At 42.9% G+C, this 72089-nt stretch overlaps 2 protein-coding genes across 2 annotated transcripts in view; both read right to left on the reverse strand.

Annotated features, from left to right (window-relative positions):
• Nucleotides 1–17449: 17449 nt before the first annotated feature.
• fhl5 (four and a half LIM domains 5) lies at nt 17450–37315 on the reverse strand. Its single transcript, XM_071381089.1, has 6 exons — nt 37241–37315; nt 36904–37075; nt 35269–35443; nt 29764–29933; nt 23600–23786; nt 17450–18151 (listed from the first exon to the last, which is right to left on the reverse strand). The coding sequence occupies exons 2-6, from the start codon at nt 37060–37062 to the stop codon at nt 18000–18002; spliced, it is 843 nt and encodes a 280-aa protein (XP_071237190.1). The 5' UTR covers nt 37063–37075; nt 37241–37315; the 3' UTR covers nt 17450–17999.
• A 33485-nt stretch (nt 37316–70800) lies between these two features.
• The window catches only part of fut9a (fucosyltransferase 9a), an 11677-nt gene continuing 10388 nt past the window's right edge, over nt 70801–72089 (reverse strand). The window contains exon 3 of the mRNA XM_071381131.1: nt 70801–72089. This exon is cut by the window's right edge and continues 4820 nt beyond it. The gene's annotated coding sequence lies outside the window, so the exon portion shown is untranslated.

Raw genomic sequence — 72089 nt, forward strand, 5'->3', positions numbered from 1 at the left:
AAGACAGGGTCCTGAAAAGGGACGTTTCTTATTTTGCTGAGTTTACAATTTCTGCATTACGTAAGGTTGTAGGTGATATTCTAGATGCTCAGGACAAGAAAAATCACTGGGTTTCACTTTTTATTGACATATCCAAGGCCTTCGACACTGTTGACCATGTCCTGGTGTTGTATAGACTAAAATAGGTTGGTTTAAGTGATTGCTTCCAAAACTACATTTCTAACAGAACACAGTGTGTAGCACAGGAGGGTTTGCGTTTCGAAGGATTACAAAATAAATTCCCCAGGGCTCAATTTTAGGTCCGATCTGTTTCACACTGTATATAAATGATATAGGGAAGACTGTTGACTCTGAAAAATTCCATCTGTATGACAATTACACAATTCTAGCGCATCTAATATTGAGAATGGATTTTCAGGCCTTACATTTGGCTTTTGATGTTAATCAAATGCAGCTTTTCAAATTGAAACTTGTGCAAGGAAAACTGAATTTATGGTTTCTCTTCCCTGAAAGTAAACGGAAGGAGTCACTTGCAGCTGTTAACTATAAAAGGCCAGGTTAAAAAAAGGTTAAATAAAATGCAAAATATACTGTAGATTCATTGGTTGTGGTACAGTGGCTTGAGAAAGTTTTCACCCCCTTGGCATTTTTCCTATTTTTGATGCCTACAACCTGGAATTAAAATAGATTTTTGGGGGGTTTGTATCATTTGATTTACACAACATGCATACCACTTTGAAGATGCAACATAATTTTGTACTGTGAAACAAACAAAAACTATGTCACGCCCTGACCTTAGAGATCCTTTTCATGTCTCTATTTTGGTTGGTCAGGGCGTGAGTTTGGGTGGGCATTCTATGTCTGGTGTTCTATGTTGTCCTTGTTTTGTATTTCTATGTGTTTGGCCTGGTATGGTTCCCAATCAGAGGCAGCTGTCTATCGTTGTCTCTGATTGAGAACCACACTTAGGTAGCCTGTTCCCACCTGTGTTTGTGGGTAGTTGTTTTCTGTCGCTGTGTCTGCACCAGACAGAACTGTTTCGTGTTGGTCTATTTTTGTTATTTTGTTTTAGTGTTCTGAGTTCAAATAATTATTAACATGTACACTTACCACGCTGCACCTTGGTCCTCTTCTCCTTCTCCCGACGACGTTCGTTACGAAATATGACCAAAAAAAGGAAAACTTGAGCATGCATAATTATTCACCCCCAAGTCAATACTTTGTAGAGCCACCTTTTGCAGAAATTGCGGCTGCAATTCTCTTGGGGTAGGTCTCCATACGCTTGGCACATCTAGCCACTGGGATTTTTGCCATCTCTTCAAGGCAAAACTGCTCCAGCTCCTTCAAGTTGGATGGGTTCCGCTGGTGTACAGCAATCTTTAAGTCATACCACATATTCTCAATTGGATTGAGGTCTGGGCTTTGACTAGGCCCTTCCAAGACATTTAAACGTTTCCCCTTAAACCACTCGAGTTTTGCTTTAGCAGTTTGCTTAGGGTCATTGTCCTGCTGGAAGGTGAACCTTCATCCCAGTCTCAAATCTCTGTAAGACTGAAACAGGTTACCGTCAAGAATTTCCCTGTATTTAGCACCATCCATCATTCCTTCAATTCTGACCAGTTTCCCAGTCCCTGACAATGAAAAACATCCCCGCAGCATGATGCTGCCACCACCATGCTTCACTGTGGGGATGGTGTTCTCGAGGTGATGAGAGGTGTTGGGTTTGCACCAGACATAGCATTTTCCTTGATAGCCAAAAATCTAAATTTTAGTCTCATCGGACCAAAGTACCTTCTTCCATATGTTTGGGGAGTCTCCCACATGCCTTTTAGCGAACACCAAACATTTTTGCTGATTCTTTCTTTAAGCAATGGCTTTTTTTCTGGCCACTCTTCCGTAAAGCCCAACTCTGTGGAGTGTGCGGCTTAAGGTGGTCCTATGGACAGATACTCCAATCTCCGCTGTGGAGCATTGCAGGTCCTTCAGGGTTATCTTTGGTCTCTTTGTTGCCTCTCCTTGCCTGGTCCGTGAGTTTTGGTGGGCGGCGCTCTCTTGGCAGGTTTGTTGTAGTGCCATATTCTTTCCATTTTTGAATAATGGATTTAATAGTGCTCTGTGGGATGTTCAAAGTTTTGGATATTTTTTTATAACCCAACCCTGATCTGTACTTCTCCATAACTTTGTCCCTGACCTGTTTGGAGAGCTCCTTGGTCTTCATGGTGCCACTTGCTTGGTGGTACCCCTTGCTTAGTTGTGTTGCGGTCTCTGGGGCCTTTCAGAACATTTTTTTGAAACAAATAATTTTGTTAATTTCACTTCACCAATTTGGACTATTTTGTGTATTTCCATTACATGAAATCCCAATAAAAATCTATTTAAATTACAGGTTGTAATGCATCAAAATAGAAAAAACGCAAAGGGGATGAATGCTTTTGCAGGGCACTGTATTACATAAAAAAGAGATGCTCTGCTTTTTTGACACCAGACTCCAAAAAGGCAAATCCTGCAGGCTCTAGTTTTGTCTTATCTTGATTATTGTCCAGCCATGTGGTCAAGTGCTGCAAAGAAACACATAGTTAAGCTGCAGTTGGCCCAGAACAGAGGCGCACGTCTTGCTCTTCATTGTAATCAGAGGGCTCAGTTAAATACTATGTATGCCAGTCTCTGTTGGCTAAAAGTTGAGGAGAGAATGACTGCCTCACTTCTTTTTATAAGAAACATTAATGTGTTGAAATTTCTAAATTGTTTGCATAGTCAATTTACACACAGCTCTGACACACACACCAGTCATGCCACCAGAGGTCTTTCACAGTCCCCAAATCAAAAACCAATTCAAGCAAGCATACAATTATATAGAGCCAATATTGCGTGGAACTGCCTTCCATCTCATATTGCTCAAATGAACAGAAGACCTGGTTAACAAAACAGATCAAGCAACATCTCTGGGCAAAAAGCCTCTCCCCTATTTGACCTAGATATTTTAAATTGTACATTTTAGTTGTTTAGCAGACGCTCTTATCCCGAGTGACTTACAGTTAGTGCATTCATCTTAAGATAGCTAGGTGGAACAACCACATATCAAATCAAATGTTATCAGTCACATGCGCCGAATACAACATGTGTAGACCTTACAGTGAAATGCTTACTTACGAGCCCCTAACCAACAATGCAGTTTAAAAAAATATGAATAAGAAATAAAAGTAAGTAATTAAAGAGCAGCAGTAAAATAGAAATAACGAGACTATATACAGGGGGGTAACGGTACAGAGTCAATGGTTGGGGGCACCGGTTAGTTGAGGTAATATGTACATGTAGGTAGAGTTATTAAAGTGACTATGCATAGATGATAACAACAGAGAGTAGCAGCGGTGTAAAAGAGGGGAGGGGGGGGACAATGCAAATAGTCTGAGTAGCCATTTGATTAGGTGTTCAGGAGTCTTATGGCTTGGGGTAGAAGATGTTTAGAAGCCTCTTGGACCTAGACTTGGCACTCCGGTACCACTTGCCGTGCGGTAGCAGAGAGAACAGTCTATGACTAGGGTGGCTGGAGTTTTAGGGCCTTCCTCTGACACCCCCTGGTATAGAGGTCCTGGATGGCAGGAAGCTTGGCCTCAGTGATGTGCTGGGCCGTTCGCACTACCCTCTGTAGTGCCTTGCGGTCGTAGGCCGAGCCGTTGCCATACCAGGCAGTGATGCAATCAGTCAGGATGCTCTCGATGGTTCAGCTGTAGAACCTTTTGAGGATCTGAGGACCCATACCAAAACTCAAGTCTCCTGAGGGGGAATAGGTTTTGTCATTCCCTCTTCACAACTGTCTTGGTGTGCTTGGACCATGTTAGTTTGTTGGTGATGTGGACAAGCTCTTGAAGCTCTAAACATGCTCCACTACAGCCCTGCTAGTTCCACCACTGGGGTACCAGGACAGACAAGAGCTTGTACTGGACTGAGCGGGAGCTGCCCTCCCTTAGTGGTGGGAGGGCCATAAGACCTGAGGTGGCATAACGGATTGGGGTGTAGGTTTTTTGAGCATAGCCTGAAGATAGGGAGGGGCAGTTCCTCTTGCTTTTCCGTATGTAAGCACCATGGTCTTGCAGTTGCAGTAGTCCAGATGGGAGAGGACAAGTGCCTGGTTAAGGACTTCCTGTTTGAGGTAGTGTCGTACTCTACAGATGTTGTAGCGCATGAACCTGCAGGAGCGGGTCATTGCTTTGAGGTTTGCAGAGAATGACAGGGTGTTGTCCAGGGTCATGCCTTGGTCATGCCAAGGTTCTTTGCACTCTGGGAGGGCGACACTGTGGAGTAGTCAACCGTGATGGAGACGTATTTGAGCAGTCAGGCCTTCCCCAAAAGGAAGGGCAGTTCCGTCTTGTTGAGGTTGAGCTTGAGGTGGTTGGCCGACATCCAAGTTGAGATATCTGCCAAGCACGCAGAGATGCGTGTCACCACCTGGATGTCAGAAGGGGGAAGGAGAAAATTATTTGAGTGTCATCCGCATAGCAATGATAGGAGACACCACTTGAGGATATGACGGAGCCGAGTGACTTGGTGTACAGAGTGAAGAGAAGAGGGCCTAGAACTGAGCCCTGGGGGACACCAGTAATGAGAGTACGTGGTGCAGACACAGATCCTCTCCACGTCACCTGCTAGGAGCGGACTGCCAGGTAGGATGCAATCCAAGAGTGTGCATAGCCTGAGACGCCCAGCCCTGAGAGTCAGATGAGTCGAGTATTGGTTTCTTGAGGAGGGGAGCAACTCGGGCCATTTTGAAGCCAGATGGGACGCAGCCAGTGGTCAGGGATGAGTTGATCAGGAAAGTGAGGAATGGTACAAGATCTCCAGAGATGGTATGGAGAAGGGAGAAGGTGATGGGGTTAAGTGGGCAGGTTGTCTTGCAGCCAGACCTCACTAGTAGCAGGATGTCATTTGGAGAGATAGGGGAGAAAGAGGTCAAGGCATAGGGTAGTTATGTGTGAGTGAGACCAGTGGACTCAATAGGCTAAGTGAATAAGTAGGGGGATGTCGTCAACCCTTTTTTCAAAGTGGTTGACAAAGTCATCCGCAGAGAGGGAGGAGGGAGGGAGAGGGTGGAAAATGGTTTCCTAGGGTTAGAGGCAGAAGCTTCAAATTTAAGGTGGTCGAAAGTGGCTTCAGAAGCGGATACAGAGGAAGATAAGGTAGAGAGGAGGGAGTGAAATGATGATAGGTCCTCCGTAAGTTTAGTTTTACTCCATTTTCGCTCAGCTGCCCGCAGCCCTGTTCTGTAAGTTTGCAATGAGTCACTCAGCGACGGAGCAGGAGGGAAGTGCTGAGCCAGCTGGAAGGAAAGGGTACAGTGCAAGTCATAGAATGTGGAAAGGGAGTAGAGTAGGGTTGAGGAGAGAGAATTAGGAGACAGAAGGGAGAAGGATTTAGCAGAAGGGAGAGATGATAGGATAGAAGAGGAGAGAGTATTTGGAGAAATGTAATATTGCAATGGTGCATGACCATCTGGGTAGGGGCTGAGTGGTTAGGGTTGGAGGCAAGGGATGCAGAAAAGGAAACAAAGTAGTGATCAGAGACCTGGAGGGGGGTTTCAGTGAGATCAGTAGGCGAGCAGCCTCTAGTAAAGATGAGGTCAAGCATATTGCCTGCCTTGAGAGTTGGAGGGGATTGGGAAAGGGTGAGGTCAAAAGAGTCAAGGAGGGGAAAGAGAGAGTTGAAAATAAATTAATTGAAGGGAGACGTCGGTAGGTTGAAGTCGCCAAGTACAAAGAACGATGGGTTGTCGTCAGGAAATAAGCTTATAAAGGTGTCAAGCTCATTGTGGAACTCTCCAAGTGCACCTGGTGGGCAAAAGATTACAATAATGTTAAGCATAAGTGGACAAGTGACAGTGACAGCATGGAATTCAAATGAGGAGATGGACAGGTGAGATAGGGAGAAAGGAGAAAATCTCCACTTAGGACAATTTAAAGACTTTGATCTCTGGTGGACAAACCAGAGACTTTGTGTCGAATTACTCCCCAGACGGATCGAGTGTTTTCAACGGAGAGATAGCAAAGACATACACACTGTAATTATTTCGAATGAGCGGCTGTTCATGTGCAAAGTATTCGCATTTCCATGAGCAGAGTTCTCAGCTGTATGTATGTAGTGGGTCCATTCTGTCTTTCCCGCTCTTTATCTGTCCCCACCCCTTTCCATTGTCTACCAAGCCGTCATATCGGGTTTAGTCCACTAGGGACTTTGCATTGCATTATGTAGTAATCAATGTGTAAGCTATTCTGTTTGTGTGTTTATGTAATTCTGTGTGATTATTTAGTTAGTTAGTAAAAAAATTATTAAGCCAATTTGTATATCGCTGATTCATCATTTATGCTAGGGTTTGTGTAGATATGCAAGGTTTTTGAGACATTCAGAATGAGACTGATAGACGGTAAATAAGAATGAATGAATTGACTGTGACTGATGTAAGAGATATTTATACAGTGGTTCCTCCTTTAAAAGTTGCGAGCTTGCACCGTGGGACTTAGAGGTACTCAGCATCACGGCTTCATTGCTCCAGATCACCACAAGGGGGAGTTAGAGCACACATTATGCATTTGGGTCCCAAGGTTTTTATATGACTAATCATATCGAGTGGTTCCAATGACGAATTTTGACGGGAGCCACCTGTGCCTGGTGGCGTTCTTCAACAAAGATGGCTGGCAAAACATTACGGTGGAACCAAATGTAAGTAGTTATAACGTCATAATGAGTCAGGCAAAAAAAATACAATTCAGAGGAATATGTTTGTTAACGTAGAGACAAACATTTGTGCATATTTTTTTGTCATAAAGTTAATTTCCGAAAATCGCTATTTAGCAAGTTATCTGACTAGCTAACGTTAGCCAGCTAGCTAGTGTTATGAGAATGAGTTTGTAATTCGTGTTGTATAATGTTTTAGGGACTCCTGAGAAAAACATTGGTGCAAAACTGAAAGTGTGAACCACCGCTTTTAAACATGTCAAGGCAACTGGAAACATGACCGAATACAAACAGTGTAGCTACTCCCTCCGCAAGGCAATTAAACAAGCTAAGCGTCAGTATAGAGACAATGTAAAGTCGCAATTCAACGGCTCAGACACAAGACTTAGGTGACAGGGTCTACAGTCAATCATGGATTACAAAAAGAAAACCAGCCCCGCCAAAATAGTTCCACAGACAACGCAATCGCAATAACCCATCTGGAAGAGGGAATACCTATGTAGGAATGCTGTTCATCGATTTAAGCTCAGCATTTAAAACCATAGTACCCTCCAAACTCGTCATTAAGCTCTAGACCCTGGGTCTCGACCCCGCCCTGTGCTACTGGGTCCTGGACTTTCTGACGCCCCCAGGTGGTGAGGGTAGGAAACAACATCTCCCCCCGCTGATCCTCAACACTGGGGCCCCACAAGGGTGCGTTTACAGCCCTCTCCTGTACTCCCTATTCATCCATGACTGCGTGGCCATGCACGCCTCCTCCACTCATTCATCAAGTTTGCAGACCACATTACAGTGGTAGGCTTGATTACCAACAATGACGAGACAGCCTACAGGGAGGAGGTGAGGGCCCTCGGAGTGTGGTGTCAGGAAAATAACCTCACACTCAACACAACAAAACAAATGAGATGATCGTGGACTTCAGGCCCCTATCTACATCGACGGGACCATAGTCTAGAAGGTGGAAGGCTTCAAGTTCCTTGGCGTACACAGTTAGCCTAGTGGTTAGAGTGTGGAGCCAGTTGTTCCCTTGGTGCTGTGGATGTAGATTAAGGCAGGAAACAGCAGAGGGAGCACCCCCCTATCCACATCGACGGGACAGTAGTGGAGAAGGTGGAAAGTTTTAAGTTCCTCGGCGTACGTTTTAAGTTCAGTTGAGCAGTGAATTTCAAACACAGATTCCACCACAAAGACCAGGGAGGTTTTCCAATGCCTTGCAAAGAATGCAACCTATTGCTAGATGGGTAAAAATGTAAAAAAGCAGACATTGAATATCCTTTTGAGCATGGTAAAATTATAGATTACACTTTGGATGGTGTATCAATACACCCAACCACTACAAAGATAAAGGCGTCCTTCCTAACTCAGTTGCCAGAGAGGGAGGAAACCGCTAAGGGATTTCACAATGAGGCCAATGTTGACTTTAAAACAGTTACAGAGTTTAATGGCTGTGATAGGAGAATGGATCAACAACATTGTAGTTACTCCACAATACTAACTTAATTGACAGACTGAAATCTTCTGAAATCAGACTGCAATCGCAACAAATAATCTGCTCAGACCCCAACCAAGGAGCATCAAAAGTCGTGCTATAAATTCTCAGACAACACAAAAATTCCTTGATGCCCTTCCAGACTCCTTCTGCCTACCCAAGGACGTCAGAGGACAAAAATCAGTTAACCACCTAACTGAGGAACTCAATTTAACCTTGCGCAATACCCTAGATGCAGTTGCACCCCTAAAAACGAAAAAAAAATTGGTCATAAGAAACTAGCTCCCTGGTATACAGAAAATACCCGAGCTTTGAAGCAAGCTTCCAGGATATTGGAACGGAAATGGCGCCACACCAAACTGGAAGTCTTCCGACTAGCTTGGAAAGACAGTACCGTGCAGTACCGAAAAGCCCTCACTGCTGCTCGATCATCCTACTTTTCCAACTTAATCGAGGAAAATAAGAACAATCCAAAATTTCTTTTTGATACTGTTGCGAAACTAACTAAAAAGCAGCATTCCCCAAGAGAGGATGGCTTTCACTTCAGCAGTAATAAATTCATGAACTTCTTTGAGGAAAAGATCATGACCATTAGAAAGCAAATTACGGACTCCTCTTTGAATCTGCGTATTCCTCCAGGGCTTAGCTGTCCTGGATCTGCACAGCTCTGCGAGGGCCTGGGATCGGGAGAGACACTTAAGTGTTTTAGTACTATATCTCTTGACACAATGATGAAAATAATCATGGCCTCTAAACCTTCAAGCTGCATACTGGATCCTATTCCTACTAAACTGCTGAAGGAGCTGCTTCCTGTGCTTGGCCCTCCTATGTTGAACATAATAAACAGCTCTCTATCCACCGGATGTGTACCAAACTCACTAAAAGTGGCAGTGATAAAGCCTCTCTTGAAAAAGCCAAACCTTGACCCGGAAAATATAAAAAACTATCGGCCTATATCGAATCTTCCATTCCTCTCAAAAAAATTTAGAAAAAGCTGTTGCGCAGCAACTCACTGCCTTTCTGAAGACAAACAATGTATACGAAATGCTTCAGTCTGGTTTTAGACCCCATCATAGCACTGAGACTGCACTTGTGAAGGTGGTAAATGACCTTTTAATGGCGTCAGACCGAGGCTCTGCATCTGTCCTCGTGCTACTAGACCTTAGTGCTGCCTTTGACACCATCGATCACCATATTCTTTTGGAGAGACTGGAAACCCAAATTGGTCTACACGGACAAGTTCTGGCCTGGTTTAGATCTTACCTGTCGGAAAGATATCAGTTTGTCTCTGTGAATGGTCTGTCCTCTGACAAATCAACTGTACATTTCGGTGTTCCTCAAGGTTCCGTTTTAGGACCACTATTGTTTTCACTATATATTTTACCTCTTGGGGATGTTATTCGAAAACATAATGTTAACTTTCACTGCTATGCGGATGACACACAGCTGTACATTTCAATGAAACATGGTGAAGCCCCAAAATTGCCCTCGCTAGAAGCCTGTGTTTCAGACATAAGGAAGTGGATGGCTGAAAACTTTCTACTTTTAAACTCGGACAAAACAGAGATGCTTGTTCTAGGTCCCAAGAAACAAAGAGATCTTCTGTTAAATCTGACAATTCATCTTGATGGTTGTAAAGTCGTCTCAAATAAAACTGTGAAGGACCTCGGCGTTACTCTTGACCCTGATCTCTCTTTTGACGAACATATCAAGACTGTTTCAAGGACAGCTTTTTTCCATCTACGTAACATTGCAAAAATCAGAAATTTTCTGTCCAAAAATGATGCAGAAAAATTAATCCATGCATTTGTTACTTCTAGGTTAGACTACTGCAATGCTCTACTTTCCGGCTACCCGGCTAAAGCACTAAATAAACTTCAGTTAGTGCTAAATACGGCTGCTAGAATCCTGACTAGAACCAAGAAATTTGATCATATTACTCCAGTGCTAGCTTCCCTACACTGGCTTCCTGTTAAGGCAAGGGCTGATTTCAAGGTTTTACTGTTAACCTATAAAGCATTACATGGGCTTGCTCCTACCTATCTTTCCGAGTTGGTCCTGCCGTACATACCAATACGTACGCTACGGTCACAAGACGCAGGCCTCCTAATTGTCCCTAGAATTTCTAAGCAAACAGCGGGAGGCAGGGCTTTCTCCTATAGATCTCCATTTTTATGGAACAGTCTGCCTACCCATGTGAGAGACGCAGACTCGGTCTCAACCTTTAAGTCTTTACTGAAGACTTATCTCTTCAGTAGGTCATATGATTGAGTGTAGTCTGGCCCAGGAGTGTGAAGGTGAACGGAAAGGCTCTGGAGCAACGAACCGCCCTTGCTGTCTCTGCCAGGCCGGTTCCCCTCTCTCCACTGGGATTCTCTGCCTCTAACCCTGTTACAGGGGCTGAGTCACTGGCTTGCTGGTGCTCTTTCATGCCGTCCCTAGGAGGGGTGCGTCACTTGAGTGGGTTGAGTTACTGACGTGATCTTCCTGTCTGGGTTGGCGCCCCCCCTTGGTTTGTACTGTGGTGGAGACCTTTGTGGGCTATACTCGGCCTTGTCTCAGGATTGTAAGTTGGTGGTTGAGGATTTCCCTCTAGTGGTGCGGGGGCTGTGCTTTGGCAAAGTGGGTGGGGTTATATCCTTCCTGTTTGGCCCTGTCTGGGGGTTTCTTCGGATGGGGCCACAGTGTCTCCTGACCGCTCCTGTCTCAGCCTCCAGTATTTATGCTGCAGTAGTTTGTGTCGGGGGGCTAGGGTCAGTTGGTTACCTGGAGTACTTCTCCTGTCTTATCCAGTGTCCTGTGTGAATTTAAGTATGCTCTCTCTAATTCTCTCGTTCTCTCTTTCTCTCTGAGAACCTGAGCCCTAGGACCATACGTCAGGACTACCGGGCATGATGACACCTTGCTGTCCCCAGTCCGCCTGGCCTTGCTGCTATTCCAGTTTCAACTGTTCTGCCTGCGGTTACGGAACCCCTACCTGTCCCAGACCTGCTGTTTTCAACTCTTAATGATCGGCTATGAAAAGCCAACTGAGATTTATTCCTGATTATTATTTGACCATGCTTGTCATTTATGAACATTTTGAAAATCTTGGCGCTCTCTAATTTTCTCCTTCTCTCTTTCTTTCTCTCGGAGGACCTGAGCCCTAGGACCATACGTCGGGACTACCGGCCGTGGTGACTCCTTGCTGTCCCCAGTCCGCCTGGCCTTGCTGCTATTCCAGTTTCAGCTGTTCTGCCTGCGGTTATGGAACCGCCACCTGTCCCAGACCTGTTGTTTTTCAACTCTTGATGATCGGCTATGAAAAGCCAACTGAAAATTATTCATGATTATTATTTGGCCATGCTTGTCACTTATGAACATTTTTGAACATCTTGGCATAGTTCTGTTATAATCTCCACCCGGCACAGCCAGAAGAGGACTGGCCACCCCTCATAGCCTGGTTCCTCTCTAGGTTTCTTCCTAGGTTTTGGCCTTTCTAGGGAGTTTTTCCTAGCCACCGTGCTTCTACACCTGCATTACTAGCTGTTTGGGGTTTTAGGCTGGGTGTCTGTACAGCACTTCGAGATATTAGCTGATGTACGAAGGGCTATATAAAATAAAATTGATTTGATTTGAAATTGACTGAAAAGTATGAAGCCTGTACAGAATAAAATAAATACCAAAACATGCATTCTGTTTTCAACAACGGACTTGAGTAATACTGCAAAAAAAACAGTGAATGTTCCTGAGTGGCAGTTTTGACTTAAATCTACAGCAATACCTGTAAATTGGTTGACAGAGCTTGAAGAATTTTGAAAAGAATAATAGGCAAATGTTGCACCAACCAGGTGTGAAAATCTCTTAGAATTACCCAGAAAGACTCACAGCTGTAATCACTGCCGAAGGTGTGACTACAAAGTATTGAAAATTAGATATTCTTTATTTCATTTAATAAATAAGCAAACGTTTCTAAAAACATGTTTTCAATTAGTCATTACGGAGTATTGTGTGTACAAGGGTGACATTTTTTATATGTAATCCATTTTGAATTCAGGCTGTTACCCAACAAAATGTGAAATAAGTCAAAGTCGAAGGGTATGAATACTTTCTGAAGACACTGTACGTGTCAGCAGTGGTGTAAAGTGCTTTAAAGTACTACTTAAGTTGTTTTGGGGGGGTATCTGTACTTCACTATTTACATTTTTGACAACTTTTACTTTCCTGAATAAAATAATGTACTTTTTACTCCATACATTTTAGAGAAACGCCAATGCCATCCTCCTCACTTTCATATTGACGAAACAGTCTATGACTCTGTCATACAGAGTAAACTCCCAATGCCTTTCACTCTCCTTGTTAACGTGCAATCGTTAGAAAATAAAATTGATGACCTACGATTAAGATTATCCTACCAACGGGACATTAAAAAGATGTTACAGTTATGTTTCACCGAGACGTGGCTGAACGAAGAAATGGACAATATAGAGCTGGTGAGATTTTCCATGCACTGGCAGAACAGAGACGCTACCTCTGGAAAGACGAGGGGTGGGGCTGTGTCTTTTTGTCAATACGAGCTGGTGCGTATATTAAAGAAGTCTCGAGGTATTGCTCGCCTAAGGTAGAGTACCTTATGATAAGCTGTCAACCACACTATCTACCTAGAGAGTTCTCATCTGTATTATTCGTAACCGACTATTTATCACCACAAACCGAAGCGGGCACTAAGACCACTCTCAACCAACTCTATAAGGCCATAAGCAAAGAAGAAAATGCTCACCCAGAAGTGGCGCTCCTAGTAGCCGGGGACTTTAAATCAGGTAAACTTATATCAGTTTTACCAAATTTTTACCAGCATGTCACATGTGCAACCAGGGGGAAAAAAATCGTAGACCAACTATTCCACACACAGAGATGCATACAAAGCTCTCCCCCGCCCTCCATTTGGCAAATATGACCACAATTCTATCCTCCTGATTCCTGCTTACAAGCAAAAACTAGAGCAGGAAGTACCAGTGACTCACTCAATACGGAAGTGGTCAGATGACGCGGATGCTACACTACAGGACTGTTTTGCCAGCACAGACTGGAATATGTTCCGAGATTCATCCAATGGCACTGAGGAATACACCACCTCAGTCATCGACTTCATCAATAACTGCATCGATGACGTTGACTTTACGTACATATCCCAAGCAGAAGCCATGGATTACAGGCAACATCCGAATCGAGCTAAAGACTAGAGCTGCTGCTTTCAAGGAGCGGGAGACTAATCCGGACGCTAATAAGAAATCCCGCTATGCCCTCAGACGAACCATCAAACAAGCAAAGCGTCAATACCGGATTATGATTGAATCCTACTACACCGGCTCTAATGCTCGTCGTATGTGACAGGGCTTGAAAACTGTACGGACTACAAAGGGAAACCCAGACGCGAGCTGCCCAGTGTTGAGAGCCTACCAGACGAGCAAAATGCCTTTTATGCTCGCTTCGAGGCAAGCAACGCTGAAGCATGCACAAAAACACCAGCTGTTCTGGAAGACTGTGTGATAACGCTCCCGGTAGCCGATGTGAACAAAACCTTTAAACAGGCCAACGTTCACAAAGCCGCTGGGCCAGACGGATTACCTGGACATGTACTCAAAGCATGTGCGGACCAACTGCCAAATGTCTTCACTGACATTTTCAACTTCTCCCTGACCGAGTCTGTAATACCTACATGTTTCAAGCAGACCACCATAGTCCCTGTGCCCAAGGAAGTGAAGGAAACCTGCCTAAATTATTACTGCCCCGTGGCACTCACGTCAGTAGCCATGAAGTGCTTTGAAAGGCTAGTCATGGCTCACATCAACAGCATCCTTCCGGACACCCTAGACCCACCCCAGTTCGCATACCGCCCAAACAGTTCCACAGATGACGCAATCTCAATTGCACTCCACACACCCTTTCTCAGCTGGAAAAAAAGGAACACCTATGTGAGAATGCTGTTCATCGACTACAGCTCAGTGTTCTACACCATAGTACCCACGAAGCTCATCACTAAGCTAAGGACTCTGGGACAACACACCTCCCTCTGCAACTGGATCCTGGACTTCCTGACGGGCCGGCCCCTGGTGGTAAGAGTAGGCAACAACACGTCTGCCACGGTGATCCTTAACACTGGGGCCTCTCGGGGGTTTGTACTTAGTCCCCTCCTGGTTCACCCACGACTGCGTGGCCTAACATGACTCCAACACCATCATTAAGTTTGCTGATGACACAACAGTGGTAGGCCTGATCACCGACAACGATGAGACGGCCTATAGGGAGGAGGTCAGAGAACTGGCAGTGTGGTGGCAGGAAAACAACCTCTCCCTCAATGTGAGCAAGACAAAGGAGCTGATCGTGGATTACAGGAAAAGGCGGGCCAAACAGGCCCCCATTAACATTGACGGGGCTGTAGTGGAGCCGACCGAGAATTAAGTTCCTTGGTGTCCACATCACCGAAGAACTATCATGGTCCAAACATACCAAGACAGTTGTGAAGAGGGCACGACAAAACATTTCCCCCCTCAGGAGACTGAGAATATTTGGCATGGGCCCCTAGATCCTCAAAAGGTTCTACAGCTGCACCATCGAGAGCATCCTGACCGGTTGAATCACCGCCTGGTATGGCAACTGCTCGGCATCTGTCCTTAAGGTGCTAAAGAGGGTAGTGTGAATGGCCCAGTACATCACTGGGGCCAAGCTTCCTGCCATCCAGGACCTATATAACGGGCGGTGTCAGAGGAAAGCCCATAAAATTGTCAGAGACTCCAGTCACCCAAGTTATAGACTGTTTTCTCTGCTACCGCACGGCAAGCGGTACCGGAGCACCAAGTCTAGGACCAAAAGGATCCTAAACCTTTTCTACACCCAAGCCATTAGACTGCTGAACAGTTCATAAAAATCGGCTCCTCTCTGTTTGTTTGTTACCTATGCACAGTCACTTCGCTCCCACCTACATCTACAGATTACCTCAATTAGACGGTACCCCTGCACACTGACTCGGTACCGGTGCCCCCTGTATATAGCCTCTTTATTGTTATTCTTATTGTGTTTCTTTTTATTTATTACTTTTTATTTTAGCCTACTTAGTAAATATTTTCTTCTTCTTGAACTGCACTGTTGTTTAAGGGCTTGCTTGTAAGTAAGCATTTCACGGTAAAGTCTACACTTATATTCGGCGCATGTGGCAAATAGTTTGATTTGATTTGTTACCACCAAAACAACAGCTATGTGGGTGTTGGCTACCGCTGCTTAATTTTGATCTGATTGAATCTAGGCCTAAATGTCTGTGTTTAGGCAGGCAGCCCAATTCTGATATTTTGTCTTTTGACCAATCACTTCTGATATTTTCACATCAGATCTTTTTCTGATCAGATTGATCAACAGACCAATTTGTGAAAAAAATATCAGAATTGGGCTTCTGTGTGAACAATTTGTCTTTTGGGGTGGTAGGTTTTACATAGATTTGCACTTAGGTGAAGGCTTTCAAACTAATTGCTACTGTATATGTTTGTGTGTGCTGATGCTTTTCTCCATACCTGGAAAGTTAGAATACCTGAAATAAAAAATAAAGCACTAAATAAACTTCAGTTAGTGCTAAATACGGCTGCTAGAATCCTGACTAGAACCAAGAAATTTGATCATATTACTCCAGTGCTAGCTTCCCTACACTGGCTTCCTGTTAAGGCAAGGGCTGATTTCAAGGTTTTACTGTTAACCTATAAAGCGTTACATGGGCTTGCTCCTACCTATCTTTCCGAGTTGGTCCTGCCGTACATACCTACACGTACGCTACGGTCACAAGACGCAGGCCTCCTAATTGTCCCTAGAATTTCTAAGCAAACAGCTGGAGGCAGGGCTTTCTCCTATAGATCTCCATTTTTATGGAATGGTCTGCCTACCCATGTGAGAGACGCAGACTCGGTCTCAACCTTTAAGTCTTTACTGAAGACTTATCTCTTCAGTAGGTCATATGATTGAGTGTAGTCTGGCCCAGGAGTGTGAAGGTGAACGGAAAGGCTCTGGAGCAACGAACCGCCCTTGCTGTCTCTGCCTGGCCGGTTCCCCTCCACTGGGATTCTCTACCTCTAACCCTATTACAGGGGCTGAGTCACTGGCTTACTGGTGCTCTTTCATGCCGTCCCTAGGAGGGGTGCGTCACTTGAGTGGGTTGAGTTACTGACGTGATCTTCCTGTCTGGGTTGGCGCCCCCCCTTGGTTTGTGCTGTGGTGGAGATCTTTGTGGGCTATACTCGGCCTTGTCTCAGGATTGTAAGTTGGTGGTTGAAGATATCCCTCTAGTGGTGCGGGGGCTGTGCTTTGGCAAACTGGGCATGATGACTCCTTGCTGTCCCCAGTCCACCTGGCCTTGCTGCTGTTCCAGTTTCAACTGTTCTGCCTGCAGTTATGGAACCCCTACCTGTCCCAGACCTGCTGTTTTCAACTCTTAATGATCGGCTATGAAAAGCCAACTGACATTTATTCCTGATTATTATTTGACCATGCTTGTCATTTATGAACATTTTGAACATCTTGGCTCTCTCTAATTCTCTCCTTCTCTCTTTCTTTCTCTCTCTCGGAGGAACTGAGCCCTAGGACCATACGTCAGGACTACCGGGCATGATGACTCCTTGCTGTCCCCAGTCCACCTGGCCTTGCTGCTGTCCCAGTTTCAACTGTTCTGCCTGCGGTTATGGAACCCCTACCTGTCCCAGACCTGCTGTTTTCAACTCTTAATTATCGGCTATGAAAAGCCAACTGACATTTATTCCTGATTTATTATTTGACCATGCTTGTCATTTATGAACATTTTGAACATCTTGGCCATGTTCTGTTATAATCTCCACCCGGCACAGCCAGAAGAGGACTGACCACCCCTCATAGCCTGGTTCCTCTCTAGGTTTCTTCCTAGGTTTTGACCTTTCTAGGGAGTTTTTCCTAGCCACCGTGCTTCTACACCTGCATTGCTTGCTGTTTGGGGTTTTAGGCTGGGTTTCTGTACAGCACTTCGAGATATTAGCTGATGTACGAAGGGCTATATAAAATAAACTTGATTGATTGATTGATGTACATGCATTTCTATGTATGTAGTGTCTATTTTCCTGCAAGCACTGTATGTGACCTGACAATTAGTTACATCCTCTGGATGGCGTTATTGCTACACATTTCTCTGGTTCAAGATGGTCATACCAGAAACAGCCCTCCACATGTTCAGTACAACAGACAAAACACATTACACCACACTACTTTAATTCATTAAGGCAAAGCAGTGCTAATCATTTAACATCACAGATGCATTCATAAATCAAGGTCTGAATTTAGATTTGAACAGGAAATGAACCACTCAATTTAGATTGTCTCCTTATTTAAACTACTATTACTTTGATTTGAATAATGACGACAACATAAAACATGCAAACAGCAAAGACTAATGTGCAGACAAATTAATTGGTGTCAAGTACATCCCTTTGTCATTTAGATTATCACAAGTGAGATTATTCTGTAAATCATACATTTAACATGTCATAAGATTCTATTACTACTCTTGAAGGGGGAAGCTACAGGTGCACATCAAAGGCTCCTCTCCTCACAAACGTCACAACACTGAAACAACAATAGAACGATATAAAGGTCAATATAGTGACCATCTGCTGAGGTCACTTCTCACTGGGTAGGGTTTTGTTGTGGCGTTTCAGAATATGCTGTAGTATGGTTCGAGTGTGGTGTGACCTGTGCTGGATTGTTAAAAGGTCATAAGGTTGCGATCTCCCCAGTGAGGTTACTTCTCTCTGCCGCAGTCGGTGCACAGGATGTCATCACGCTGGGTGAGGAAGCCACGGCCCACTAGAGACACAGAGCACTGCATACAGGTGAAACACTCGCTGTGCCACTGGCGCTCCTCAAAAGAGATGTACTTGGCTCCTGCCAGACCTGTCACACAAGGATGCAGATATGGGTAGAATCTCAATTGCATACTCCTCGCATCCTCTCCTCGCCTCCTTTAACTTGTCATAAGACAGCAGGTAGCCTAGTGGTTAGAGCGTTGGGCCAGTAACGGAAAGGTTGCTAGATCGAATCCCAGAGCTGACAAGGTAAAAATCTGTTGTTCTGCCACTGAACAACGCAATAAACCCACTGTTCCTAGGCCGTCATTGTAAATAAGAATTTGTTCTTAACTGATTTACCTACTTAAATAAAAGGTAAAATAGTAAATAAGGAGGAGAGGATGTGAGGAGTATGCAATTGTGATTCTTCCACAGACACATGTTAACACACCTAGGGCTCTATTTTAACAAACCAAAAGCAATGGTAAATCTAAGCGCTGGCTGTAGTGCTATCGTAATTTTCACAGCCGTAATTATGAGTGAAATAACTGACAACGGTGCGAAAGAGCTGGGTTGATGAATAAACAAGGTGTTAATGTGTTCCATGTCTTAATACTGCATGCGTTTGTCTCAAGTTTTGTAGCTTATTGACCGTCTGTGTTGTCGTCAATTCCAAGTCGGCTAGGGGCAGGGAATATTCTCTTCCTAGTCCTTTATGGATTGATAATACAGTTTATTAAATAGTATAGGCTACAGTAACGTGTAATAGCAGCAGTAAAAAAAAAACATCCAGTGTTTCCTCAATAGCCTATATGTTTGGAGTGTTGGCAGTCAACATTGTTGTAATTGCCTGCATGTCTTTATACATCGCACTTCTCCTAAAATATATATGTTTTATTGTATGTGTGGGGCACGTTCTCAATAAGCAAAATATAGCCTAGGCATACTGTTGATACTGCATTATAGGACCGAATAATTGTAATATGTTTGAAAGAGTGCGTCTTTGGTAACCTGGTGAAAGGCGCTCTTTGGAAAGCATGTTCAAGTTTTTTGTCATGAATCTTGTTCTGAAGACAGCTCTGCTGAGTGGTCACTAACTGGCACAGCTACAAAGTCATGCAATTTTATTTTAAAGCTAACTCTAACCTTAACGCTAATGATAACCACAATGTTTTCATACATTTTTACAATATAGCCAATATTGAATTTGCAGCTAGCCCATTTAGCGGAAATTGCTCAGTTCTGCCTCAAGGACAAGACTCATCCCAATAAACGTCAACCTGCCTTTGGCGATGGATGCTTGAACAAACAAAATTAAGTATGCAGATAGGCATGTGTGTGTGTTTTTAGAATGTGACGTATATTTTCAATTCAAGGCACTGAATCGAAGGGACCGCAGTGGAGAAGGTAAAAAGCTTCAAGTTCTTCGGCGTACATATCACTGACAAACTGAAATGGTCCACTCACACAGATAGTGTGGTGAAGGCACAACATCGCCTGTTCAACCTCAGGAGGCTGAAGAAATTTGGCTTGGCACCTAAAACCCACAAACTTTTACAGATGCACAATCGAGAGCATCCTGTCGGGCTGTATCACCGCTTGGTATGGCAACTGCACCGCCCGCCACAGCAGGGCTCTCCAGATGGTGGTGCGGTCTGCCCAACGCATCACCGGGGGAAAACTACCTGCCCTACAGGACACCTACAGCACCCAATGTCACATGAAGGCCAAAAAGATCATCAAGGACAACAACCACCCGAGCCACGGGTCACATGCACCGAATAAAACAAGTGTAGACCTTACTGTGAAATGCTTATTTACAAGCCCTTAACCAACAGCGCAGTTCAGGAAGAGTTAAGAAAATATTTACCAAACAAACTAAAGTAAAAAAAATATTAACAAAAACATATACAAAAAATATTTATAAAAAAGGTAGTTGTTCGGAATTTGTTAAATTACTTGTTAGATATTACTGCATGGTCAGAACTAGAAGCACACGCATTTCGCAACACTCGCATTAACATCTGCTAACCATGTGTATGTGACAAATACAATTTGATTTGAACATCTGCTAAACACATTTGATTTGACAAATTGACCATTTAAAATGTTTATGGATAGGATATTTTGCAAGGCCAGGACAAAAAATACAACTTTCTGTTGAACCAGCCTTAGTAGCCTAGGGAAAGGGTAGCATATGGAGGGCTTGAAATAAAACGCAAAACAAGTAATCTGTTATTTAAAACAACATCGTTTCTAAATACTGGAAGAATGTGTCTTTGGTTTTATTTTGATTTGACCTTTATTTTACTAGGCAAGTCAGTTAACAATGACGGCCTACCAAAAGGCAAAAGGCCTCTTGCGGGGGCTAAAAAATAAAAATAGGACAACACACATCATGACAAGGCAGACACCACATCACTACATAAAGAGAGACTTAAGACAACACAACATGGATTGCAACACAACATGACAACATGGTAGCAACAACATGGCAGCAGAACAACATGGTACAAACCTCTCTTGTAAAGAATATTTGATGGTCTGTGGTGTGTAATGAGGAGCAACCAGAAGCTGCGCTTGACAGAAGCTGCGCTTGACACAATAAGTCTGGCAGCCCAACTGATTGGCAAAAGTACTGCAAATTAAGAAATCATGTGACTAAGCTAAATAAAAAGAAACTATACTATGAAGCAAAGATCAGTTATATAAAGAATGATAGTAAAAAGCTTTGGGGCACCTTAAATGAAATTTTGTGGAAAAAAGCCAACTCGGCTCCTTCATTCATTGAATCAAATGGCTCATTCAACACAAAACCCACTGATATTGCCAACTACTTTAATTACTTTTTCAAAGGCAAGATAAGCAAACTTAAGGATGACATGCCAGCAACAAACGCTGACACTACACATTCAAATATATCAGACCAAACTATGAAAGACAAGAATTGTACTTTTGAATTCCGTAAAGTCACTGTGGAAGAGGTGAAAACAATATTGTTGTCTGTCAACAATGACAAGCCACCGGGGTCTGACAATCTGGATGGAAAATTACTGAGGATAATAGCAGACGATATTGCCACTCCTATTTGCCACATATTAAATTTAAGCCTACTAGAAAGTGTGTGCCCTCAGGCCTGGAGGGAAGAAAGTCATTCCGCTACCCAAGAATAGTAAAGCCCTCTTTACTGGCTCAAATAGCTGACCAATCAGCCTGTTACCAGCCCTTAGTAAACCCCTGGGGGAAAAATGTGTTTGACCAGATACAATGCTATTTCACAGTAAACAAATTGACTGACTTTCAGCACGCTTATAGGAAAGGACATTCAACAAGCACAGCACTTACACAAATGACTGATGATTAGCTGAGAGAAATTGATGATAAAAAGATTGTGGGAGTTGTCTTCTTAGACTTCAGTGCAGCTTTTGACATTATTGATCATGATCTGCTGCTGGAAAAACTTGTGTTATGACTTTACACCCCCTGCTATAATGTGGATAAAAAGTTACTTGTCTAACAGAACATTTCTTTAATGGAATCCTCTCAAACATAATCCAGGTAGAATCAGGAATTTCCAGGGTAACTGTTTAGGCCCCCACTGACTTTGAGTAAAGCCAGAGTGTCTATGTATACGGATGCTACTACAGCGACTGAACACTTAACAAAGAGCTGCAGTCAGTTTCAGAGTGGGTGGCAAGGAATAAGTTAGCCCTAAATATTTCTAAAACTAAAAGCATTGTATTTGGGATAAAACATTCACTAAACCTCAACTAAATCTTGTAATAAATCATGTGGAAATAGAGCAAGTTGAGATGACTAAACTGCTTGGAGTAACCCTAGATTGTAAACTGTCATGGTCAAAACATATTGATACAGTAGTAGCTAAGATGGGGAGAAGTTTGTTCATAATAAAGCGATGCTCTGCCTTCTTAACAACACTATCAACAAGGCAGGTCCTACAGGCCCTAGTTCTGTCGCACCTTGACTACTGTTCAGTCGTATGGTCAGTTGCCACAAAAAAACACTTAGGAAAATTGCAATTGGCTCAGAACAGGGCAGCACGGCTAGCCCTTGGATGTACACGGAAAGCTAATCTTAATAACATGCATGTCACTCTCTCCTGGCTCAAAGTGGAGCAGAGATTGACCTTATCACTACTTGTATTTATGAGAGGTATTGACATGTTGAATGCACCGAGCTCTCGGACACTGGCACCCACAAGAGGTCTCTTCACAGTCCCCAAGTCCAGAACAGACTATGGGAGGCGCACAGTGAAAACATAGAGCCATGACTACATGGAACTCTATTCCACATCAAGTAACTGATGCAAGCAGGAAAATTATATTGTAAAAATATTTCTTTAAACACATGGAATAGAGGGGAGTGTGAAGAAACACAAAAATAGGCACAGACACATGCACACACACACGATAACATACGCACTATACACACACATACACTTGGATTTAGTACTGTAGATATGTGATAGTGGTGGAGTAGGGGCCTGAGGGCACACAGTGTGTAGTGAAATCTGAATGTATTGTAATGTTTTTAAAATTTTATAAACTGCCTTTGCTGGACCCCAGGAAGATTAGTTGCTGCCTTGGGGGATCCATAATACATGTAAAATACAAATACAAACATTATTGTGCACAGACAACAGCACAAAAGGGCAAAAAGGTAGCGACAACAATACATTGCGCGAAGCAGCCACAACTGTCAGTAACTGTCCATGACTGAGTCTTTGAATGAAGAGATTGAGATAAAACTGTCTAGTTTGAGTGTTTTTTGTAGCTCGTTCCAGTCGCTAGCTGCAGCGAACTGAAAAGAGGAGCGACCCAGGGATGTGTGTGCTTTTGGGACCTTTAACAGAATGTGACTGGCAGAACGGGTGTCGGTAATCAGACGAGGGACACTGAAATTGGGGATGGATAGCGTACTTGAACAAGCGAAATTACGTATGCACGTATGTGAATTGTGAATAATGAAAAAGCATGAGGTCAAAAAACTCATATTTCAAAGCAATCTCAGTAGAACATTTAAAACCCCTTAATTCAAAGGCTACTTGGCTAATGGCCAGGATTAAAATACGCACCTGTGCAATGCTGCAAAACCAGCCAGGTTGATCTATGGTTGTTTTTTCATCAAATGGAGAAAGGAAACCAATAGTTTGTTTCAAATACCATGACATTATCAACAGCGTTACCGCTAAGACCTGCTTGTTGTGAGTCTTAAGGGCACACGTGCCTTGCTCTAGGGCACATCCACAGATTTTTCACCTTGTCGGCTCAGGGATTCGAACCAGTGAACATTCAGTTACTGGCCCAATGCTCTTAACCGCCTCCTTAGTGCCCGAAGAAAATAAAGCCCCTACGGTATGAAAACAGCATACTATGAAGAATAACGCTTGCAGACACACATACAAGTGCCCACATATGATGTTACAAACACCAACAGGTGATGTGTGATTGCATGGCATAAATAGAGAATATGAATAGGAAAACGTAGCCTGAAGGGTGAGAAAATGAATGACAATATTCGTAGAGTGACTCACTGGTGATGGGTTTGGTGCAACCCACACACTTCTTGGCATAGAGGTTGCTAAAGCAGTCCAGGCAGTAGGGGTAGTTCTCTCTGGAGGTGAAACGCTGTCCTGATAGCTGCTTCTTACAGCCGATGCACAGGAAACACTCACGGTGCCAGGGTTTGTCGTTGTAGGTCACCCCACCGGTCGTGATGGCCTTAAGGAGATATACACACAGGCGGATGACACAAGTTCTAGTTTCAAGTTATGTCACATGCACAAGTAGAGTTAAACAATGCAATAATCAATAACAATGTATTACTAGAAAGGGAAAAAGAAAAGAATAAGAAATATGAAATACACAAACTAAGTAAGCATACTATATACAGGAAATATTTAAAAAGTCTGTTCCAATACCATATTTACATGTGCAGGGATACTGGAGTGATGGAGGTAGATATGCATAGGGGTAAGGTGACTAGGAGACAGGATATAAGACAAACAGAGTAGTAGCAGCTTGCTTGTGAGTGGGTGTGTGGGTGTGTAGAGTCAGTATAAATGTATGTGCATATTATGTGTGAGTGAGAAAATTATGGCGTGATTGTTTTTGAGTGTGTTGGAGTGTGCATAGAGACAGTGCAAATCCTGAAATGAAAGGTAAATAAAGATACAAGGTAAACTCGGTCCGTGTAGCTATTATGTTAATAATTTATTAGTCATATTGCTTGGGGATAGAAGCTGTTCAAAAGCATGTTTGTGTCAGACTTGATGCACCGGTACATCTTGCCATGTGGCAGCGAAGAAAATAGTCTATGGCTTGGGTGGTTGGGGCCTTTGACAATTTCCAGGCTATCTTCCTGATATAGATGTCCTGGATGGCAGGGAGCTCGGCCCCAGTAATGTACTGGGCTGTCCTCACAACCCTCTGTAGTGCCATGTGATCAAGGGCGGTGCTATTGCCATACCAACCAGTGATGCAGCCAATCAATATGCTCTCAATGGCACAGCAGTAGAACCTTTTCAGGTTTGAGGGTCCATGCCTTTTTCAACCTCCTGAGAGGAAAGAGGCCTTCTTCACGACTGTGCGTCTATGTTTGGACCATTTTAAGTCTTTAGTGATTTGGACAGAGGAACTTGAAGCTGTCTACCTGCTCCGCTGACCCCCCCCCCCCCTTGATGTGGATGGGGGCATGCCCCGTTTCCTGTAGTCCACAACCAGCTCCTTGGTCTTGCTGACATTGAGGGAGAGGTTGTTGCTCCAGCACCACATTGTCAGGTCACTGACTCATCGCCGCCGGTAATCAGGCCTACCACCATCATATGATAGGCCTTATTGAACAGGTGAACTTCCATGTGCCCTAATTACAAACTTGTATGGGATCCGTAAATAGGAATACAAATACTAAATTCAGGCGTTATGAAACCAATAACGAGCCTACTGATTTTGCTTCACTCATTAGCTCTAGGGGTCTTAGGCCTAGCTACAGTACATGGTCTGTAACCTCATTTGATGTGTGCATTAATGTGAGAAATGAGCGTTTGAGGACAGTGTTGAATGCAAATGTGCCCAAGGAGACCACAACCTGACCTTGGTCCAGGGCCAGCTCTGTCTTGACTCATTTGGGTCGGCGAGCCCAAATGGATTGTTATTTTCAGATGGTGACGGAAACAAATATATACAAAAAGAAAATCTACAAAAAGGCATGCCCAAACTAAAGATTCAAACATAAACAAAAAGCCTCATGGCCAACAACCAAATCAGCAGCATAACAGCTTGCCAGCTGGTGCCAGCACAGCACGTGGGCCTGGGTGCTACTGCCCCCTGGGGAAATTGAGTGTGGTAGTGGTAGTGAGCTGTAGTGTGCTGTCTAAATGACCTAACCTATTCCATAACACCTTCCCCAACAAGAAAAGAAAATACCTCACATAGTCACCCATATCTATTTTCCTTCCGAAAATTGTATACTTTTTTTCTGTTTCTTTTCCATAAACTTCCTTAACACTTTACACTCGTACCCGTATACGGGTTGAAAATGGCAGATTTGGACACTGAAAATGGCCTAAATTGGAACAGTAACATGCTATACATTACGTCAGAGGTCAGGGTCTCCGCTTCATAGCTCTGTATGGGTTTTGACTGACAGCCGTTCTGAACAGGATCACCACACGCGATAAGAAGTTGCCCTATCCGTCCTGCTAATTGGACAACTTTTGAAAATGTTTTGTTATCTGAGGGAGGGAAATGCTTTTAAATTAAGAGCACTTGATGCATTTTGAAAAAGGAGACGTTGAGGATTATAATAAATACCGCTTTGATGTCATACAAACAAACCAAATACCCTAGGTTGTCATGAAGAGAATGAGCCTATGTTTGTTGTATTGTGAAGAAAATGTATGAAAACTTGATGAAAAACCAACTGGAAGTGAGCACACTGGTGGATCTGACTTTTCCACCAAACTCAATTCTTCACACTCCTGATTCTCATCACAACACACAGCCGCGTCACCCTGCAAAACCTAGACCGGGTCTTCCAGCGAATTCTCACTAACCTTACAACCTGACTGAGATGGCTCTCCTCCCTTCCATAGCTCAGAGAAAAACGTGTCAGCTAAAGTAACACACAAACAACCTCATGATCAGCCTGCTGAGGAACCACAACCTACCCTACTTTGGCCAAGAACGTACCCCCTAAATTGACACATGAATCAACCTTGTCCTCAACCTGCATAGGGTACACTACATCACATATCTCTGCCAAGAAGTTCTCAGCTAGAGACACAAAAGACTCACCTTCCTCTCTAGGGAGAAATAGTTCTGGGTAACCACTGTCTAGTTTTGCAAAGAATGTTTCCTCCAATTCCCCATACAAATCATCTCTTCCCTGTCGGATTTGCCATCAGCACTCTTCTGAACATAAGTAACTTCAAACTGGGGATACCTCAAAACTCTCCTTGAGAGACTCAGCCCCTTGACACACCTGACTTTTCACTGAGGTTACACAAACCCTGATCACTTGTGGAAACTAGCTCCACTCTGATCACTGGAGGAAACTGGTTTAGCAACAAGACTGACTGGCAGGTAACACACACTTTCTCCCCTCTATTCATCCCTACTCATCTGCTTTTTCAACAGTGCTATCTCCTGTTCTAGCCTAGCCATTTCCAACATTCTTCCTCCTGACTGCTGTCCATCAGAACTCTCGGCAAGCACGCACTCCACATCTCCCGTAACAGCACTGTCACCTCTAACTTGCTCAATACCTCTTCTATTTCAACCTCTGGCATTTTTGTCACCTGACATAACTGATCCCTCTCTTGAAAAAAAAAAAAACACTATCCTCTATATATGCGCCAACCCCTTCTGACTCAAACACCCCGTAATCAAAATCAATACGCTAAACAGAACCTATTGAACCGACTGACAAAAATCACAATTAGTCACTACTACAGCTCGCTGCTAACCAACCAATACATGCACACGTTCCAAGCCCCAAAGATAACCACTCCAACCAGGCAAAAACCATGCACAAAAGCTACAGTTAGCCACTAGCCCAGCACTATCACAAAAAATTCACCAAAGCTATAAACCATAGCAACAGTTAGCCACTAGCCTAGCACTAACGCAAATGCATCTGCCACAGAGTTCTCCAGACTCCAAACTGGTACATCTAATCCTGTAAAACAGTCAACACAAAATGTTCTGGCCCACGAGTAAAACATCTCATCTGCCCTACAGTAGCTAACAACTACCAACTGCTAACATTTGACTACCTTCGCGGGCGAGTCCACACCAAACATTTCTGTTGACCAAAAAAGCATATTCTATCTTGATAACCTGCAAACCGAAACTCAGGCTGGAGCTACTGCAAACCTCACCTAGCAAATAAAAATGAGTCTACCAAACCATACCAAGTTTAAAACCACCCAGACTGCTAAGATCAAATCAAAAATCTCACATGCGCTGAATTCAATGGATGAAATGCTTACTTACAAGCTCTTAATAACCAACAATGCAGTTTTAAGAAAATAGAGTTAAGAAAATATTTACTAAATTTACTAAAGATTAAAAATTACAATAATAACACAATAAAATAACAATAATGAGGCTATATACAGGGGGTACTGGTACCGAGTCAATGTGCAGGGGTACAGGTTAGTCGAGGTAATTTGTACATGTAGGTAGGGGTGAAGTGACTATGCATAGATAATAAATAGCGAGGGGGTGCAAATAGTCTGTGTGGCCATCTGATAAATTTTTCAGCAGTCTTATGGCTTAGGGGGTAGAAGCTTTTAAGGAGCCTTTTGGACCTAGATTTTTTTTAATGTAACCTTTATTTAACTAGGCAAGGCATTTAAGAACAAATTCGTATTTACAATGATGGTCTACACCGGCCAAACCCGGATGATGCTGAACCAATTGTGCGCCGCCCTATGGGACTCCCAATCACAGCCGGTTGTGATACAGCCTGGATTGAAGCTCCGGTACCGCTTACCGCATGCGGTAGCAGAGAGTACAGTCTATGACTTGGGTCTTTGACAATTTCTGGGGCCTTTCTCTGACATTGCATAGTACATAGGTCCTAGATGGCAGGAATATTGGCCCCAGTGATATACTGCGCTGTACACACTACCCTCTGTAGCGCCCTCTGTAGCGCCGAGCAGTTGTCATAGCAGGCGGTGATGCAACCAGTCAGGATGCTCTCGATGGTGCAGCTGTAGAACTTTTTGAGGATCTGTGGACCAATGACACATTTTTTCAGTATCCTGAGTGGGATAGGTGTTGTCGTACCCTCTTCACGACTGTATTGGTGTGTTTGGACCATGATAGTTTGTTGGTGATGTGGACACCAAGGAACTTGAAACTCTCGACCAGGTCTACTACAGCCCAGTCGATGTGAATGGGAGCGTGTTCGGCCCTCTGTTTCATGCAGTCCAAGATCTTCTCCTTTGTCTTGCTCACGTTGAGGGAGAGGTTGTTGTGCTGGCACCACCCTGCCAGGTCTCTGACCTCCTCCCTATAGGCTGTCTCATCGTTGTCGGTGATCAGGCCTACCGCTGGTGTGTCATCAGCAAATTTAATGATGGTTTTGGAGTCGTGCTTCGCCACGCAGTCGTGGGTGAACAGGGAGTACAGGAGGGGACTAGGCATGTACCCCTGAGGGGCCCCCGTGTTTGTTGATTAGCACAATTAATTAGGAGCCTGTAAAACGGCAGCCTTCCCCTCTGGCGCCATTACGTAATCTGACCCAATTGAGCACCCAAATGTTAAAATGGAAATATGTAACGTTTTTTGCTACATGAAAAAATTCACATAGAAATTTGAGTTATAGATCTATCATTCTACTTGAAAGCATGTCTAAGAAGCAGTAGATCTGTTCTATGTGCACTATTTCTATGTTTCCCGTTCATCAGTTTTGTTTTGCGTCTTTTACTTTCGGTTTTGTACACCAGCCTCAAACAGCTGAAACAACAATATTTTTGGTCCCGGAAAATATATTTCACAGCAGTTTAGATGGAATAATGATTCTCTGTACTATACTATATAATATTGTCACATAATCTGAAATTAGGTGAACTATTAGAGTTTTAGCAACCTGGAAATGGCGGAGCGATTTCTGAATAGTGCAACTTTAACATTTATCCCGGACGAGCCCCCACATGTTACAAAACCAATAACTAGCCTACTGATTTTGCTGCACTCGTTAGGTTTAGGGGCCCTAGTGCTACAGCACCCTGGGGGAATGGAGTGTGGTAGTGGTAGTGTGCTGTCTAAATGACCTAACCTATTCCATATCACAGGATCCTTCCTGGCTAACCATGATTGGCTGAGATAATGAAGGGGTTAACCATGCTGATGTGTGGGTCTCTAGCACTGAACAAAATCTTTCAAGGGAATTTTTCTCCTACTTGTCTTCTAAGTGAGAACACTTTTATTAACTTTTAAAACAGCATAACTGTACCATGCTTACTCCAATCACAGTGTATTATATATCATTTTGGAGCTCTAAATCTGAACTACTGGAAAACAGATTGAGTTGAGTCTTGACATACACGACACATGCAATTACACATTCTTCTAGAGTGCTGCTTATGTCTACATCCTAACATATTCTGTCATGATGTAAATATAAACCTATAAAAGAACCGTCACTATTTAACATACAGTCCAAACCATGAGACTGTAAGATTCTTACTTTTTTACAGGCACAGCACTGATAGGCAAATTGCTTCTCAAAACAGGACACACAGAAGTAGCCGTTGTCTTTGGGGATGAAGGACTTGGTTCCTATTGGCTGCTGGCAGCGGTGGCACAGGAAGCAGGTCTCATGCCAGCTGTTCCCCTTGTACTCCATTTTGCGGGAACCTAGCACAGGCGAAGGAGCTTAGTCAGCACATGAAAACAAGACACAAAAACCTACTGCACCAGTGGAGGCTCCTCAGAAAGGGAAGGAGATGACCATCCTACTGAATGAATTTCATAAAATATTATTTTCAGATAAAACTATATTCAATATATTAACGTCACCAAATAACTGATAAAAACACTTGATTTTCAATGAAGGTCTACAGTAGCCTCAACAGCACTCTGTAGGGTAGCACCATGGTGTAGCCGGAGGAGAGCTATTTTACATCCTCCTCTGGGTATAATAACTTCAATACAAAACCTAGGAGGCTTATGGTTCTCAACCATAATTACTGACTTACACAGTAATTATGATGACTTCCAGAGAACATCCTCCAACCTATCAGAACTCTTGTAGCATGAACTGACATACATTACCAGTCAAAAGTTTGGAAACACCTACTCATTCAAGAGTTTTTCATATTTTCTACATTGTAGAATAATAGTGAAGACATCAACACGATGAAATAACACATATGGAATCATGTATTAACCAAAAAAGTGATAATTGCAGCCCAAATAAGTGCTTTACAGAGTTCAAGTAACAGACACATCTCAACACCAACTGTCTCTCAGGAGACTGCGGGAATCAGGCCTTCATGGTTGAATTGTTGATAAAACTCAAAGGACATCAAGTCAAGTCAAGAGTCTTGTTTGGGCCAAGAAATACGAGCAATGGACATTAGACCGGTGGAAATCTGTCCTTTGGTCTATGAGTCCAAATTTGAGATTTTTGATTCCAACCGCCGTGTCATTTTTAAGATGCAGAGTAGGTGAACGGATGTTCTCCACATGTGTGGTTCCCACCGTAAAGCATTGAGGAGGAGGATGTTATGGTGTGGCAGTGCTTTGCTGGTGACACTGTCAGTGATTTATTTTGAATTCAAGGTACACTTAACCAGCATGGCTACCACAGCATTCTGCAGCGAAATGCCATCCCATCTGGTTTGCGCTTAATGGGACTATCATTTGTTTTTCAACAGGATAGTGACCCAACACACCTACAGGCTGTGTGAGGACTATTTGACCAAGAAGGAGAGTGATGGAGGGCTGCATCAGATGACCTGGCCTGCACAATCACCCGACCTCAACCCAATTGAGATGACTTGGGATGAGTTGGACCGCAGAGAGAAGGAAAAGCAGCCAACAAGGGCTCAGCATATGTGGGAACTCTTTCAAGACTGTTGGAAAAGCATTCCAGGTGAAGCTGATTGAGAGAATGCCAAGAGTGTGCAAAGCTGTCATAAAGGCAAAGGGTGGCTACTTTGACAAATCTAAAATCTAAAATAGATTTATATTTGTTTAACACTTGTTGGGTTACTACATGATTCCATATGTGTTATTTCATAGTTTTGATGTCTTCACTATTATTCTACAATGTAGAAAATAGTACAAATAAAGAAAAACCCTTGAATGAGTAGCTGTGTCCAAACTTTTGACTCATACTGTATGTTGTCCAATCAATCAAAGCACAGCAATCTGGTAGTGAAAGCTACAGCTAGCTAGCAATGCAGTGCGTAAGTAGTTGACTCAAAGAGAAAGAAAGACAATAGTTTAACACTTTTGAACAAATTAATTTCTTCAAAAATGAAGGAGAAGTAGAGAGAGAGAGAGCTACCTATATTTCGTTGTATTTTTTTCACTTTCACTTACCTAGCCAGCTAATGCAGCTAGCAATTAAGTCTACTCAAAAACAGTTTTGAACAGAGATGAATGGTATTTCTGTAAGGCTATCCAACAGATTGTGGGGGCTGTTTTGTTAGACTTCAGTGCGGTTTTTGACATTATCGATCAGTCTGCTGGTGGAAAAACATATGTGTTATGGTTTTACACCTCCTGCTATATTGTGGATAAAGCGTTACATGTCTAACAGAACACAGAGGGTGTTCTTCAATGGAAGCCTCTCCAATATAATTCAGGTAGAATCAGGAATTCCCCAAGGCAGCTGTCTAGGCCACTTACTTTTTTCAATCTTTACTAACGACATGCCACTGGCTTTGAGTAAAGCCAGAGTGTCTATGTATGCTGATGACTCAACACAATACACATCAGCTACTACAGCGACTGAAGTGATTGCAACACAACAAAGAGCTGCAGTTAGTTCAGAATGGGTGGCAAGGAATAAGTTAGTCCTAAATATTTCAAAAACTAAAAGCATTGTATTCAGGACAAATCATTCCTAAATCTTTCCTAAACCTCAACTAAATCTTGTAATAAATAATGTGGAAATTGAGCAAGTTGAGGTGACTAAACTACACTGCTCAAAAAAATAAAGGGAACAATTAAACAACACAATGTAACTCCAAGTCAATCACACTTCTGTGAAATCAAACTGTCCACTTAGGAAGCAACACTGATTGACAATACATTTCACATGCTGTTGTGCAAATGGAATAGACAAAAGGTGGAAATTATAGGCAATTAGCAAGACACCCCCAAAAAAGGAGTGATTCTGCAGGTGGTGACCACAGACCACTTCTCAGTTCCTATGCTTCCTGGCTGATGTTTTGGTCACTTTTGAATGCTGGCGGTGCTCTCACTCTAGTGGTAGCATGAGACGGAGTCTACAACCCACACAAGTGGCTCAGGTAGTGCAGTTCATCCAGGATGGCACATCAATGCGAGCTGTGGTAAAAAGGTTTGCTGTGTCTGTCAGCATAGTGTCCAGAGCATGGAGGCGCTACCAGGAGACAGGCCAGTACATCAGGAGACGTGGAGGAGGCCGTAGGAGAGCAACAACCCAGCAGCAGGACCGCTACCTCCGCCTTTGTGCAAGGAGGTGCACTGCTAGAGCCCTGCAAAATGACCTCCAGCAGGCCACAAATGTGCATGTGTCAGCATATGGTCTCCCAAGGGGTCTGAGGATCTCATCTCGGTACCTAATGGCAGTCAGACTACCTCTGGCGAGCACATGGAGGGCTGTGCGGCCCCACAAAGAAATGCCACCCCACACCATGACTGACCCATCGCCAAACCGGTCATGCTGGAGGATGTTGCAGGCAGCAGAACGTTCTCCACGGCGTCTCCAGACTCTGTCACGTCTGTCACATGTGCTCATGTGCTCAGTGTGAACCTGCTATCATCTGTGAAGAGCACAGGGCGCCAGTGGCGAATTTGCCAATCTTGGTGTTCTCTGGCAAATGCCAAACGTCCTGCACGGTGTTGGGCTGTAAGCACAACCCCCACCTGTGGACGTCGGGCCCTCATACCACCCTCATGGAGTCTGTTTCTGACCGTTTGAGCAGACACATGCACATTTGTGGCCTGCTGGAGGTCATTTTGCAGGGCGCTGGCAGTGCACCTCCTTGCACAAAGGCGGAGGTAGCGGTCCTGCTGCTGGGTTGTTGCCCTCCTACGGCCTCCTCCACGTCTCCTGATGTACTGGCCTGTCTCCTGGTAGCGCCTCCATGCTCTGGACACTACGCTGACAGACACAGCAAACCTTTTTGCCACAGCTCGCATTGATGTGCCATCCTGGATGAACTGCACTACCTGAGCCACTTGTGTGGGTTGTAGACTCCGTCTCATGGTACCACTAGAGTGAGAGCACCGCCAGCATTCAAAAGTGACCAAAACATCAGCCAGGAAGCATAGGAACTGAGAAGTGGTCTGTGGTCACCACCTGCAGAATCACTCCTTTTTTGGGGGTGTCTTGCTAATTGCCTATAATTTCCACCTTTTGTCTATTCCATTTGCACAACAGCATGTGAAATGTATTGTCAATCAGTGTTGCTTCCTAAGTGGACAGTTTGATTTCACAGAAGTGTGATTGACTTGGAGTTACATTGTGTTGTTTACGTGTTCCCTTTATTTTTTTGAGCAGTGTATTTTGAGTAACCCTGGATATTAAACTATCATGGTCAAAACATATTGATACAACAGTAGCTAAGATGGGGAGAAGTCTGTCCATAATAAAACACTGCTCCACCTTCTTAACAGCACTATCAACAAGGCAGGTCCTACAGGCCCTAGTTTTGTCGCACCTGGACTACTGTTCAGTCGTGTGGTCAGGTGCCACAAAGAAGGATGTTGGAAAAATTCAATTGGCTCAGAACAAGGCAGCACGGTTGGCCTTTGGATGTACACAGAGAGCTAATGTTAATATAGTGCCTTCGGAAAGTATTAAGACCCCTTGACTTTTTCCACATTTTGTTACGTTACAGCCTCATTCGAAAATGGATTACATAAAACATTTTTCTCAGCAATCTACACAGAATACCCCAAAATGACAAAGTCAGAACAGGTTTGTACAGACTTTTGCAAATGTATTATGAACAAAGACAGAAATACCTTATTTACATAAGTATTCAGATCCTTTGCTATGATACTCGAAATTGAGCTCAGGTGCATCCTGTTTTCACTGATCATCCTTCAGATGTTTCTACAACTTGATTGGAGTCCACCTGTGGTCAATTCAATTGATTGGACATGATTTGGAAAGGCACACACCTGTCTATAAGGTCCCACAGTTGGCAGTGCATGTCAGAGCAAAAACCAAGCCATGAAGTCGAAGGAATTGTCAGTAGAGCGACGAGACATGATTGTGTCTAAGCACAGATCTAGGGAAGGGTACCAAAAACTTACTGCAGGTATTGATGGTCCCCAAGAACAAAGTTGATTTCATCATTCTTAAATGGAAGAAGTTTGGAACCACCAAGACTCTTCCTAGAGCTGGCTGCCCGGTCAAACTGGTTAATCAAGGAGGTGACCAAGAACCCGATGGTCACTCTGACAGAGCTCTAGTTCTTGTGTGGAGATGGGAAAACCTTCCTCTGTAGCACTCCACCAATTAGGCCTGTATGGTAGTGGCCAGACAGAAGCCACTCCTCAGTAAAAGGCACGACAGCCCACTTGGTTTGCCAAAAGGCACCTAACGACTCTCAGACCATGAGAAACAAGATTATCTGGTCTGATAAAACCAAGATTTAACTCTTTGGCCTGAATGCCAAGCGTCACGTCTGGAGGAAACTTGGCACCATCCCTACGGTGAAGCATGGTGGTGGCAGCATCATGCTGTGGAGATGTTTTTCAGTGGCAGGGACTGGGAGAAATGAGAAATGAGGCCATGCTCATAAAAAAATAAAATCATCCCTCCTAATCTTCAATGGCACCGACCGCCACTGTACTGCACATACAGTAGTAGGCCTGCAGAAATAGAACACCTCCACCAATAGGGACTGAGCAGTAGTGGTAGTTATTGCTATATCATATCAAGCATTTTTCAGGGAAGAACAATGTGAACTAAAATACATATTTTAGAATAATCAATATCATCATCAATGTTGTCCTACAGCACCTGGAATGATGGTTTTCTTGCAGGTGGAGCACTTGGAGGAGTACTCATGGGAGTAACACTCTGTGCAGAGAAGTTGTTCATCCTTAGCTGCAAAGGGCTTTTCTACCAGAGGGCGGCTGCATTTGGCACACTTGAAGCACTGCTCATGCCAGTGGCAATCCTTATAGGACAGATCCTATCAAACAAACATACAGACAGTGTTAACCATGTAATGGATCGATTGGATTTATGGTTATTATTGCCACAGCAATTTAAATGATTCAATTGAAGAATTTGAAAGATTATGATTTATAAATAGTACCTTACTGAGATTACTGTCTTCCTTATCAACTGTCTTACCTCATCATCTCAAAAAAAAGTTTGGTTGTTGGTATCGTTGGTTTTTGTTGTCATTGGCCAATTTCTGAAGAAATTATATATAGCTTAATTAAAAGCGTGTTTTTTAAAGCCATTTTGTTCCCATGGAAAGTCATTCTTTGAGAACAACAATAATTCATGTCAAAATGTCATGGGATGCAAATTGTTGTTAGTGGCCCATTCTTTGTTTGAAGGTATGTGCACTTAAGGAGTGTGGCTTTAAGACAGTGATGCAGTTCAGTTAATTAGATGTCTATATAAACCTTGGAAATGTGTTTTTCACAACTTTGCTGGTTCAAACCATCACTTATGAAAGGCTTTAAAGCCCCAATGCAGTGTTTTTAATTTGTGTGTTTATTTCATGAGCCTCCTTTTGCTATTGAATCGCTCAGTCTGACCGTGTGGCTGTGTTGATAGAAATGTAAATGTACGTATTTACATACATAGCCCTTATTGGCGGATAGGATCGTCTAGGCTCTAAAGAGCCTACCCCCTTACCCCTTCAAAGTAGGAGGATACATATGCAAATAAAAGATGATTAGTCATTGGTCAGAACAACCAGAACAGATTGTGACATGATCTGGGCCAAAAACTCCATCCCACCTGAACAAGCTGAAATTCCAGGTGTTTATATTTTCTTCAAAAACCTCTTAGACTCAGTGTTATTTTGACCTCATGGTGTGGAAATATCATTACAAAAACAGAAAATCACATTTTTTTACTGCACTGCCCCTTTAAACCTAACAGTGTACATAAGCTGACGTGCTTATGTACACTGAGTATACCAAACATTAGGAACACCTTCCGAATATTGCCTTGCACCCCCCACCTCCCCCATTCTTGATGCACATGGAAAACTGTTCAACGTGAAAAACCCAGCAACGTTGCAGTTCTTCACACAAACCGGTGCGCCTAGCACCTACCACCATACCCTGTTCAAAAGCACTTCAAAATGTTGTCTTGCCCATTCACCCTTTGAATGGCACACATACACAATCCATGTCTCAATTGTCTCAAGGCTTTAAAATCCTTCCTTTTTATTTATTTTACCTTTATTTAACTAGGCATGTCAGTTAATCTGTCTCCTGCCCTTCATCTACACTGATTGGAGTGGATTTAACAAGTGACATCAATAAGGGATCATATCTTTCACCTAGATTCACCTGGTCAGTCTATCTCATAGAAAGAGCCGGTTTTCCTAATGTTTTCTATACTCAGTGTATCATACTCTATACACATGAAAATATGCATTATGTGGGGTCAGTACAGAATTCTTACCTTACAGTTGCACCCAATAGGCAGAGAGCACACTTCACAGCAATTGGAGAACAAGTTCTCATAGCACTTAGTGCAGTACTGAGTATCCTCCTTCATGACATATTTATTTCCCAACAAGGACTCCTTGCAGTAATGGCAGTCAAACCGCTCTGTAGACATGCTTGCTCTTTACCTGCAGGTCAAAGACACAGAAATGAACAGCAATAAAATACCAAAATATTATTTGTATCCTGAGGAAAAACACTTCCTTCCTGCAATCAGGATCCAACCTATGTTTTTCCCCATATATTTCAATGTCGTCTGAATTCTAAGTGATGACTTTAAAACATATATTTACCTCTGATGATGTCGCTTCCAAGGAGAGACTGAATTGAGGGCTGCAGAGTGAGGACCAGGTGTGGGGATGGAGAAGGGTAAACCAGGATTAAGTGGGCACATCATTGAAAGGCACATCTATAAATACTAGCCCTCTTATTACTAGTAATCTCTGAGGAGAACATACGTGTTCCACTACACACTTCTGCACCTTTTAAGGGAGTTTGTGCTGAGCATATTTGCATACATTTATGTTGGTTAAAAAGTTGTGGTCATAAATGTGAATATTGTGGATGGGGAAGGCATGTTGGTACATGAGACGTTTCATATTAATCTTATGGTTTACATGTTTTTGAAAATGCCGATGAAAACTGAGGATTAAATTAAGCAATAAGTCCTGAGGGAATGTGGTTTATGGCCAATATATCACGGCTAAGTGCTGTTCTTATGCATGATGCAACGCAAAGTGCCTGGATACTGCCCTTAGCCGTGTATTGGCCATATACCACAAACCCCCGAGGTGCCTTATTGCTTAATTGAATCCTCAGTTTACATTGACGTTTAAATAAAAATAAAAAACTGGTCACCAACGTGATGAGTGGAATAAAAATAAATATTTTGTCATACCCATGGTATACGGTCTGATATACCACGGCTGTGAGCCAATCAGCATTCAGGGCTCAAATCACCCAGTTTATAGTGGGGTTTACACCACGGCACTGTAGAATACTCGTTTCTGATTGGCTTGAAGGGCATTCTAGAGCGTGCATTTTTTAAGCAATAAGGCATGATTGAGTGTGGTATATGGCCAATATAACACATCTAAGGGCTGTTCTTATGCACAACGCAACGTGGAGTGCCTGGATACAGCCTTTAGCAGTGGTATATTGGCTATATACCACAAACCCCTGAGGTACCTTATTGCTATTATAAAATGGTTACCAACGTAGTAATAAGGTCAGTAAAAAGTCATGTTTTGTCATACCAGTGGGCGATTAGGTCTGATATACCCCGGCTGTCAGCCAATCAGCATTCAGGGCTCGAACCACCCCTTTATAAACCGGGTGGTTCGAGCCCTGAATACTGATTGGCTGAAAGCAGTGGTATATCAGACCAAATCACCCAGTGCCAGACCTCACTAAAGCTCTTGTGGTTGAATGGAAGCAAGTCCCCGCAGCAATGTTCCAACATCTAGTGGAAAGAAGAGTGGAGGCTTTAAAGCAGCAAAGGGAGTACCAACACCATATTAATGCCCATGATTTTGGAATGAGATGTTCGACGAACTTTTGGTCATGTGGTGTATCTTTCAAAAAGCATGGTGATGAGTTAATAATTCAAATAGGCTTATTCAATAGGAACAGTCTTTCGTTAAAGTGCAGAAACCGAATAATTCAGTCAACATTCATTCCGGTTATTGACTATGGCGATATCATCCATATGAATGCAGCTGTCACTGTATTGAAGCCATTGGACGCAGTTTATCATAGCGCATTGCGCTTTATTACGAGCGATAGGTTCAGTACACATCATTTCATTTTGTATCAGAAAGTAGACTGGCCCTCTTTGAAGTCTCATAGATCAATGCATTGCACTCTTTTTGTCTATAAAGCCCTCTTGCATAAACCTCTGCCATACCTTACCTCATTGTTAACCTTTACAACAAACAAAAAAATCCCAGGTTTCCCAGAATTCCCGGTTAGAACATTCCTAGAAACGGGAGGGAATAAGCAGGAAGTCTTTCAAACAGGATTTCTTGAAAATCTGGGAATTTGTGGAAATAATTTTGCAACCCCACTTGCAGGCCTGATGTGGCCTGTAAACCATCAGTTTCAGGCTACTGTATTAAGGTAATACTAGGTCTCAAATAAGGCCTGATGGGATATGTAATGTTTTGTTATAACATATGCTCAGGAACTCACTTGGTGAAGACCACAGGACTGAAAATGAACGAATTCAACAACCATGTCTCTGTCTTTAACAAATACAGGTAACTCTACAATTCACTCCAAAAGGCAAGGCACAAAGGGAAATTAAATTGGAGGTGTGGCTTTCTGTTAGATATTTTTTGGCCACCCATGATTGGAAGAGTTGTACCAGTTTAAGTGGTCTATGGTAGAGGTAAGATGTTGTCAATTACTGTATTAGAAACAAATGGCTTTGTCACTGTGGTAGTTCACTATAAAGGCAAATTATACCTTTTCTAAAAGCATGCCTTTGTACCTGTGGACTTTATCTAAGAAAGGTACTATTTGAGGTATGAACTGGGGTACAAAGGATGACCTTACAGGGTACCCCCCTAGTGACTAGCGGTTGTACACCTTTAAGAAAACATCTAAACCTTTATTTCTTGGAGTGTAAGGTGTACTTTGTTAAAAGTGGGGACTGCAAATCATTCTAGAACATTTGCAAAGATACCACACTATTTAATATTGGTTGTTCTTTGGATGTCACAGCCGTGTGTCTGCACACACTTGTGGCTTATGTCCATGTCTTAACCACATAGCAGTTGCAGATGGCTTAGTGGGACTGAGGCGCCAAGGGCCCGATTCCAACTTAATTAAGAAATGTACGCCTTCCCTATGAGGGCCTTCCTACGCACTTCTAAGTAGATGGTATTTAGACTTACCTTATGCGGGTGCGTAGCGTGCTTTGCAGGCGTGGTTCCCTTGCGCGCCCTGAATACATTTCATTTTGCTGCTGAAAACCCTCCCAATTGCTGGCCAGCATATTTTCTTGTGGAGTTTTAATTTAATAGGGTTTTCAGTACATTTATCTTAAGCCATCCCTATAGATACAGTGTACCTTTAATTAAAATTTTGTCAACAGACTACATCGAGAAAACGGGTTCAGAGTATAGGGATCAATGAAAGAACGCCATCTAAATATATATTAGTCTCTGTTTCAGCACCAACTCGTAAATACATTTAAAAATCGCAGATTTTGTAAATCATTTAGGCAAATTTTAGGGTTAGGAAAGTATGTATGAATCATTAAAATAAAGCTGGTTTGGAAAGCCTTTACACACAAAATACTGTATACTGTGTACAATAAGAGTTAAACAATAGTACTATAAATATACCCTAATCCTCACTAATCATGGAACTCTTGACACCAGTCCAGTCACTGTGAACTGTTCGCCACGCTCCAGGTGTAACCTGCTACGTGTGGTCTGAGTTCCACAATGATTCAAATAGGCATTCACAAATAATTGCACAATGTTAGCCTAACATGATCCACTAATGCTAGTGACCCTCAGGAACAACTACACAGACATGAGAGAGGAAAGAAAGGTAAACAGAATGAAATGGAATTTGTCTCCAGGGATCATATGGAAAAATCAGCTTAAACAATTGCTATGTGTATTTACAATCCCCTTCTCCAAACGGATTACTAATTTAAGGTCTTATCAATTTATAAATTACAGTGCATGGAGAATGCTGTTATTTCTATTGGCAAAATATAAAGTAGATGCTTTTTCCACTTGGAAACGTCCGGTTCGTTCAACCTTATTCATAGTTTCCTCGCACGTAAAGGTGGTGGAATTATGAGGGAATTAAGTCAATGTCAGAATATGGCATATCTCTCTCCGCCACACCTTCATTTCATAGATCTCCACCCCGAACGAATAGTCGGTGAATAGCACCTTAATCTCGTGCTTAAATTCAAGGTCAGAATACGCATAGAGAGAAAAGTTCATAAAAAGGGAATTTACACACTCTTAACTCGGGTCAGAATCGGCCCCCAAGTGCTTAGTGGTTGCCAAGCCCTCTCAGTGGTTAGTGGTTGCCAAGCCCTCTCAGTGGCTATTGCCAGTGCCTTGGCTCCTGATCAGATGGAGGGAACAGTGGGCCTGCAGAGACTCAATCGAACTGTGCCATATTCTTAGAAAGTAGGGAGTTTATGAGCTAACAGTGAACAAACACTGAGTATATCTGATATAGACTTAGTCCTGTTGCGTGGATTGTGTAGATTGTATAGAGAGTGAAAATATTTTTTGCACCAATCTCCCATTGACATCAATGCATGATCTATTCAAGAGTTCGAGTAACAGTCCACACATTTTCAAGTTCAGGAGGAGAGTTTCTGTAAACTGGATGAAGTAAACAACCCTATGAGACCCCCGGTTGCAAAAATGCAACAGGTCCTAACCTCATGTCAAACACTGCACAGTTGACCTCCTTTAGACCCAGATGTATCTTCTAGTAGCATTTGTTGTGTGTCATGTCTTCTGTTAAGATGTAGTGACTTTTTACAAATACATAAATAAATAGAGGAAGAAACATTCTGAGCCGGAGCTAGAGGTATTTTTGTAATTGTTGCAACAACATGGTGAACCACTACAGTGACAAAAAGCCGTGTCATGGTGCAAAAGCAATGTGTGAAGTGCAAAACCTACTGTACCTTAAACCAATTTCTTCAGAAATTAAAAGAGATTATGCGTTATAAGGAGGCGATTATTTTTACAAGATTTAAGTAAACTGAGCAAAACATAAATAGTAAACACTTTATAACGCACATTGTTGAAGAACAGTTTCAAATTAAATCATGCTGCCAGATTACAATAAAGTTTATAGTAAATGTGGTGCTTTTGAACCACAGAAATGTGAATGGTGAATGTATGTGGTCAAATAAATAACCCAGTTGTCCTTTTGCCACCTAGTTAAAAATCCCAGTTGATTCTTTTTGACTGGCAGACAACTAATTACATTTTAATCTTTGAGCATGTGATCATATCTTTTTTCAAGAGGATCAGGAGGCGATCATCTTATATAAATAGCCTCGGGAAGACCACCCGTCCAGAGGCTTAGACAGGAAGGTCAGTGGCTGAGATGAGGCCGAGAGGAATGCAACTCCTGTTATGGGCTGTCAACTCTGCTGTCAACTCCACAGTCAAACACATTGCTGACATTCAATTCCCATACATGTCAAGAAATTCACAAATGTAAATACATTGTATTAGGCTACACAAGGGAGACTAGCCTCACTGGTTGGTCTATTTTTAGTGGGAGGCAAACTCTTATATTTATTTTGTTATGTGCCATGTGATCAAATACTATTTGTGGGATAGCAGAGGTTTAATTAGTTTTGCCCTGCAAGCAGAAATTCATGTGAGCCTTACCAGTTTTAATAGAATGTTAGCTATCATGTTTGCTAACTTCATATGATCGAGGAAGCAACTATTAATTATGCTGAGATGTTGCACAAGTTGAGACTGTAGACCAACTGTACTTGAACTATTCACACACTTCTAAAATGTGTGGACTCATTGACATGTCTGTCTGCATTGTAATGTACAAAGGCATAGCAGATGTGACCTATATTGATGAGCAAACAATTGGGCACAGATCTCATGCTGGCTTAATCTGAAAATGGTCATGAAAAAGCACGTTTGAGTACCAGTTTGATTTAAATACCAAAACATTGACAGCTGTGCAATATAGATTGCAAAGAAATTGGGAGGAGATTTCCGATGTACCGATTCCATGGCACATGGTTTATGAACTGATACACAAAATGACACTGGATTCAGAAACAAGTTTTTCTATGTACTATATAAAAATCTTACAAAAATGTTTTTTCTATATTTGTACATTGTAGAATAATAGTGAAGACATCAAAACTATGAAACAACACACATGGAATCATGTAGTAAAAAAAAAGTGTTAAACAAATCAAAATATATTGTAGATTTTAGATTCTTCAAAGCAGCCAACCTTTGCCTTGATGACAGCTTTGCATACTCTTGGCATTCTCTCAACCAGCTTCGCCTGGAATGCTTTTCCAACAGTCTTGAAGGAGTTCCCACATATGCTAAGCACTTCGGGTGATTGTGAAGGACAGGTCATCTGATGCAGCACTCCATTACTTTCCTTCTTGGTCAAATAGGCCTTAAACAGCCTGGAGATGTGTTGGGTCATTGTCCTGTTGAAAAACAAATGACCCAACTAAGCGCAAAACAGATGGTATGGCGTATCGCTGCAGAATGTTGTAGTAGCCATGCTGGTTAAGGGTGCCTTGAATTTTAAATAAATCACGACAGTGTCACCAGCAAAGCACCCCCACACCATCACACCTCCTCCTCCATGCTTCATGGGGGAACAAATCAAATTTGGACTCATTAGACCAAAGGACAGATTTCCACCCCATCTAATGTCCATTGCTTGCATTTCTTGGCCCAAGCAAGTCTCTTCCTCTTACGGGTGTCCTTCAGTAGTGGTTTCTTTGCAGTAATTTGACCATGAAGGTCTGATTCACGTAGTCTCCTCTGAATAGTTGATGTTGAAATGTGTTTGTTACCTGAACTCTGTAAAGCATTTATTTGGGCTGTAATTTCTGAGGCTGGTAACTCTAATGAACTTATCCTCTGCAGCAGAGGTAACTCTGGGTCTTCCTTTCCTGTGGCGGTCCTCATGATAGCCAGTTTCATAATAGCGCTTAGTGTTTTTTGCGACTGCACTTGAAGAAACTTTCAAAGTTATTGACAATTTCCGTATTGACTGACTTTCATGTCTTAAAGTAATGATGGACTGTCGTTTATCTTTTCTTATTTGAGCTGTTGTGACGAACGTCGTTGTAAGGATTGTCGTACCAAAGTGCATCGTGGTATGGGTTCAACATATTTATTTAGTGAACCGGCACAAAAAAACAATAAAGCACAAACGAAACGTGAAGCTAATGGCGTGCTCACAGGCAACTACCCAAAAAACAAGATCCCACAAAAACCAGTGGTGAAATGGCTTCCTAAATATGATCCCCAATCAGAGACAACGATAAACAGCTGCTTCTGATTGGGAACCATACCAGGCCAACCTAGAAAACAAAACACCTAGATAGGAACACCCCCCCTAGTCACACCCGACCTAACCAACATAGAGAATTTAAAAAAGCCTCTCTATGGTCAGGGCGGGACAGCTGTTCTGGCAAAAATATGGACTTGGTCTTTTACCAAATAGGGCTATCTTCTGTATACCACCCCTACCTTGTCACAACTCAACTGATTGGCTCAAACGCATTAATTAAGAAGGAAAGAAATTCCACAAATTAACTTTTAACAATTTAAATGCATTCCAGGTGACTACCTCATGAAGCTGGTTGAGAGAATGCAAAGCTTTCATTAAGGCAAAGGGTGGCTACTTTGAAGAATCTCAAATATAAAATATATTTTGATATGTTTAACACTTTTTTGGTTAATACATGTTTCCATATGTGTTATTTCATAGTTTTGATGTCTACACTATTATTCTACAATGTAGAAAAATCCTGGAAGGATTTGGTACTGTAAGGATACGACCATCCCAGCTCTACATATTTTTCTACGAATAGACAGAATCATTAGATAATTTGTTTTGGTACTGTCCATGTAACCTGTTTTTGGTCCCAGGTTCCGGAATGGCTGAAGAATTGCGAAATCTGCAAATAGCGCTGCTGTGTCACGATCGTCTATAGGAGAGAGTGAGGACCAAGGCGCAGCGCGTGAAAAGAACATCTTCTTTTATTTAGAAGAGAACAAACACAAAACGAAACCACTTTACCAACTAACAAAATAACAAAACTGACGACCGTGAAGCTAAGCATGAACTAGTGCATACATGCAACATAGAACATCGACATAGACAATTACCCACAAATACATGATGCCCATGGCTGCCTAAAATATGGCTCCCAATCAGAGACAAATGAAAAACATCTGTCTCTGATTGAGAACCACTCAGGCAACCATAGACATACCTAGACACATCACTCAACCATAGACTTTTCTAAACACCTACACTGAACACTAAACTATCTACTCTACTTAACCCCCTAAACCATACAACACCCTAGACAATACAAAAACACATACTACACCATGTCACACCCTGACCTAACTAAAATAATAATGAAAACAAAGATAACTAAGGCCAGGGTGTGACATGCTGGGTGATTTTAAAAAGTCACTTGAGCAATAATATTTATGCCAAAACTCGTAGCAATAAAACCAACCTTCATTTACAATATGTAAAATCTATGAGAATAGAAAGGTTCAGAACATTTGTGAAAAATCACAGCACAGTTGAAAAATATATATCAAATTGAATTCAAAACTGGATGGTATTCAGAGATAGGGAGGGGTTGAGTAGAGCTGAAAATGGGACTAAAAACAAAAAAAGATAACTGTTGTAAAATATAATGTTTACGTAAAATGCATATACAGGAAGGTATTCAGAACCCATTACTTTTTCCACGTTTTGTTACATTACAGCCTTATTCTAAAATGGATTAAAAAAAACATTTTCCTCAGCAAACTACACACAATACCCCATAATTGTCACACCCTGATCTGTCTCACCTGTCTTTGTGATTGTCTCCACCCCCCTCCAGGTGTAGCCCATCTTCCCCATTATCCCTTGTGTATTTATACCTGTTCGAGTCAACCAGCGTTTTGTGCCTCAGCTCCTGCTATTACCCCAGTTTCTCTTTTCTTGTCCTCCCGGTTTTGACCCTTGCCTGTCCTGACTCTGAGCCCGCCTGCCTGACCACTCTGCCTGTCCCTGAGCCTGCATGCCGATCGGTACCTCTGCTCCCCTCTGGACTACCGACCTCTGCCTACCCTGAGCCTGCTGGCTGTCCTGTATCTTTGCTCTGGATTATCGACCCCTGCCTGTCTTTGCCTGCCCCGTTGCTACAATAAACATTGTTACTTCGACAGTCTGCATCTGGGACTTACCTTGATACCTGATAACAATGACAAAGCAAAAGCTGTTAAAAAAAATTGCACATTTATATTAAAAATGTAAACCTGAAATACCTTAATTTACATAAGTATTCAGACCCTTTGCTATGATACTCGAAATTGAGCTCAGGTGCATCCTGTTTCCATTGATCATCCTGGAGATGTTTCTACAACTTGATTGGAGTCCACCTGTGGTGAACTCAATTAATTGGACATGATTTGGAAAGGCACACCTTTCTATATAAGGTCCCACAGTTGACAGTGCATGTCAGAGCAAAAACCAAGGCATGAGGTCGAAGGAATTGTCCGTAGAGCCCCGAAACAGGATTGTGTCGAGGCACAGATCTGGGGAAGGGTACCAAAAAATGTCTGCAGCATTAAAGGTCCCCAAGAATACAGTGGACTCCATCATTCTTAAATTGAAGAAGTTTGGAACCACCAAGACTCTTCCTAGACCCGGCCGCCCAGCCAAACTGAGCAATCGGTGTAGAAGGGCCTTGGTCAGGGAGGTGACCAAGTACCCGATGGTCACTCTGACAGAGCTCTAGAGTTCCTCTGTGGAGATGTGAGAACCTTCCTGAAGGACAACCATCTCTGCAGCACTCTACCAATCAGGCCTTTATGGTAGAGGGGTCAGAAGGAAGCCACTCCTCAGTAAAAGGCACATGACAGTCCGCTTGGAGTTTGCCAAAAGGCACCTAAAGACTCTCAGACCATGAGAAACAAGATTCTCTGGTCTGATGAAACCAAGGTTGAACTCGTTGGCCTGAATGCCAAGGGTCACGTCTGGAGGACACCTGGCACCATGGTGGTGGCAGCATCATGCTGTGGGGATGTTTTTCAGCACCAGGGACTGGGAGACTAGTCAGGATCAAAGCAAAGATGAACGGCGCAAAGTCCCTAGAGATCCTTGATGAACACCTGCTCCAGACTGTGGCACAGGTTCACCTTGCAACAGGACAATGACCCTAAGCACACAGCCAAGACAATGCAGGAGTGGTTTCGGGAGAAGTCTTTGAATGTCCTTGAGTGGCCCAGCCAGAGACCACACTTGAACCCATTTGAACATCTCTGGAGAGACCTGAAAATAGCAGTGCAGCAACGCTCCCCATCCAACCTGACAGAGCTTGAGAGGATTTGTGGAGAAGAATAGGAGAAACTCCCCAAATACAGGTGTGCCAAGCTTGTAGCGTCATACCCAAGAAGACTCTAAGTTGTAATCGCTGCCAAAGGTGCTTCAACAAAGTACCGAGTAAAGGGTCTGAATACTTATGTAGATGTAATATTTCAGTTTTTTAATTAAACCTGTTTGTGGGGTATTGTGTGGAGATTGATGAGGGAAAAAAAACATTTAGTACATTTTAGAATAAGGCTGTAACTTAACAAAATTTGGAAAAAGTCAAGGAGTCTGAATACTTTCCGAATGCACTGTAGTATGTATAAGCTGGAAGTAGAAGCCTAAGTGTTGTTGTCCATTAGTTTACTCCAATTAGGGGAGGGGTGGAAGGGTTAGGGGAAAATAATGAAGGAAAATATTTTTAAAATATATATACAGTTGAAGTCGGAAGTTTACGTACACTTACGTTGGAGTCAATAAAACTCGTTTTTCAACCACTCTACAAAATTCTTGTTAACAAACTATAGTTTTGGCAAGTTGATCAGGACATCTACTTTGTGCATGACACAAGTAATTTTTCCAACAAATGTTTACAGACAGATTATTTCACTTATAACTCACTGTATCACAATTCCAGTGGGTCAGAAGTTTACATATACTAAGTTGACTGAGCCTTTAAACAGCTTGGAAAATTCCAGAAAATTATGTAATGGCTTTAGATGCTCCTGATAGGCTCATTGACTTCATTTGAGTCAATTGGACGTGTACCTGTGGATGTATTTCAAGGCCAAGGCACTTCACAAAATAGATGGCATCATGAGGCAGGAAAATTATGTGGATATATTGAAGCAACATCTCAAGGCATCTGTCAGGAAGTTAAAGCTTGGTCGCAAATGGGTCTTCCAAATGGACAATGACCCCAAGCATACTTCCAAAGTTGTGGTGAAATGGCTAAAGGACAACGAAGTCAAGGTATTGGAGTGGCCATCACAATCCTATAGAATATATAGCCCTGACCTCAATCCTATAGAATATTTGTGGGCAGAACTGAAAAAGCCTGTGTGAGCAAGGAGGCCTACAAACCTGACTCAGTTACACCAGCTCTGTAAAGAGGAATGGGCCAAAATTCACCCAACTTATTGTGGGAAGCTTGTGGAAGGCTACCCGAAACGTTTGACCCAAGTTAAACAATGTAAGGGCAATGTTACTAAATACTAATTGAGTGTATGTAAGCTTCTGACCCACTGGGAATGTGATGAAAGAAATAAAAGCTGAAATAAATCATTCTCTCTGCTATTATTCTGACATTTCAAATTCTTAAAATAAAGTGGTGATCCTAACTTACCCAAGAGAGGGAATTTTTACTAGGATTAAATGTCAGGAATTGTGAAAAACTGAGTTTCAATGTATTTGGCTGAGGTGTATGTAAACTTCCGATTTCAACTGTATATGGGAGATTGGAAATGATGCAGACAATTGCACTGATGGAAGCCACAATCTATCTGCAACATTAAAACTGATCTACCCCCAAATACATAAAGAGCACTTCCGTGTAAACATACATTAACACATTGAGGGTTGCTAGGCACTGATGAGCACTGTCTGCCAGACACTAAAGCTTGGATTATAGTTATTGCGTACAATGTGTGTGAGTACTGTATGTGTTTTCTGCATGTCTTTACGGCATCACTGATTCAAACCCTAATAGTTCAGAAGAGGATGTGTCCAATAGCGTATTTCCTATTTATTGGATAGAGTAATGTGTGCTGAAATAGCAGTGGGATGGATTGGAACCCAAGCTACAGCAGCATATGTGTTCTGGAGACAGTGGCTTAGACCGCTACACCTAGGCCACATGATTAACATTTTAACATAATCAATTGCATAAGCTGTGTTAGGCAAAATCTTACTGATATTGCACATTATTTTGACTGCTTAATCTTCTGACATTAACCTATGGACACCCACCAACTGATGTCATATTTAACCCTTGCCTTATCAGAACCTTGTCTCAAGTGTCTCTAATGCTTTCACTCTTTATAGCAAGGTGTCAGTGAGCGTTCTTAACAACGAGGCTTCAAGAAAATTAGATGACTTTACTTTGTTGGGTCCATTGAGGCGGTGACTTGTTGAGGAGGGGGAGCGATGTTTCCTTTTGCAGCACAACGCTTTCCTGAAATGAGACTGTCAGTTGCCTGGCATGGTGATGACAGGATAAGTGGATCCATTGGGTTGAGATGGGGCTTGTTCTAGTGGTTAATGAGAGGCCTCACACAAACCTGTTCCTCGGAGCCAGGCGATAAGCTTTCTCCGCCATGGATACCCAAGGGCCAGGCTCTCAGCAAAGTACTCTGCCTAAACAGGATCGCCTCAAATGGGGGTAGGCAGGGGACAAGGAGGCACAATTGCAAATTGTGATCTAGCAAAACATTACACCCCTTCAGGGATGGTCTGTGAGTGCCTGTGAAATCGGTTCCCTCCCACTCTTGCCAAGTTAGTCATCATAGGAGTGTGACAAGGCCTGTCAACAAGCCAGACATACGAACTCTTCTGCTAAGGAGGAGCTAAAACATATAACACATTGAAGAGAGCAAACTGTTTAAATGATCTGTTGGAGAAATATCTTGACAACAAGAGTAGAGTAACAAAGGTGGCAGAATTACAGTAATGCATTCATATGACAATTATACAGCATGCATCTGACAGGTTTGAAAGCATGTCATCGATCAACAATTTCAACAACAAAAAAATCGACATACTGTTCAACCTGAAAAGACCATAGTCTAGGCAAATGGTTGAAAGTAAAAGGCTGGAGAAGGCTGAAATGTTATGCAAGCTTCAGGCAGCTGGAGAACCCCAAAAGACCAGAGCAACTGCCCACTAGAACTCTTTCCTCCACGTTGTCTCCTGCTGTGTGGATTGCAAAAATATTTTTCCAAAAGGATAACTTTACTGCATGGCTTTCTGCTAAATCACTTTGGATACTAAAACAGTTCTACACAAATACACAAGCTTAATTTTCTAAGGAAAAAAAAAACATCCCAAAATTGTTGGACCAGTAGTGGTAAGAATGACAGGAATTTTAGTTGGACAACAGTATACTCTTGGTGAATTGGCTGTGGGGTGGGGGCCATCAGGAGAACTGAAAAAAAAACATGCTGAAATATGTCACCTATTTTTGTAAACTAGTACAGCACTGAGTGCAGTGTAGGCTTATTTAGTCAAGGCATCGATTCAATCATATCAAACGTTGGCATACATTTTGTTGTTTTATCCATGTGAGAGATGCAGACTTGGTCTCGACCTTTAGGTGTTATTGAAGACTCATCTCTTCAGTAGGTCCTATGATTTTGTGTAGTCTGGCCCAGGGGTGTGAAGGTGAACGGAAAGACACTGGAGCGACGAACCGCCCTTGCTGTCGCTGCCTGGCCGGTTCCCCTATCTCAAATGGGATTCTCTGCCTCTAACCCTATTATGGAGGCTGAGTCACTGGCTTACTGGTGCTCAAACATGCCGTCCCTAGGAGGGGTGCGTCACTTGAGTGGGTTGAGTCACTGATGTGATCTTCCTGTCCGGGTTGGCGCCCCCCTTTGTGCCGTGGGGGAGATCTTTGTGGGCTATACTCGGCCTTGTCTCGGGATGGTAAGTTGGTGGTTGAAGATATCCCTCTTGTGGTGTAGGGGCTGTGCTTGGCAAAGTGGGTGGGGTTATATCCTGCCAGGTTGGCCCTGTCCAGGGGCATCGTCGGACGGGGCAACAGTGTCTCCGGACCCCTCCTGTCTCAGCCTCCAGTATCTATGCTGCAATAGTTTGTGTCAGGGCGCTAGGGTCAGTCTGTTATATCTGGAGTGTTTCTCCTGTCTTATCCGGTGTCCTGTGTGAATTTAAGAGGACTCACAAGTCCTCAACAGTGAAGAAGTGACTCTGGGATGCTGGCCTTCTAGGCAGAGTTGCAAAGTAAAAGCCATATCTCAGACTGACCAATAAACAGAAAAGATTAAGATGGGCAAAAGAACACAGACACTGGACAGAGGAACTCTGCCTAGAAGGCCAGCATCATGGAGTCACCTCTTCACTGTTGATGTTGAGACTGGTGTTTTGCGGGTACTATTTAATGAAGCTGCCAGTTGAGGACTTGTGAGGTGTCTCTTTCTCAAACTAGACACTCTAATGTACTTGTCCTCTTGCTCAGTTGTGCGCCGGGGCCTCCCACTCCTCTTTCTATTCTGGTTAGGGCCAGTTTGCTCTGTTCTGTGAAGGGAGTAGTATACAGCGTTGTACGAAATCTTCAGTTTCTTAGCAATTTCTCGCATGGAATAGCCTTCATTTCAAAGAACAAGAATAGACTGACGAGTTTCAGAAAAAAGGTATTTGTTTCTGGCCATTTTGAGCCTGTAATCGAACCCACAAATGCTAATGCTCCAGACACTCAACAAGTCTAAAGAAGGCCAGTTTTATTGCTACTTTAACCCCTTTAACGGGATCATTTTTGTAAACATCTGCTGAATTGCAGAAAGCCCAAAAAAAAATTTAATACTAAAAATGTAAATTTTCATGAAATCACAAGTGAAATATACCAAAACATAGTTTAGCTTGTTGTTAATCCACCTATCGTGTCAGATTTTGAAAATATGCTTTACAGCGAAAGCAATCCAAGCGTTTGTGAGTTTATCGATCACTAGACAAAACATTACAAACAGCTAGCAGCAATGTAGATTGGTCACGAAAGTCCGAAAAGCAATAAAATTTATCGCTTACCTTTGATGATCTTCGGATGTTTGCACTCACGAGACTCCCAGTGACACAATAAATGTTCCTTTTGTTCAATAAATATTATTTTTATATCCAAAAACCTCCATTTGGTTGGTGTGTTATGTTCAGAAATCAACAGGATTCAGCAGTCATGAAGGGAAGACGAAAATTCCAAATAGTATCCGTAAAGTTCGTAGAAACATGTCAAACGTTTTTTATAATCAATCCTCAGGTTGTTTTTAACATAACTAATCGATCATATTTCAACCGGACGGTAAACTATCAATACTAGAGAGAAAGAAAATGTCGAGCAACAACTTTCACGCGCATGAACTAATCAAAGGACACCTGGCCATCCACTGACGCGTTTTGATAAATCTCGCTCATTTTTCATGATAAAAGCTTGAAACTGTGTCTAAAGCCTGTTCACAACCCGTGGAAGCCATTGGAAAAGGAATCTGGTTGATATCCCTTTAAATGCAGGCTAGGCAGGCAATGGAACAGGGATTTTTCAAAATAAGAGCCACTTCCGGGTTGGATTTCCTCAGGTTTTCGCCTGCAAAATCAGTTCTGTTATACTCACAGACAATATCTTGACCGTTTTGGAAACTTTAGAGTGTTTTCTATCCTACTCTGTCAATTATATGCATATTCTATGATTCTAGCATCTGGGCCTGAGAAATAGGCAGTTTACATTGGGAACGTTATTTTTCCAAACATAAAAATTCTGCCTCCTAGCGTCAAGAAGTTAATCAGAACAACTGTTTTCATCTGTGCTAACATAATTGCAAAAGGGTTTTCTTATGATCAATTAGCATTTTAAAATGATAAACTTGGATTAGCTAACACAACGTGCCAATGGAACACAGGAGTGATGGTTGCTGATAATGGGCCTCTGTACGCCTATGTAGATATTCCATAAAAAATCTGCCGTTTCCAGCTACAATAGTCATTTACAATGTCTACACTGTATTTCTGATCAATTTTATGTTATTTTAATGGACAAGAAATGTGCTTTTCTTTCAAAAAGTGACCCTAAACTTTTGAACGGTACTGTATACGTGTATAAAACAATATAATTAAGCACACAATAACAAAATAAACATATTTAATAAAAGCAATCACATTCAACTACATAGAGGTCCTCAATCAATAATGTTAACTGCCTGAGTGGCACCAGCACATGTAACTGCAGATTGATCCACAAATTAGGGGCAAAAAAACAAAACGCAGATTTTCCCAAATCTGTGGAGACTGAAGGGATCTCCAGTGTTATCCATTCCTGATAACGGGTTTGGTAACTTATGATTCTTATCTTAATTAATGATGTTACATATAGAGGGAGTTTCTGTCAGATTGCTTTGTAAATAGATAAAAGGGAATGCAGCTCTCTTCATACAGAGAGGGACCTCCCACATTTTTACACAGACTACATTGATGAGTCTTAAAATTGTCCTCTGTGATAAAATGTATTGCGGAACGGTAGACTGCGTCCAAGGGTTTCAAAACAGAAGTTGCCGCATGCAGGTAAACAATATCACCAACATCCTATACAGGGAGAAACGTTGTAGAACAATCTTTGTCCTATTTTCAATACTGAGGCATGATTTATTTATAAAAAAAACGATCTTGTATCTTAGCTTCTTAGTCAGATTTTCTATATGCGTTACGAAGGACAACTTGTCATCAATCCAGACACCCAGGTACTTCTACTGAGAAACAAGCTAAATTTGTGCAAATATGCAGGTCCTCAGGGTCAACATTTTATGACCTAGAGAACAGCAGGAGCTTGGTTTTACTTCTATTTAACACTAATTTAAGATCTGTAAGTGATTTCTGAATTGAATCAAAAACCTTGCTGTAGTTCACAAATTGCTTGTTGCACTGAGGTGGCACAGGAATACAAAACTGTGTCATCTGCATAGAGATGAATGTTACAAGTACTAACAGTGTCATTAAGTGGCAGCACATATGTGGATTTCCATGCCTTTGAAATAGTTATTTTTTATTTATTTTTATTTAACCTTTTACAAATTCTTATTTACAATGACGTCCTACCCCAGCCAAACCCTAACCACCCTATACTTCCTGATAACAATGTTAAATAAAAAATGTGGGCTACTGAGCCTGCAATAAAGGGAGCTGCACACTTAAGCAGACCAGGCTCCAAATTATCAGCCCCTGTGGATTCTTTTGTGTGTCTAATGTTAGCAAAGCCTCCAGGACTTCTTTATCGGGGAATTTCCGAAAAGAAAACTCCTGACCAGCTTTTTCAGTATCATTCAATAGATTTTCACCATCTACATCCAAACTACTCTTTTCAAGAGCTGCCTTTGAAATACATTCAAATATATAGCCCGCAGAGATAAAATGGTGATTAAATGCATTCATGATGTACATTTTGTCAGTAATAGGGACAGAATCTAAATTAATTTATTGGAGGAGAGAAGAGGAGACACAACCCTTCAGTGACATAATAGCTTTCCAAAATGGTGTATATTAACATAATAATCAGATTTGTACTTTTTTAACTAGTTTTACATGCAGATTTCTCAATCGCCTGAAAGACTGCCAGTCTGGGCCCGAGTCTGTGAATCTAGTTTTGGACCAGGCAGCATCTCTGCTGTGTGTTTTTATTTATTTATTTTTTAATTCACCTTTATTTAACCAGGTAGGCCAGTTGAGAACATGTTCTCCTTTACAACTGTAACCTGGCCAAGATAAAGCAAAGCAGTGCGACAAAAACAACACAGAGTTACACATGGGATAAACAATAGTACAGTCAATAACACAATAGAAAATCTGTATACAGTGAGTGCAAATTAAGTAAGGAGGTGAGGCAATATAGGCCAATAGTGGCGAAGTAATTACAATTTAACAATTTACACTGGAGTGATATATGTGCAGATGAGGATGTGCAGGTAGAAATACTGGTGTGCAAAAGAGCAGAAAAACAAAAACAAATATGGGGATGAGGTAGGTAGTTGGTTGGATGGGCTATTTACAGATGGGCTGTGTACAGCTGCATCGATCAGTAAGCTGCTCTGACAGCTGACACTTAAAGTTAGTGAGGAAGATATAAGTCTCCAACTTCAGTGATTTTTGCAATTCGTTCCAGTCATTGGAAGCAGAGAACTGGAAGAAAAGGCGGCCAAAGGAGGTGTTGGCTTTGGGGATAACCAGTGAAATATACCTGCTGGAGCGTCTGCTACGGGTGGGTGTTGCTATGGTGACCAGTGAGCTGAGATAAGGCAGCGCTTTACCTAGCAAAGACTTATAGATGACCTGGAGCCAGTGGATTTGCCGACGAATATGTAGCGAGGACCAGCCAACGAGAGCATACAGGTCGCAGTGGTGGGTAGTATATGGGGCTTTGGTGACAAAACGGATGGCACTATGATAGACTACATCCAATTTGCTGAGTAGAGTGTTGGAGGCTATTTTGTAAATGACATCGCCGAAGTCAGGGATCGGTAGGATGGTCAGTTTTCAGAGGGGATGTTTGGCAGCATGAGTGAAGGATGCTTTGTTGCGGAATAGGAAGCTGATTCTAGATTTAACTTTGAATTGGAGATGCTTAACGTGAGTCTGGAAGGAGAGTTTACAGTCTAGCCAGACACCTAAATATTTATAGTTGTCCACATATTCTAAGTCGGAACCGTCCAGAGTAGTGATGCTAGTCGGGTGTGCAGGTGTGGGCAGCGATCGGTTGAAGAATATGCATTTTGTTTTACTAGCATTTAAGAGCAGTTTGAGGCCACGGAAGGATTGTTGTATGGCGTTGAAGCTCATTTGGAGGTTTGTTAACACAGTGTTCAAAGAAGGGCCAGATGTATACAGAATGGTGTCATCTGCGTAGAGGTGGATCAAAGAATCACCCGCAGCAAGAGCGACATCATTGATATATACAGAGAAAAGAGTCGGCCCGAGAATTGAACCCTGTGGTACCCCCATAGAGACTGCCAGAGGTCCAGACAACAGGGACTCCGATTTGACACACTGAACTCTCTGAGAAGTAGTTGGTGAACCAGGTCAAGGCAGTCATTAGAGAAACCAAGGCTGATCAGTCTGCGGATAAGAATGCGGTGATTGACAGAGTCGAAAGCCTTGGCCAGGTCGATGAAGACGGCTGCACAGTACTGTCTTTTATCAATGGCGGTTATGATATTGTTTAGGACCTTGTGTGTGTCTGAGGTGCACCCGTGACCAGCTCGGAAAACATATTGCATAGCGGAGAAGGTACGGTGTGATTCAAAATGGTTGGTGATCTGTTTGTTCACTTGGCTTTCGAAGACTTTAGAAAGGCAGGATGGATATAGGTCTGTAACAGTTTGGGTCTAGGGTGTTTCACCCTTTGAAGAGGGGGATGACCGCGGCCGCTTTCCAATCTTTAGGAATCTCAGACGATACGAAAGAGAGGTTGAACAGACTAGTAATAGGGATTGCAACAATTGCGGCGGATAATTTTAGGAAGAGAGTGTCCAGATTGTCTAGCCCAGTTGATTTGTAGGGATCCAGATTTTGCAGCTCTTTCAGAACATCAGCTGTCTGGATTTGGGTGAAGGAGAAGCGGGGGGGGGGCTTGGGCCAGTTGCTGCGGGGGGTGCAGAGCTGTTGGCCTGGGATGGGGTAGCCAGGTGGGAAGCATGGCCAGCCGTGTGACTTCAGATAGCTCTGGACTGAACCAAGGGCAATAGCTATTTTTAATTCTCAGTTTTTTAAAGGGAGCATGTTAATCTACAATACAATTGAAAACATTTGAGAAGTGGTTCAGAACCAACTCTGGGTCAGGTATAGATGCAATACAATCAAAGTCATCAAAATAAAGGTCACAAAAAAAGGCCTGTTCATTGAAATGTTTAAAATTCCTCTTGTTGATAAAACGAGGTTTGGATCGAGGCATCCATACATCCCTGACACATACAATGGGACAGTGGTCACTAATATCCAAAGCAAATACCCCACTCCCAGCATATTTTTCTGGATTATTTGTAAATATGAGGTCAATCAAAGTCGATTTGGTAGGGTCCTTTAGGTTTGGATGGTTTGGCTTTGTAATCAGCTGGGTCAAATTTTGATTAGTACAAAAATCCTTTAAACGGTCAGCATCTTGCGTTCCCCATGCAATATTAAAATCTCCAGCAATCAACACCTCTGGGGTAGTAAGGCAATTAAATCAGTGAGTTCGTTTAGTACACACTTCTTGGCAGAGGGTGACGATAGATTCCTACTAGAGGTCGACCGATTAATCGGAATGGCCGATTAATTAGGGCCTATTTCAAGTTTTCATTACAATCGGAAATCGGTCATTTTGGACGCCGATTTTGGCGATTTGAAAAAAATATATATTTTATTTTATTTTTACACCTTTATTTAACTAGGCAAATCAGTTAAGAACACATTCTTATTTTCAATGATGGCCTAGGAACGGTGGGTTAACGGCCTTGTTCAGGGGCAGAACGACAGATTTTTACCTCGTCAGCTCAGGGATTCAATCTTGCAACCTTACGGTTAACTAGTCCAACGCTCTAACCACCTGCTTCACGAGGAGCCCGCCTGTTACGCGAATGCAGTAAGAAGCCAAAGTAAGTTGCTAGCTAGCATTAAACTTATCTTATAAAAAACAATCAATCAATCAATCATAATCACTAGTTATAACTACACATGGTTGATGATACTAGTTTATCTAGCGTGTCCTGCGTTGCATATAAACGATGCAGTGCGCATTTGCAAAAAAGGACTGTCGTTGCTCCAACGTGTACCTAACCATAAACATCAATGCCTTTCTTAAAATCAATACACAGAAGTATATATTTTTAAACCTGCATATTTAGCTAAAAGAAATCTAGGTTAGCAGGCAATATTAACCAGGTGAAGTGTCACTTCTCTTGCGTTCATTGCACGCAGAGTCAGGGTATATGCAACAGTTTAGCTCATTGCAAACTAATTTGCCAGAATTTTACGTAATTATGACATAACATTGAAGGTTGTGCAATGTAACAGGAATATTTAGACTGATGGATGCCACCCTTTAGATAAAATATGGAACGGTTCCGTATTTCACTGAAAGAATAAATGTTTTGTTTTCGAGATGATAGTTTCCAGATTCTACCATATTAATGACCTAAGGCTCGTATTTCTGTGTGTTATTATGTTATAATTAAGTCTATGATTTGATAGAGCAGTCTGACAGCGATGGTGGGCACCAGCAGGCTCGTAAGCATTCATTCAAACAGCACTGTTGTGCGTTTTGCCAGCAGCTCTGCTGTTTATGAATTCAAGCCTATCAACTCCCGAGATTAGGCTGGTGTAACCGATGTGAAATGGCTAGGTAATTAGCGGGGTGCGCGCTAATAGCGTTTCAAACGTCACTCGCTCTGAGACTTGTAGTTGTTCCCCTTGCTCTGCATGGGTAACGCTGCTTCGAGGGTGGCTGTATTCGATGTGTTCCTGGTTCGAGCCCAGGTAGGAGCGAGGAGAGGGACGGAAGCTATACTGTTACACTGGCAATACTAAAGTGCCTATAAGAACATCCAATAGTCAAAGGTATATGAAATACAAATGGTATACAGAGATATAGTCCTATAATTCCTATAATAACTACAACCTAAAACTTCTTACCTGGGAATATTGAAGACTCATGTGAAAAGGAACCACCAGCTTTAATATGTTCTCATGTTCTGAGCAAGGAACTTAAAAGTTAGCTTTCTTACATGGCACATATTGCACTTTTACTTTCTTCTCCAACACTTTGTTTTTGCATTATTTAAACCAAATTGAACATGTTTCATTATTTATTTGAGGCTAAATAGATTTTATTGATGTATTATATTAAGTTAAAATAAGTGTTCATTCAGTATTGTTGTAATTGTCATTATTACAAATACATTTTAAAAATCGGCCGATTAAACGGTATCGGCTTTTTTTGTCCTCCAACGGTATCGGTATCGGCGTTGAAAAATCATAATCGGTCGACCTCTAATTCCTACAACTTTTATTTTTGAAGACTTAACTGAAGACCTAAAGCCAAAAATTATAATTGCTTAGGACTGGAGGTATCCTTTAGCAGAGAAACAGAAAGAAGATGATTTATGTAAATAGCAACACAATCACCTTTGCCTTTCCTATTAGCCCTAAACACATTGTAACCATCCATAGCAACGTCAAAGTCCAGGGTTTATCAGTTAACCAGGTTTCAGATCAAATAAAAATACCAGGGTGCCTGAGAGGCCCAGATCTTGACATGATCCATTTTAGGTAATAAACTATGAATGTTAAGATGTAAACATTTAAAACCTTTTCTGCATTTAAAATTATTTTGAGATTTCAGAACAACAGGAGATTCAAAGATTGGATTATATCTACTAGGAAAAGAAAACAAAGTAGGAACAGCAATTACATTTCTTCAGTTAGCACCATTAGGCATGTCACCACTTTCAGATACAACATGTGGAACACTTAAATGATCAAAGAGGAGATGGTAAAAACTGACTTACATGTAATGCTAATGTTGTCCTCACATCAATTTAGTTGACCAAGAACCTTTCCAATGTTTGATGACAACAGCTGGGAGCCATTTTCACCTCAGGTGAATTCCATCTTCCACAAATTAGCCAGGCCTATTTCAGAAGGAGTCAAAAATCATCACCTCTTTAAGACCATAGTCAGAACTATGGCACATAGTTAACTGTCAATGGTTTTAGAGGAGCTGGTGTCCCCTTGCCCCCCAGCAGCCAAATTGAATGCTCTGCACTGTATTTTGACGTTTTATTGATAACAACCTATTAGCCTGATACTTGCTACGCCCTGTCATGCTAAACTAGCTGTTTAATAACTCTGTGAATATATGCATATTTCTGCCTTGGTTAATTCCTATATTGAGATATTAGCCTGTATTATCAACATTTCTGCCTCCTGTGGTTCATATTAATATGTGAACATTTGAGTAATTCCTGTTGTTTTGTATTATATTTCTGTATGTAACCTTGTTAGGGTATTAGGTAATTACATCTTTATTATTCTGTGCCTTTATTTGTATGTAATGTACAGTGCTTTATGCCACTAATCTGCACTTTATTGGCTATTAATCCTTAATAGTCTACTGACGCACCCTAACAAGGTTACAATCTAAGAAACATAATAAAAAAATCCCCATGTAAATCCACCAGTTTAAGATAGAGATATCAGACCATGCAAAATAATTTAAAATGTGCATGTCCTGAACCACATCCACCACATACGACCTACAGTTTGTCGGCCTTCCACATCTGCGGTGGAAGCAAGCTACAGTGTTATTTGTCAGACCATGAAACATCCCAAAAATCGGTCTTCTCACAAAGAAGTTGGTAGCGTCCGAACGGTTTGGCCTACAAAACACCGTAGTGTTCTATGTTTTGCTCTACAACCCCCCCACATGTGTCATGGGACTCATCTGAAGGTAACTCATACAAGTGTTTGTGTTGAATTTAAAACATATATTTCCTGAGCTTTCTTATGTCTCCTAGATATAGGACAGACACTTCAAAACCTTATTCCATATGATACATTTTTGACAGTCTTTTTTTGCCTTTTATGAATGTGTTTCCACGGGCTATAGTAGTAAAGGCCAAATTCAATCATTTATCAAATCATTTTTAAATACTTTTTGGGGATACCTAAAGAGGTCCTAACGTACTAAATCAAAACAGCTAAATTATCTGTGGTATGGCCATCTCAAAACAATTCCATGTGTTAGCTTAGTAGAACCCCTCCCCAATCGGTTTAGACTTTTAGAGGTTTAATAGCTAAAATGGCGGCACCCTCATGTTACCTTACTGTTCATAATTGGTATGCTTCTTTATGGAGTTGTGCCTAATGGCCATTTTATGTACTCTCACCTGGCGGTAGAACCTTACTATAGCTTACAAGTGATGTTGTATTTTATATGCTCATGCAATAAGTTGTGGCTGTTAATGCTATTTATTTGGCTGCTGCCTACTTTGTTTTGTATATTCATGTTTGTGTACTCTCTCTATTTCAGAGACCACACACACGCTCACACACCATTCTCCTACCATGCACCACATGGAATATATACTGATAGTTTGGACTCAACCTTTCCTTCTAACAGAGGAAGTACATCTGTAGTAATCATACGCCAGTAAAGCCAGTTACGAATCTAATTAACCACAATTTGGATGGGGGGATTTAGAGTTTATTAGTCTAATTGAGGTGTAGACAATAGAACATCACGCATTTGAGTGTTTGAAATTGTTACGCGGCTGCATGGGATTTGTCAGATTATAAAGTTGTGTGGTTTCGTTGCATTCAATGGCAGTGTCCGCCAAAGCTAACGCAAGGAACCGCTTGTGGATTTGACAGTTCAAATGCAGTTCCACCTCCGACACCGCCAAAACAACCGCTGGCGCGGATCTGATAGAATCCACTCCCAAGTCTGCGAGCTTGGACAAAAATGACTGAACAATCAGATGAAATGCTGAAATTCAATTGTCTAGGATTCTGGGTTACGGTTCTATTCAGAATTCTACAGAATAATTCATTAGAACACTACAGTATTTCATACTTAAGATTCATGCAAATCTCGCATTGACATTGAGCATACTTATCTCAAGTTAGGCTTTGGCCCGGAGTGCCCAACTGAGGCAATGGGTTAATCTGTGTCAACTGCATGTCAGAAGGGATGACTGCGAATGCCAAGAGTGCTAGTGAGGATTTCGGGTAACTAACAACAGTCAGAGGATTGAGGTGTTACCATCATAACACTGGGCCCTTGCTCTCATCAATCACGTATCAGTGCATTTAGCCCGCTATTTATACCAGTGTGGATCATGATGCCACAATGTACTGCATGCAGAAATGGAGATTACAGCTGTAGCAGCCGCCGTTCAAATTTGACAAAAGACAATTACAAAAAAGTCTAAATGCAGTTGAACACCTAATATTTCACATTAAAGGGATATTTTACTCAACAAAAACATACATTGAGTGTACAAAACATTAAGAGCACCTTCCTAATATTGAGTGGCACACCCCTTAGTGCCCTCAGAACAGTCTCAATTTGTCAGGGCATGGACTCTACAAGGTGTCGAAAGCATTCCACTGGGATGCTGGCCAATGTTGACTCCAATGCTTGCCACAGTTGTGTCGAGATGGCTGGATTTCCTTTGGGTGGTGGACTATTCTTGATACACACGGGAAGCTGTTGAGCCTGAAAAACCCAGCAGCGTTGCAGTTCTTGACACAAACCGTTGCGCCTGGCACCTACTACCATACTCCGTACAAAGGCACTTAAATATTTTGTCTTGCTCATTCACCCTCTGAATGTCACACATTCACAATCCATGTGTCACGACTTCCGCCGAAGTCGGCCCCTCTCCTTGTTCGGGTGGTGTTCGGCGGTCGACGTCACCGGCTTTCTAGTCACCACCGATCCATTTTTCTGTTTCGTTTTGTTTTGTCTGTATTATACACACCTGGTTTCAATTCCCCTATTATGTTCCCTATTTAACCCTCTGGCTTTCATTTCTGTTTTGTCCGTGATTGTTTGTTACGTTAGTGGTTGTTGTATTTTCTTATATGTTTTGTAATTATTCCCGTTGTGGAATTTTGCTGAGATTTTGAGTAAACGTTTTGTGTTTCGCTCAACACTGGTGTCCTGCATTTGACTCTGCTACTTCGCCGCACACAACCCTGACAGAATCACGGACCAAACTTCAAATGGAGTCAGCAGGCGCAGCCAGCCCCTCTCTCCCAGTCGAGGAGCAAGTTCAACAGCACGCGACCATGTTACACAGTTTAGGGACCGCGATGGATCGCGTGCTGCAGACTATGGACCGATGGGAGAGAGGAGGTCTCCCGGTAAATCATACCCCATCAACCCCACCCACGCATCTCCCTACTCCACCGGTCATCCCTCCATCGTCAGGACCCAGTGGGATTCGGCTCTCGCTCCCAGGAGCGTATGACGGTACAGCCGCCGGGTGTCAGGGGTTCCTCCTACAGTTGGAGTTATACCTGGCAACTGTTCATCCGACCCCTTCAGGACGAGAGAGAGTGGGCGCCCTCATCTCCTGTCTGACTGGTAAGGCCCTGGAGTGGGCCAACGCCATCTGGGGAGGAGAGGGTCAAACCCTGGATGACTATGATGACTTCTCTCGCCGCTTCCGGGCGGTCTTTGATCATCCACCTGAGGGGATGAGGAGCGCTCAAGATTTTGCCCTGGACTTCCGTACTCTGGCCGCTGGTGCGGGATGGAATGAGCGGGCCCTGATCGATCACTACAGGTGTAGTCTACGAGAGGACGTTCGTAGGGAGTTAGCCTGCAGGGACACCACTCTTAACCTGGACCAGCTGGTGGATTTATCTATCCGGCTGGATAACCTGTTGGCCTCCCGCGGACGTCTAGATCGGGGTCCGCCCGTTCCATTACCCAGCCCCTTGGATCCTACACCGATGGAGTTAGGAGGGGCTGCTAGTAGGGAGACCAGAGGGAGGACCACTCCATGCACCAACTGTGGACGCAGAGGACACACTGCTGTCCGGTGCTGGGGTGTTTCTCCTGGAAGTCGAGGTAGCAGGCGGAGCACTGATGGGTCATCTCCGGTGAGTAGGCACATAACTCACCCAGAGTCTTCTGTTGCGCACATGTGGTTACATATAGAATTTCCTGAGTTTTCCTCGCATCCTCAGCATAAGGCGCTAGTAGATTCAGGCGCAGCTGGGAATTTTATTGATCGCTCTTTAGCACATAGATTAGGGATCCCTATTATTCCTGTTGATGTTCCCTTCCCTGTACATGCCTTAGATAGTCGTCCTTTGGGGTCGGGGCTGATTGGGGAGGTCACAGCGCCCATCGCTATGAGAACGCAGGGGGATCACGAGGAGAGAATTAGTCTCTTTTTGATCGACTCTCCTGCGTTTCCTGTTGTGTTGGGTCTTCCCTGGTTGGCCTCTCATGATCCTATTATTTCGTGGCAGCAGAGGACTCTCAAGGGATGGTCTTGTCAGTGTTCAGGTAGATGTGTAGGTGTTTCCTTAGGTGCCACTACGGTGGAAAGTCCAAACCAGGTCTCCAACATGCACATTCCTCCCGAATATGCCGATTTGGCACTCGCCTTCTGTAAGAAGAAGGCGACTCAATTACCACCCCATCGACCGGGGGATTGTGCGATAGATCTCTTGGTAGACGCTACACTTCCCAGGAGTCACGTGTATCCTCTGTCACAGGAGGAGACGGTGGCTATGGATACATATGTCACCGAATCTCTGGGACAGGGATACATTCGGCCTTCCATCTCACCTGTCTCCTCGAGTTTCTTTTTTGTGAAGAAGAAGGATGGAGGTTTGCGCCCGTGTATTGATTATCGAGGATTAAATAAGATCACGGTAAAATACAGTTACCCGCTACCACTCATAGCCAGTATGACCGAGTCATTACACGGGGCGCGCTTCTTCACAAAATTGGACCTCAGGAGCGCTTACAACCTGGTGCGTATTAAGGGGGGAGATGAGTGGAAGACAGCATTTAGCACCACTTCTGGGCATTATGAGTACCGAGTCATGCCGTACGGGTTAATGAATGCTCCATCAGTCTTCCAATCATTTGTGGATGAGATCTTCAGGGACCTGCACGGGCAGGGTGTAGTGGTGTATATAGATGACATTCTAATATACTCCGCTACACGCGCCGAGCATGTGTCTCTGGTGCGCAAGGTGCTTGGTCGACTGTTGGAGCATGATTTGTACGTCAAGGCTGAGAAATGTCTGTTCTTCCAACGATCCATCTCCTTCCTAGGGTACCGCTTTTCAGCGTCAGGGGTAGAGATGGAGAATGACCGCATTTCAGCCGTGTGTAATTGGCCGACTCCAACCACGGTAAAGGAGGTGCAGCGGTTTTTAGGGTTGGCCAACTACTACCGGAGATTTATCCGGGGTTTTGGTCAGGTAGAGGCTCCCATTACCTCAATGCTGAAGGGAGGACCGGTGCGACTGCAGTGGACAGCTGGGGCGGACAGGGCTTTTGGTCACCTGAAGGCTCTGTTTACCTCGGCTCCAGTTCTGGCTCATCCTGATCCTTCCTTAGCATTCATAGTTGAGGTGGACGCGTCCGAGGCGGGGATAGGGGCTGTGCTGTCTCAGCGTTCGGGTACGCCACCAAAGCTCCGCCCCTGTGCATTCTTTTCGAAGAAGCTCAGCCCGGCGGAGCGAAACTATGATGTGGGGGACCGGGAGTTGTTGGCTGTTGTCATGGCTCTGAAAGCGTGGAGACACTGGCTTGAGGGGGCTAGACACCCTTTTCTCATTTGGACTGACCACCGCAATCTGGAGTACATCCGGGCAGCGAGGAGAATGAACCCTCGCCAGGCAAGGTGGGCCATGTTTTTCACCCGTTTTGATTTCACCCTTACCTACAAACCAGGTTCCCAGAACGTTAAGGCAGATGCACTGTCCCGGCTGTATGATACAGAGGAGAGGTCCACAGATCCCACTCCCATAATTACAGCCTCTCGCCTGGTGGCACCGGTGGTGTGGGAGGTGGACGCGGACATCGAACGGGCGTCCCGTACAGAGTCCATTCCACATGACTGTCCAGCGGGGCGTCTGTACGTTCCGTTTGATGTCCGCGATCGTTTGATCTGTTGGGCTCATACATCACCCTCCTCTGGTCATCCTGGTATCGGTCGGACGGTGCGCTGCCTTTCTGGGAAGTACTGGTGGCCCACTTTAGCTAAGGACGTGCGGGTTTATGTTTCCTCCTGTTCGGTATGTGCACAGTGCAAGGCACCTAGACATCTGCCCAGAGGGAAATTACAACCCCTTCCCGTTCCACAGCGACCATGGTCACACCTATCGGTGGATTTCGTGACGGATCTTCCCCCGTCGCGGGGTAACACCACGATCCTGGTCGTTGTGGATCGGTTTTCTAAGTCCTGCCGTCTCCTTCCTTTGCCCGGTCTCCCTACGGCTCTACAAACTGCGGAGGCTCTGTTCACCCATGTATTCCGGCACTACGGGGTGCCTGAGGATATAGTTTCTGATCGGGGTCCCCAATTTACGTCTAGAGTCTGGAGGGCGTTTATGGAACGCCTGGGGATCTCGGTCAGCCTTACCTCAGGTTTCCACCCCGAGAGCAACGGGCAGGTGGAGAGAGTAAACCAGGATGTGGGTAGGTTTCTGAGGTCCTATTGCCAGGACCGGCCGGGGGAGTGGGCAGCTTACATCCCCTGGGCCGAGATGGCCCAAAACTCCCTCCGCCACTCCTCTACCAACCTATCACCTTTTCAGTGTGTGCTAGGGTACCAGCCGGTCCTGGCACCATGGCATCAGAGCCAGATTGAGGCTCCTGCGGTGGATGAATGGTTTCGGCACTCAGAGGAGACTTGGAACGCTGCCCACGTACGGCTACAACATGCCATCAGGAGACAAAAGGCGAGTGCCGACCGCCACCGCAGTGAGGCCCCGGTGTATGCACCGGGGGATCGGGTCTGGCTCTCGACCCGAAACCTACCCCTTCACCTGCCCTGCCGGAAACTGGGTCCGCGGTTTGTGGGTCCATTTAAAGTCCTGAGGAGATTGAACGAGGTTTGTTATAGGTTACAACTCCCCCCTGATTACCGTATTAACCCCTCGTTCCATGTGTCTCTCCTCAGGCCGGTGGTGGCTGGTCCGCTCCAGCAGTCTGAGGTGCGGGAGGTTCCTCCGCCCCCTCTTGACATCGAGGGGGTCCCGGCGTATAGCGTAAGAGCCATCATGGATTCTAGGCGTCGGGCGAGGGGCCTTCAGTACCTCGTGGAGTGGGAGGGGTACGGTCCGGAGGAGAGATGCTGGGTACCGGTGGAGGACATTCTAGATCCTTCTATGTTACAAGAGTTTCACCGTCTCCACCCGGATCGCCCTGCACCTCGCCCTCCGGGTCGTCCTCGAGGCCGGTGTCGTCGCGCTGCTGGAGCCGCGCGTCAAGGGGGGGGTACTGTCACGACTTCCGCCGAAGTCGGCCCCTCTCCTTGTTCGGGTGGTGTTCGGCGGTCGACGTCACCGGCTTTCTAGTCACCACCGATCCATTTTTCTGTTTCGTTTTGTTTTGTCTGTATTATACACACCTGGTTTCAATTCCCCTATTATGTTCCCTATTTAACCCTCTGGCTTTCATTTCTGTTTTGTCCGTGATTGTTTGTTACGTTAGTGGTTGTTGTATTTTCTTATATGTTTTGTAATTATTCCCGTTGTGGAATTTTGCTGAGATTTTGAGTAAACGTTTTGTGTTTCGCTCAACACTGGTGTCCTGCATTTGACTCTGCTACTTCGCCGCACACAACCCTGACACCATGTCTCAATTGTCTCAATACTTAAAAACCCTTATTTTATCTGTCTGATCCCCATCATCTACACCGATTGAAGTGGATTTACCAAGTGATTTACCATCAATATGAGATCATAGCTTTCACCTGGATTCACCTGGTTAGTCTATACGTCATGGAAAGAGCAGGTGTCCTTAATGTTTCATACACTCAGTGTATTTTAGTATTTTCTACATTAGTCCACTGTTTGTATTTGTATTTATTATGGATCCCTATTAGCTGGTGCCAAGGCAGCAGTTACTCTTCCTGGCAAAATTAAGGCAGTTAGCCTTAACAGTTAGCATTAGCTCCCGAGTGGCGCAGCAGTCTAAGGTACTGCATTTCAGTACAAGAGGCATCACTACAGTCCCTGGTTCGAATCCAGGCTGCAGCACATCTGGCAGTGATTGGGGGTCCCACAGGGCAGCGCACAATTGTCCGGGCTAGGCCGTTATTGTAAATAAGAATTAGTCAAAACAAATCAAAATATACTTCATGATGACAGCTTTGCATTCTCTTAACCATCTTCACATTGGAATGTTTTTCCAATAGTCTTGAAGGAGTTCCCACATATGGTGAGCAATTGTTGGCTGCTTTTCCTTCACTCTGCGGTTCAACTCATCCCAAACCATCTCATTTGGGTTGAGGTCAGGTGATTGTGGAGGCCAGGTCAACTGATGCAGCACTCCATCACTCTCCTTCTTTGTCAAATAGCCCTTACGCAGCCTGGATGTGTGTTGGGTCATTGTCCTGTTGAAAAAAGAATGATAGTCCCACTAAGCACCAACCAGATGGGATGGCGTATCGCTGCAGAATGCTGTGGTAGCCATGCTGGTTAAGTGTGCCTTGAATTCTAAATAAATCACAGACAGTGTCACCAGAAAAGCACCCCCACACCATCACACCTCCTCCTCCGTGCTTCACGTTGGGAACCACACATGCGGAGATCATCCATTCACCTACTCTGCATCTCACAAAGACAAAGCGGTTGGAACCAAAAAATCGCAAATTTGGACTCATCAGACCAAAGGACAGATTTCCACTAGTCTAATTGCTCTAATTGCTCACTAGTCTAATTGCTCTATCCATTGCTCATGTTTCTTGGCCCAAGCAAGTCTCTTTTTCTCATTGGTGTCCTTTAGTAGTGGTTTCTTTGCTGCAATTCGACCATGAAGGCCTGATTCACGCAGTCTCCTCTGAACAGTTGATGTTGAGATGTGTCTGTTATTTGAACTCTGTGAGGTGCAATCTGAGGTGCCGTTAATTGTCGATTTCTGAGGCTGGTAACTCTGGGTCTTCCTTTCCTGTGGCAGTCCTCATGACAGCCAGTTTCATAATAGCGCTTGATGGTTTTTAGACTGCACTTGAAGAAACTTTCAAACTTCTTGAAATATTCCATATTGACTGACCTTAATGTCTTAAAGTAATGATGGACTGTCATTTCTCTTTATTTATTTCAGCTGTTCTTGCTATAATATGGACTTGGTCTTTTACCTAATAGGGTTATCTTGTGTATACCACCCTTACCTTGTCACAACACAACTGATTGGCTCAAATGGCTCAAATACTCGGCCTTGTCTCAGGATGGTAAGTTGGTGGTTGAAGTTATGCCTCTAGTGGTGTGGGGGCTGTGCTTTGGCAAAGTGGGTGGGGTTATATCCTTCCTATTTGGCCCTGTCCGGGGGTATCATCGGATGGGGCCACAGTGTCTCCTGACCCCTCCTGTCTCAGCCTCCAGTATTTATGCTGCAGTAGTTTATGTGTCGGTGGGCTAGGGTCAGTTTGTTATATCTGGAGTACTTCTCCTGTCTTATCCGGTGTCCTGTGTGAATTTAAGTATGCTCTCTCTAATTCTTTCTTTCTCGATCTCGGAGGACCTGAGCCCTAGGACCATGACTCAGGACTACCTGGCATGATGACTCCTTGCTGTCCCCAGTCCACCTGGCCGTGCTGCTGCTCCAGTTTCAACTGTTCTGCCTGCGGCTATGGAACCCTGACTTGTTCACCGGACGTGCTACCTGTCCCAGACATGATCGGCTATGAAAAGCCAACTGACATTTACTCCTGAGGTGCTGACTTGCTGCACCCTCGACAATACTGTGATTATTATTATTTGACCATGCTGGTCATTCATGTAAATTTGAACATCTTGGCCATGTTCTGTTATAATCTCCACCCAGCACAGCCAGAAGAGGACTGGCCACCCCTCATAGCCTGGTTCCTCTCTAGGTTTCTTCCTAGGTTTTGGCCTTTCTAGGGAGTTTTTCCTAGCCACCGTGCTTCTACACCTGCATTGCTTGCTGTTTGGGGTTTTAGGCTGGGTTTCTGTACAGCACTTTGAGATATCAGCTGATGTAAGAAGGGCTATATAAATACATTTGATTTGATTTGAAATGCATTAAGAAGGAAAGAAATTCCAAAAATTAACTTTTAATTGAAATGCATTCCAGGTGACCTACCTCATGAAGCTGGTTAAGAGAATGCCAAGAGGGTACAAAGGGTGGCTACTTTGAAGAATCTCAAATATAAAATATATTTTGATTTGTTTACACTTTTTTGGTTATTCATAGTTATTTCATAGTGTTTATGTCTTCACTATTATTCTACAATGTAGAAAATAGTAAAAAGTAAAGAAAAACCCTTGAATGAGTAGGTGTGTCCAATCGTTTGACTGGTGCTGTATATCACATTGTATTGGTTGGAATAATTTTGGATAATAATTGAAATAGCTACATATAGCATAATCAAATTATAAAACAACTAACTATAACATTTCACCTTCCTTATAACTGTAAAATACATATTTGTATGTTTAGTGCTAGAGAAAATGTGCATATTTTCTAAAGGCCTCTCTTGATCAAAACGTCTGCCCCATCACTGTAAACGTCTCACAGAGCTCTAGCTTGGCTCCCTGAACTTGTTAGCTTGTTAGCTTTTCATCTCATATTAATATTGTCCATCTATGACAAACAGAACATGTTTTTTTGTTTGAAACAACTATCTACTGTTGCGCTATGATGTAACGATTGCAGGCATGTGTCACACAAGCTCAGACAAATTACAGTACTACTGTGTCCGTGTGAACCAGGGCTATCGCTCAATGCAAGCCATTTCGATCTACGGTACCCACAGATCAAGTTATAAGCGAAAATGTCAGTCGGAACCAGCTTCAAAGATACAGATTGAATAGAGCCTTATGTTTCTTATTGAAACCTTATGAAGATTAAACTTAGTAAATCGGGACATTGTGTCTTCCAATCTATATGGATATGTATACTAACCCTAAAACGTTTACTCTTTTATAAATGTCTTTATTTTCTTGACAATACCAGTCACGAACCATTGTTTCTCTATGGTATAGTAGGTCAGGGCGTGACTTAGTATATGGATGTCTATGTTGTATTCTAGTTTATTATTTCTATGTGGGTATTCTAGTTTTCATATTTCTAGGTTGGTGTGCTTGATATGGTTCCCAATTGGAGGCAGCTGGTTATCGTTGTCTCTAATTGGGGATCATATTTAAGACGCATTTTTTCCACCTGTGTTTTATGGGATATTGTTTTGAGTTAGTGCACGTAGCACCTCTGTAGTCACGGTTCGTTGTATCTTTATTTGTTTTGTTCTAAGTTTTCACTTTAATAAATAATGTGGAACTCAACATCCGCTGCGCCTTGGTCCGATATTTATTCCAGCGAACGTGACAATACCAGACATCTACAGTTATACACATTGGCAAAATACAATGATTTGGCAAGAACCTTACAATGATCGATTCAACATCTCTTTCAGTAAACTGGCAGAAAAGGCATTGTTCAATTAAGATTCAGCAAAACATGAAGAATGCTCTTCATGCAGAGATAATGTCCATGGACACCATCTTTGCACCAACTCGAATAAAAAACATATCCTAAGCCACTCTCCTAATGTACTTAGTCACAGAAAAGAGAATTGACATGTTTGTGCAAAGAACAAAGAAAGTTCAGACAACAAGAGAACAAACCTGTTGCAACAGATCACATTTAACAAGAAACCTCTGTTTCATACATGAAGTGAAACTGTACAATATGAAACCATACCTGGAAGTGTCATAGTCATATTCTGGGACAGTTTGGGACAGTTCATGAACTCACAATAGCTCCATTTGAGACAGCCAATGAGTCATACATTTATGCGTGAATAAAAGTTATATATCTCTGCAAAATTTCAACAGGATGGTTGAATTTAGGTCATGTCAACAGGATTAGCATCTAATCCAAAAACGGTCTGCATTCTCTTTTGTATAATTGCCTCACTTGAAGAAAAACGGCCTTTCCAAAACAGTATTACTGTTGTCTTCAACGCTGGCTCTCCGGTATAAGTGTCTCTTTTCTTTCCCCCTCATTCATAAGCTGCTTTGAAGCACAAATCATTATTCAAAGCTGGCAACACTTGAACGTTAAAAAGAGACTGAAACATTACAAATATATACACATTATTCAGAATGACATTTGACGGTCTTGATTGAATGCATTTTATTTCATAATTTGAGAATATGATTAGTTGACATAGCCAGAAGATCAAAGCAAGGCAATGCCAGTGGCTGAGCTGAAGGCAAGCTTTTTATTAGCTAAAATCTTTGGCAGTGGCTGTAAAATAAATAAATAATGGTTTGCTGACCCTAATAGGCTATGTGCTGCTGTTTTTTAGACTAGCAAGATAGGTATTATTACCTACCTCAGTGAATGAATCAACTAGCTAGCTGTTGTTGTCAAAGCAGAGTTGGCCTACTCACCGGACACTACTCACTTTGTGCATTCATAGCTGGTGCGAATTAGTGTTAGCAATTTGTTATCAAAGCTTAGCTAGTCCATTAGTAGCTAGCTAACTTAGTGTGAGTATAAATACAGTCCAACAAAGGTTAGCCTAGATATTACAGCTGCCCACAATATTATCTATGGTAGGTAGACTGATTGAC

This window comes from Salvelinus alpinus, chromosome 33 (assembly GCF_045679555.1).
Source record: "Salvelinus alpinus chromosome 33, SLU_Salpinus.1, whole genome shotgun sequence".
In the NCBI taxonomy this organism is placed as follows: domain Eukaryota; kingdom Metazoa; phylum Chordata; class Actinopteri; order Salmoniformes; family Salmonidae; genus Salvelinus; species Salvelinus alpinus.

Bases quoted from the DNA above. Each gene is read 5' to 3' on its own strand.
- fhl5 (XM_071381089.1), bottom strand. From the start codon at position 37,062: ATGTCTACAGAGCGGTTTGACTGCCATTACTGCAAGGAGTCCTTGTTG. The intron at 35,444-36,903 runs GTAAGAATTCTG...TTTGTTTGATAG, and splicing joins CTATTGGGTGCAACTGTAAG to GATCTGTCCTATAAGGATTG. The intron at 29,934-35,268 runs GTGCTGTAGGAC...CGCCTGTGCTAG, and splicing joins CAAGAAAACCATCATTCCAG to GTTCCCGCAAAATGGAGTAC.